The sequence below is a fragment of the Acartia tonsa genome, chromosome 7 (genome assembly GCF_053477335.1).
Source record: "Acartia tonsa isolate MP-2025a chromosome 7, ASM5347733v1, whole genome shotgun sequence".
Classification (NCBI taxonomy): domain Eukaryota; kingdom Metazoa; phylum Arthropoda; class Copepoda; order Calanoida; family Acartiidae; genus Acartia; species Acartia tonsa.
In genome coordinates, this window is record NC_137266.1 from 50,078,560 (window position 1) to 50,139,507 (window position 60,948).

The 60,948-nt window shown below is 34.0% G+C and overlaps 1 protein-coding gene across 4 annotated transcripts; it reads right to left on the reverse strand.

The window, feature by feature from the left end:
* Positions 1-40,784: 40,784 nt before the first annotated feature.
* On the reverse strand, positions 40,785-44,447 carry LOC145323931 (uncharacterized). Of its 4 annotated transcripts, none has more exons than XR_013881142.1 (7): positions 43,886-44,447; positions 43,590-43,646; positions 43,112-43,152; positions 42,642-42,778; positions 42,176-42,259; positions 41,446-41,782; positions 40,785-40,867 (listed from the first exon to the last, which is right to left on the reverse strand). XR_013881142.1 is itself a non-coding variant. In XM_080166533.1 (6 exons), exons 1-6 carry the CDS (start codon positions 44,073-44,075, stop codon positions 41,779-41,781), a joined length of 513 nt encoding a protein of 170 aa, XP_080022659.1. In that variant the 5' UTR covers positions 44,076-44,447; the 3' UTR covers positions 41,345-41,778. The 4 variants fall into 4 exon arrangements, 2 of the variants coding, with proteins under 2 accessions (XP_080022659.1, XP_080022658.1); XR_013881143.1 differs by lacking the exon at positions 40,785-40,867 and having other exon boundaries at positions 41,328-41,511; positions 41,698-41,782; XM_080166533.1 differs by lacking the exon at positions 40,785-40,867 and having other exon boundaries at positions 41,345-41,782.
* Positions 44,448-60,948: the final 16,501 nt, after the last annotated feature.

A 60,948-nucleotide genomic window follows, 5' to 3' on the forward strand; every position in this document is an offset into this window, starting at 1 on the left:
TTTCTTGTTGTAAGGCTCCATTGGAGGCTGCTATGACTACAAAAAATGGTACATAGGTTAATAGACAAGTTGTTGTAATGGGCATGTACTTAGATAACATTTGGCTCACCATCACCACCAACAGGAGCATCTGGAAGGTCATCATCCTCAAAATCAAGATTTTAATATGAATTTTTTTAACACATAAAAAAACATTTTTGTATACTTTTCAGGGTAATTTTTATCTTTAACATGTATTTAGGTTCATCCATAAGACTGGGGGTCAGCACCTATCCTTTAAAGTGATAGGGATCGAATTTATTTTTTTCAAACATTTCTTATTTAGAAAAATCATTAATTTCTACCTTATACTATATTTCATAATAATTAATGCATAAATCCCTTAAAAAATTATTATTTTATCATAATCAATCTTTAAAAGAGGAGAAAAGTGCCAAAAAAACTTTTTTTTTTTGGCTTTGTTTTGGATTTGCATAATATGTTTGCTCACCAGTATTTCCCCCAAATGCTGTTTTTGAGATCTTGTGCTTTATTGGTGCTGATTAATTAAAAGATAACAGTAGAATTTTGTAACCAAAAGAGGCATCTACATTTCATATTTATTGTAAAATCATCCTAAATGAATAATAAAGCTGCTATTTTGAAAATTCAGATTTGCATAATATGTTTGTTCGGGGTTAATATAAAAGCGATTTTCTTGTTCTCTAATAAAGTGAAACAGCGGGCTAAAATAGCGATTATCTCCTTCCAATTAAATGAAGGCCTACAAATAATCTGGAATAGTATTTATCAATAATGCACAATTATATCACAGTGTACATAAATGCGCGAAAAAGACTTTTCTTCGGTTAAGCTTTGAGACAACGTAAAGTGGCACCTAAAATGCATAAAGTTGAAAGTTGACCAATGAGAGGCCAGTATACACTGTATTTAACCAATGGTAAAATCTATACTGCACTCTCATTGGTTATTTTAGACGTATGTTGTAATTTTTTTTTGGTGCCACTGTCTCTGAAGCTTTCCCTGTGCATCATTGGATCTTGGTATTTCCATATTATTTATAGAAATTCGTATGACACTGACACTGTTTGTGGGCATAACATGTTCGTTCAGCCGTTTGTCAGCTAGCTGCCTTTTAATGTTTTAGATTTTGATATTATCGTTACCAGGAACGTTTTCCGTGAACTGCACTAGATCAGAAAGATTGATAGTAAATTTTCATTATTTTTCTATTTTCCGACCAATTTCATCTGGAAGTGGCCAATTCTACTTTTTGCCATAACAAAGTTCATTAGACGTTTTTACAAAGTATTCAATCCTTATAATAAAGTAAAGAAATGTCTGTGTGTCTGTCTAATTGTCTGTCTGTCTGTTTGTACCGAAAGATCTCGCTAATCGCTGAGCCGATATGATTCTCCTTTACAGGGTAGCTTCTCATAGGTTCAAGGAAGGTTTGTAACCCTTCCAAGAGAAATCACCCCCTTCCCGATTTTTTTTCTTGTACTTTTTAAATAAAATAAATGGAAGTGGGCAATTGTATTTTTTGCCATAACAAAATTCATTAGACGTTTTTACAAAGTATACAAAAAATAATGGATTTTTTATTACTTGAATATTACACCAGAAACAAACCCTAAATTGCACATTTACTTTCACTCTTCTTTTGGTATGGTAATAAGATTGAATCTCGGCCCAAACTGTGTAGCTTTAATAAATGTACATACTGCTGTTTTAACAAGTATGTGACATTAATAGAAAGATTGTATTTAAAATAATCGCAACACATTACCACTTACAATTAGACTTTTTATATAAGGGTTGTACAATCAAAGGGGTCGATAGTTGATAATTTGGATGTTCGAGTGTCAATTTATCAATCCATTTCAAAAGAATTGACATTTAATCTGATACCAGTCTAAATATAAAATTGACCTTATAGTAAATGTCAAATTCAGTTCGATTCAGATGTTATCTTTGTAAAACGTTTATGAAGAATTTTTTTAAGCAAAGCATCTCTAAAAACAGAGATTTTCTGTATGGTTGTTCTTTTGTACAACAGACAACAATTATATAACCCCTGAGATCTAAAGATAAATTGATGTACATCCCCAATGATGATGCAAAAAATTACCCTTTTTGAAGATTAAAATTAGTGGTTAAAACGATTGGTCAATAAAGTTAATTTATCAACCAATAAAAATTCACAAAAGTTGTTTAGCCAACGAATAAGAAAACGTTAAAATAAAACTTTGGGGACATGTACTATAAACAACTCATTGTCCTCTCTCTCCCCATTTCTAATATTTGTTTAATTGTTTCTTTTTGTGTGTAATGTTTCTTATTCATGTATAAAATCAGTCTTGTTTATATTTCTTTTATAAAAGAGAAACTTAAAACAGTTTTACAAAACACGTAAAATAGTTAAGTACTTAATCTTACATTTAATTAAATGTCTAATAATAAACTGAACTTAATGACGATTGTTATTTAATTAGATAATTTTAATTACTTAACTTTTTAAAGAGAAATCGACCAAATTTTAAACGTATTTTTTTAGTAAATATATTATTATACTGTTGTTATTAAAAAGGATTAATAAATTAATAATTTTTATTTTCAGTACAGTAATGAATTGCAGCGATTAAATGTACAAAAAAAACGTTTATATGTTCAGATTTTAATATATGGCTTTTAAACTGTACAGCAGTTTCCCATTAAATTTGTTTTTCTCTTATCTATAATTAGAATCGTCCTTGTTTTACCAGTGCCCGTCAGGATGAAGATATTAAAAAAAGATCAACTCTTGATTATGTATGATTACCATACTTAGAATGTCAGTTGGTTCTTCTTCTAGTTTTTACATATACAAAATGAGATACATGAGAAAACATGATCAAGGGAATCTCCACGAAAAATCACCGACATCTACCTTTATTAGCAGCTTAAATTTTGTACGTGCACAATGTAAAGTTAGAAATTGTTGACTAGAAATTTTACAAAATAGTTAATAGTTATTTATCGCGTCGTATTATAGACAGATTTCCGCGAATATTAAAATAAAAGATTAAAAATAGTTTTGTTAGCCATCAAAACTGGATTCAATTTTATCATTTTTATTTAATATTTGTAGAAAATTGTCCGTTAATACACATGAGTTTTCAGTATGACTGAGAACCATTTATAATCCAGCGGATATTATGCGGTTACTGCCATAAGTGGAAAGGATATTTACCATACATATTTTATCCTTTTAAAATTAAAATTCAAAGAAAGTCCACAAACATAAGAAAACGCTATTATAAAACTTTGGAGACTGGTGAAATAATGTCACCTCTCTCACTGCAATCGCGCCCAACACCCCAACCCCCCAACCCCCCGTGTAAAAAGCTATGCACGCCACGGACCTCCAGTAAACAATAAAAGATTCATATGTTTTTCTCTCTAAAGAATTAAAACTTCAATTATTCATATATTTTAAGAGAAAAATAAGATATGTTTACAAAAACAAAATTTAAATTGTTAAATAAGTAACACAAACTTAAAGATAGAATTTAAGATGTGAACTTACATATGTATGTGTATAAAACATACGAAATTTATTAAGAAATATTTAGGCTTAAATTATTTTTTTATTTTTAAAAATAAGTGAATATGTTTGCTCGGTAACTCTTGAGGGGGGGCTCAATATAGTTTTAAACATACTTTGGAACATTGTTAAATTCTTTGGAAATTTGTAGAACGATTGATCCAAACTTTCATGATATCTTACTGGACTTACATTGACCTTCACATACCTAAACTTAATACTAAATACCGATGTTAATTTTCCAAATCAGTATCAAACACTGTGTAAAGATGAATGTTTGGAACCAAAATTTGATGATTACCCTAACATTTAGTTTATATTAGTTTACACTATTCCCCAAAGTTAAATAAAACGTTTTTTTATTAATTGGCTTAATTTTTGGGGACTTGTATTGAATTTGATTGGTTGTTTCATTCAGTTGAATGTCCTAACGTTTCAACCACTAGTTGCAATCTACTTTTATGTATCATAATTGGAGAAAATATCAATTAATTGGCCATTGCCTTATCCATTTATGTAGATCCTTGAAAAACTCCCCATCACCCTCTAGTTATTTTTAATTTATTTCCAAATGGGAGGGGGGGGGGGGGTTCTTTGATTGAATAGGTGCCACGGGGAAAACCAAAACAATTTTCTTCCCTACTAACATATCTATTTTATAAAAGCTTTATTTTAATCTTCTAAGCAGTTTACGTCTTTATCCCAAGTAAAATCATACCAATTAAGTAAATAATCAGAATTTTATGATTACCTAACCTAAATTCATATAAATTTGATATTTTGAATTTAGAAGAATTCTCTAGATATATATAAAGATATAGATAGAAAGATATAACATATAAGTTTCATATTTTAAATTCTAAAACGCAAAGTAAAACTTGGATTAAAAATGTGTGTCATGAAGACAAAAAGTTATTTAATCTTCATAATGATTCTTAAAATATGAATTTAGACCTGTTATAAAAATCCTTATAATAAAGTAAAAGGATCTCGATATATCTGTCGGAGTGTATGTGTGTACCGATGGATCTCGCGAACAACTAAACCCATTTAGTTCTTCTTCACAGGGTAGATTCTCATAGGTCCTGGGAAGGTTCATTACTATTTTGGATTAGGGTACCAGAACCATACCAAGAGAAATCGCCCAACAGACTGACGAAAAAAATAGTTTTTTTTTAATAAAGAGTGATACACTTTTTGTCTATAGGCTTACTTTTAAAATTCATCAATATAAATTATATTTCCCAGGGATTTAAATGTATAATACATTTGCCGATAAATTTATGTACATCCCCAACGATTACCCCTTTAGTAGATTAAAATTAGTGGTTGAAACGTTTGTACACTCATCTTAAAGATCCAACCTATAAAAAGTCCCCAAGGTTTGTAAGCAAATAAACAAAACATCGTTTTCATAAAACCTTGAGGACTAGTGTAATAAACAGCCCATTGTCCTATCCCTCTCTCTCTCTCTGGTGATATCCTATATTCCTGACATGGTATATTGTATACAAGTATGAAACAATATTGTATAGTCAGAAACAATACATACTTTACTCCATGCAATATCAATTAAAGCAGCAAATAATCCTACAAACCTATAGGGAGGAAAAGGACATTGGACTATTTATTACACTAGTCCCCAAAGTTTTAAAATAAAGTTTTCTTACTTATTGGCCCAACAACTTTTGGAAATTTATTTAAATTTTAATTAGTTGATTATTAAGTTCAGTGTCCAAACGTTTCAACCCCTAATTGTAATCTACAGGAGGGGTAATTTTGCGCATCACCATTGGAATTGTGCATCAATTTATCGGCCATTGTCTTATCCCTTTAGATCCCTGACAAACTGACCTTTGTAAGGTAAGATGGTTCCTTTGTCTAGTAAGTCACACAAAATCACATGAGGGTGTAATTCTTTTTCAGACCAATGGCTACTGTAATATTCAATTATTTAATGGCTTTAAAAACCCCGTCAAGTCTATGTTTAGATTTGTTGAGTTTTAAATTGAATAGGATTTTCAATTAGAAATATTATAACTATGGATAAAACATTATTTAAAGTAAGATGCCTTTGGCATCAAGCATCACCATCCATGGATCTAAAGGGATAAGACAATGACCAATAAACCAATGATGATACACAAAAATACCCCTTTTCTAGATCACAATTAGAGGTCAAAACGTGTGGACAATTAATATAATGAACCAACCAATAAAAATCTAATAAAAGTTCCCAAAGTTGCTAGGCCAACGAATAGGAAAACATAATCATAAATCTTTAGGGACCAGTGTAATAAACAGCCTAATGTATACTCCCTCCCAGATCACCATCACTCTTGTTCAGAAGAGGTTTGGGGAGGTGTTTTAGAGAGGTAGGGGGTCTAATCCACCCCCAATAAATTTATAAGGGGGATAGATACACCAACATATACCCCACTTCTGCATATATTTTCACAGTTGAGTAATATATATTGTTTTATCCATAAGCTAAACAATCTGATATTTAAATCCATATTGTTTTCAATGTAATGGACTTACAACAGTGTCTGCAAATATATTAAGGAATTTATGTGTTAAAACAATACAGGCAAAAGTTTTTTTTATAACTTCGTATCATTTTTAAAAGTGTGGCTTTTCTACGATGTTAAAAGCGAAGCATATCTATAATCTAGTCCTAAAAATGTAAGTATGTCCTTAAACAATATCCTGTATCTAAGAAGTTTGAAACAAATTTACTTACAACTTTGTTTAGACTTTATTATTCTGCTTATTTAGTTCTGACACTCTATAATTTTTAATGTTCGTGTTCTACCATTTCAGAGCTTCGCTTTTATGTATGTTGTCATCCTTGTTTAGTAGTGAAACAACTCTTTAATTCACGTTGTAAGTCAGTCAGTTTGCAAGTCCGTAACGGTATGGGTGAAATGTGATTTTCTAGTCTTTCGGTAGGGCATGCTATAAAAGATGTAAACGTTATTTCTTTAATGTTTCTTGATTTTTTTGTAATTTTGCATATTCCCACTCTTCTTTTCATTGTTATGAGAACTGAACATCTACTCTATAATTTACTTTGTCTATTTGTCCACTCTATAATTTTTTGTGCTTCCAGGTGAAATGTTCCAGAAAAAAAATTACCCATTCCCCCGAGTAACACAAAAACCCTTTTCGCTAATTTCCCAAAGAAAGATTGTTAATTTGAAAGATAACCAAGCAATAAATTGTTAGTCTGTAACTTAATGAGGTTGAACTCACATTAAATTTATACAATGACTCATTTATGTAATACTGTTTAAATTAATTTCAATCTCTAATAGAAATTAAATTTGTTGAGGTGTGAAAGGGGACAATGGGATGTTTATTAGACTAGTCCCCAAAGTTTCAAAATAACGTTTTCTTATTCGTTGGCCTAACACATTTGGAGACTTAAATAAATTTTGGATGATTCGGTGTTCAAACGTTGCAATAACTAATTTGGATCTACTGCAGTTCACGGTAAAATATTGCTGGTAAGCAATATTTCCAAAAATCTATGAATTTTAAAGGCTGCTAGCTGCCAAACGGCTGAACGTACAGATCATGCTCGCACACTGTTTTAAGCGGCATAAAAAGGCCTACAAATAATCTAGAATAGCCATAAATCAATAATGCATAATTATCTCGCAGTGCAGAGAAATGCGCGAAAAAGACCTATTTTACGCGTTATTTCTTCAGTGAAGCTTTCTCTGTGCATAATTGGATCTTGGCTATTCCAGATTATTTGTAGTCCTTCTTATGCCGCTTAAAATGGTGTGTGGTTTTAATCTGTACGTTCAGCCGTTTGGCAGCTAGCAGCCTTTAGAATGCATAGATATTTGGAAATATTGCTTACCAGCAATATTTTACCATGAACTGCAGTAGATCCACTAATTTTAATCTACAGATGTTGTAAAATTGTGTCATGATTGGAAATCTACATCAATTTATCGACCATTGGCTTATCCCTGTATACAATGTTTCATTTAAGTAATACTATTCAAATAATTTCAATTGAAAATGCTGCGAAAATGTATAAAAACAAGTATCAAATTTTCCTTAGAAACAAAACTCAACAAACCACACAGTTAGAAAAACAACTAGGACTAACAAATCTAGTATTATTTTAAGATTTTTATTTTAACATTCGTGGAAAAATGTCTGTAATACGAACCTAGACATGAGTTTTTAGTCTGGCTGAGAATCGATTCTAATCCATCGGATATTAATCATTATTAATTAATCATATTCAAGCAATACTGGAAAGATTATTCTTAATCATTCTATATAGGATTAACCTTTTAGAAAATCAAAGTGATAGGAATATTCATATAAAATTTGATGTAAAAAAAAGAAGAAAAATCAATAATAAATATTTTTAAATGTATATATGATCTTTCTAGTGACATTTGTAAGAAATGTTTGTATAAATTATACCTTACTGTTTCAAGAATTATTTAATTAGGATTGAAATCAACCCAAAGCCCAAAATTTATCAAAACTAATCTACATATTCATTACCTGGAAAAATCTGACACCCATTCCTTTGACCAAATATTCTTGACGGGGATTGAATACTCTTCTTATTGGTGGAGGAGTTTGGGGAAGATTATTTGATGGATTATACTAAAATTTTAAAAGTTTTATTATTGCATATACACAAAAGGATTCACCCCTAGGCTCTAGTTTCTAAGAAGTTGATAAATGATAAGATTGTTATATTTTTTCTAAACTTGAAATAAAGAAGAAAGATAATATGTGGGAACATCCACCTACTTGAGTTTATCGGATATTTTTGATATAATTTTTGTCTTTCATTTCATTATATTACATCAATTTTATTGATGCAACATTTTATATCTAAATAGTAAATTTGTTCTTATTAAGAATTATTTTGACAGTCGAAATGAGAAAAACAAGCTGTAAATAAAACGTCTCTTCCTAAAAACAACTTATTTTTCAAATCAGATTTGTATAATCGTTTCATGAAATTTACAGAATTTGCAATAGCAATTAATTTTTTGCATGTAAATGGGGTTTTCTGTGGCCAACAGCATAAAATAGATAATAGAAATACGGTTTTTTTATGTTAAAAATTGAAATGTGGAAAAAACACTGCTAAATACCTTAATATTTTTTTACCTTATTATTTGATGATTTTAGTATATTATATTGGTTATACTGTTCCTCTTTGAATGGTATAGAATCAGTTAATGTTATATCTGTTGTGGGAAATATAACTTTATTGTTATCACTAGTTTTTCCAGGGATCTAAAGGGATAAGACAATGGCCGATAATTGATGTAAATCTCTAATGATGATACACAAAATTACCCCTTCTGCAGATCACAATTATCAAACCAACCAATCAAAAATCAATGAAAGTCCCCAATGTTGTTAAGCCAATGAATAAGAAAACTTTATCATTAAACGTTGGGGACTAGTGTATTATTTAGACCAATGTCCTCTCCCTCCCTGAGTTTTTCGTAGATTTTCATCAGCTGGTTCTATCAAGCCAAGATTGTACATGAGCTCTATCATGTTCAGACTCTCCAGATAGGTCTCAGCTTTTTCTGATTTTGTTAATATATTATTTTACAAAAAAAACTTTCAAACTTAAAATGTACTTTTAAAAAGGCCTTTTATAGGTAGCTTTTCATAGTGCCCTTATAAAATAAGGTCATACTGGACTATCATTGGTCAATTAAATTGTATACTGGCCTGCTATTGGTAATTTAGTTTGTGTATTTGCCTATCATCAGTCATTTGTATAGAAGGACGTCATTTTTATAGGCACTGTAAAGAGCTTCTTTCAATCTAAACTTTTTAGATGCGAAGCTTTACTATAAATCACTTTTCTGTCTGTCTGACCATATGTCTTTGAGTATGTGAATTGTAAATTGATGCGCGAAGCACTCAAATTTTTGCACACACCCCTTAGATTACTTTTTTTTGTTGGACACCCCCTTTGCTGTTTTAAGATGATGTAGATGGAACTCGTTTGTGGTAGAATTAAAAGGGGTGAATACACCCCTCTGCTCCACGCCCCTGGGATAAGTTTTTTTACGTCTTTTGTAATTTATAAAATATTTCAATTCTAAAAATTAAAACCTACACTAATATATTTAATTTAGAACATGACGTTCATAATAATAATGAAAATTAAAATATATTAATATTTTCCTCGGTTGAAATTTTGTTTATCAGAATTAAATTTTAATTGGTCTGGTATGACAGAAAAAGTTGTTTGTTCGGCTTCTTTTTGTCTAAACCTTGTAGTTGGAAGGATGAGAATATTTTTGTTCCAGTTTGGCTTCGAGTCCGATCAATATTTTAGTTTCGCCTCTCTTGAAAGTTGAATGGTACATTTCAAAAATCGTATCGTCATTGATGATATCGTCACCAAGAGAGGGGAAAGTGGAATAATAGATTACGTCTTTTAGAGGGTCAAACCGTAATCATAAATTATATTTCTGCTTCTATAAAATGGATTCAACTCCCATAACTGTATAACTATAGAAATGACAATATTCTCACCCTCCCAACTTTATCATAGAATTCAATTTGTTTATTTTCTCAGTACTTTATTTATGGCATTTTTAGAAGTAAACAAAAAGTTTTTTTTTTTATTAGGAGTAAAATTAAACATAATTCTTTTATTTTAATAAATTTTGATTTATCTATGTAATATACTGTCAATAAAAAATGAAATAAAAAGATTTCGAGGAATAATTTTCTATTTTTTCTTATTTTGTTTCAGTAAACAAATACTTTAAGCCAACATATGATTTCTTTACTTTTTAAAATAATTTTATCAAAAACATTAATTAAAAAGTAATTTTAAGGATGACATATAAAAAGTCATGGATGAATGAACGGACACAGTGAGTTATAGAGCATATGTTCATATAACATTAAAAGATTAAGAAAGAGAGCATGCAATATTTCAAAAAATCACGAAACCTTTAAAAAAAGTATTTATGTTTAGAAAGAATGACCGACAGACTGAATGACCAAGTTGATAATATACTGGATGCTATTGCTAATAGGTAAAAGGAATCTTGACTAAAAATTTTAGCTGTCTATCTTCAACAACAGTCAAGAAAATCGAAAAGTAGACAGATGGACAGACAGTGTTGAAGAGTTTTATCAAATGTTACATAAATGCCATAATTCCTGTGATTTTTGTTGTTGGTTGAAGGTATTAACTCCTCAAAGTAAGGCCCTGTTAATGAAACAGCTTATAGTACCTCATAAAAATGACCTAATACAATACAAATGACCAATGATAGGCCAGTGTACATTGTAATTGACCAATGGTAAAATGTATACTGGACACAGACGTCCAAGGGGGGGGGGGTAAAGGGGTGATTACCCCCCCCCCCCAAACAAAAAAATTGCCTCTATAAAATAAACTTTTATTTTCAAAATTTTACCCCCCCCCCCCAAATAAAAAAGCTTGGACGCCCCTGATACTGGACTATCATTGGTCATTGTATTGTCATTTTATCGAGGAACTATAAAGTAATTCCCTGTTAAGGAGTTCTGCCAAGAATCAATTGCTATTGTATACCCATCTCCATACTTTTCCAATTGTGTTTCATCTAAATAAATAGATATGTCATAGTCATTTATCAGATCGTATTATTACACAGATTTCTGCAGATAGCACAATGAGATATTAAAAGATCAATTCCAATAATGTTGACCCTGAGAGGTCGATTATAGGATTTTTATTTTATTATTTGTGAAAAAAATATCTACAATTTAATACGATACATATTTTTTCAGAATGGATCAAAACTGGTAATATAATCTACCGGATATTAATCTTTAATAAATCTATACTGTAAATTGAATGATTGATTTTTGGTTCACCAGATAACTAACTTTTCACCTGTACTGTTTTTGTGTACAAGGATGATAATATGTGCAAAAGCGAAGCTTAACAAATAATTCAAAAGAGTAATTAACAAATGTATACTAAAGATTTGTTAGTACATAAAGAAAGTCACACAAAAAATAAGCTTGTGACGTCATAAAAATGATAGATTATCCATCTTTTTTTAGGGGTATTCTTTCCCACTTCTCCTCTCCTCATCCCTCATTTTTATGACGTCAGATTTTTTTGAGAGACTTTCTCCATTAAACTATATATTTTATAGTAATTAAATCTTCCATTCTGCAAGATATGTCGTCTTAAATCATACCATATCTTTCCAGAAATCTTCTCTCAAGGTTTCAAATAATATGGACGATATTACAACATACTTAAATTTACTATTTATTGTTTTTTAAGGGCAAACACTGCGGCTCGCTCACTTATAGAAATGGGAAACTTATAAAAGTTTTACTTAACACACGAAATCGTAACAATTTTCATGAGAAATACGCATTTTATAAGGCATACAAAAAGCTCTGATTTTCGTTCTATTTAACGTAATTTTATAATTTTTTTTGCTGTTTATTTTATTTTACATATACTTTTATCATTTTATCAAAACAAAATTTATCTTTTTTCATCATTTTTTGGAGAAATTAATGCTTAAACTAAGGGTATCTTTAGACGCAAAATTGACGCACTTAGAATAAAAAATGCGTATTGAGTACAAAGGGGGGATAATTTCAAGTCATGAATGTTCTAAAAATATCTTTTTTTCAATAAAATTTTAATGTTTAGTCCACCCCACGTCACCCCAAAAATTATATATTAATTTAGGAAGATAATTTTTGTAGAATAATTACAGAATTTACAACTTTATGGACTCTGAAAGTATAGTTAAGATCAAAGGCGTGCAAAAGGTTGGTATAGGGGTTGTTTACACCACCCTTGTAAAATTAAGGGGGATGGATACACCTCCTTAGGTGTCCACCCATGTCCACCCTCTTGACAAGAGCCTACACCCTCAGATACACCCCTCTATAAATTCCAAGGGGGTGTAAAGGAAATTATTTACACCCCTTAAAATAAAGTGGGGTTGGGGTTGTTTAAGGAGGGTGTATATAAGCAAGTCACAGATTCAGATAATTATATGCTATCTATTTTTAGATAAATTAATTACCAGACTTTACTAAAATAATCTTGCAATATTCTGTACAACTGTACTATACAACTTTTAATTAGTAAATTGAGACATGAGGAAGCTCTCATATATATGTAGGGGGGGGGGGGGGGAGTTAATGCAACCATCCCATAATCAATTAATCCAAATTTTGTTATGAAAATTGGCATGTGTAATCCTTGGTAGGTCTGTTTTTCAAAATTTAACAAAAAGATAAGCTTAAGGGGGGGGGGGTAAGGCAACCATCACGTAATCAATGCACAAATGGCACTTAGAATTCAAATTTCATTACAAAACTTGGCATGAGTAATCCTATTTTCCCAAAATGGAACAAAAAGTTGGAAAAGTAATGGCTAATGGCTGTTTGCTCAGCTGTTTAGCCGTTTTTGGGCTATTTTCAGGGCAAATCCATCAATAATCATGTAGGAATCATCCATTAGGGATAGATTTTAATGGGTGCTGAGCTGAAAAAGGATATAAGGATATAAAAAATTGAATATTTCCATGGAATTAAACTTTTCTTAATTAACATTATAACTTTATGTCATTGACATATTACTAAAAGAACTTTTTTTAATTTCTAGATTTCGCTGTCATAACAGCTAAAAACTGCCAAAAATGGCTGAGAACAGCTGTCAACAGCCAAAAGTATATATTGTAGATTAAATCATCCCGCCCTGGAAAAATTTTGATAAAAGTTTTGCCCCCAGTAAAAAATTGGTTGATTTAAGCAAAAAAATGACCCATGCTAAATATTTTTTCTGTGATGCAATAATTGTGACCTCATGAGCACTGCAAAGTTTTTGAAATCTGCAAAAAAATGTTTTTTTAGTTCTTTTGTGTGATCTCAATTTTAAAGATTATTACAAAATTTCGATTCTAGTATGTCAATATAAACCTGAAATTTACCAAAAAAAACCTACTCCTAGACATGTCACAAGCCCTATCTACTCTTCATACTCTTAGCCGCTCCCAGCCATTTTCAGCCAGTTCTAGCCATTTAGCAGCTGGTACAAGAAATTTTGAAAATGGATATTTAAAGCAAAAATATGTTTTAAAAAGTTGATTCCTATGTAATTAATGATAGTTTTGCCCTGAATATAGCCCAAAAACGGCTAAACGACTAAGCCGCCAGCTGTTAGCTGTCACTTTTCCAACTTTTTGTTTCATTTTGGGAAAATAGATATACCAAGGATTACTCATGCCAAGTTTTGTAACAAAATTCGAATTCTAAGTGCAATTTGCGCATTGATTACGAGATGGGTGCATTAACCCCCCCCCCCCCCCCATTAAACTTGAATTAATTCCTTTAATGACCTTGATAGATATATGTTTATAACTTTTAATATATTTTACAATAGTGCTCAAAGTTAATGTTGGGAGGGAGATATATTCCAATCCTAGTTTTATAAAAAAAATTTGAAATGTAATAAATTTCTTATGTAAAGTAGTTTTGGTAAAACCTTAATAAAATAACCCTTGATTTTAGTTTAAGGGGACTGTTAAAAGTCATAAGTGATGTGTCAAAAAATTTAGTTGTTAATAAATTAATGGAATATAACCTGATATTATAAATTTGAAACATATTTTTGATGTACAAAGAGATTTAAGGAACATGTATTACACTTTTTTTCATAGAAGAAATTGAATAATTTTATATTTGTTTTTTTTCAACACAAGGTTATTTGTGTATCTCTTGGTACAAGATACCACCATATTATTAGTTAAATCTAATTTTTTATAAATTAAGTGAATCAGTCTGTTAGACCAAGGGTAGAAACTCAGCAGATAGACAGACAGACAGGCAAGAAGAATTATCAAAGTTTGACTATAATAGACAATTAATTAGATAAAATCCAATAGGAACCTGTGAAAGATCAGACAGACAGAGGGATAGACAGACGGACAGACAGAGGGACAAGTAAATAGTAATAGACAGTCTTTGAGGCATTAACAAATTACAATTAGGCTATGCTAGATGATTCATTGAAATCCAAAAGAGAGGCAGTTAGACAGATAGACAGACAAGTGGTGGGACAGACAGACAAAAGGACAGACAGACAGAGGGACAGCCAGGCAGACAGACAAATGGGTATTGCCTAAAACAGTTTGGCTGCTATATGAATCATTAAAACCCACAATAGAAAAGAAATTTACATTAGTTTCTTTTTTCAATACTCAACGCCCCCCCCCCTCCCCCACTCAAAGGGGTTTATTATTTCTTAAAATCAATAAGTGACTTCTCAGCATAATAAAATTTAATATACTTTTTATTTCATCAATTTATCTTAAATAGAACGAAAGTTATAATCATTTTATTGTCTACAAGAAATATGCGTTGAGTAAAAATCAACCTAATTGTCAGTAAAAACGTCATATTTATGCATATTTACACAGTAAATAAATTTTAAAATTGTATTTTATTGTAATGAATAACTTAAGGGTGTTGTATGAATTATCAAAAACCTAAAAAAAAACTAATTTGGTTAAATTAGTCCAAGTAATGATTGATTTAGTACAGCACATATGAATATGTTGTCAATTTCCTATCAGAGTCGCAGTGCAAAATGAAGACGGGCACGTTATAAATATATAAAAACCGCACTGTTAAAATTTGATTTCGTGACAAGCTTTACAAATTGTCTTTAAAAACCAGCCATGTGACGTTATAATAATGAGGGATGAGAGGAGAAGTGGGAAAGAAACCCCCTAAAAAGAGATGGATAATCCCTCATTTTTATGATGTCACATGGCTGATTTTTTAAGACAGTTTGTAAAGCTTCATTTCGTAAGGCAATATCATACCTAGAGATGGTAGGGTGGGTCTAAAGGATGGCACCATAATTCATTAATATTAATATCATACCTAAAGATGGTAGGGTGGGTCTAAAGGATGGCACCATAATTTATTAATATCAATATCATACCTAGAGATGGTAGGGTGGGGGTAAAGGATGGCACCATAATTTCTCCAGCAGTCAATCTATTTGCAGAATATACTCCAGGTATAGATGAAAATAGGTCGGGCATTCCTAGGGCAATTAAACAATAAAATGTAATAAATAACACAGTGCTGGCTGGAACAATGCGACAAATTATTTTTTGTCTATTCCTTCTGGGTCTTTAACCACCCTCTACACATTATAATCCAACCTAAACAGATTTAATAAGTTAGGGGGGGGGGGGGGGTTAAGCAATTGACTGTGGGATTAAGAAGAAACCACCAAAATATCTATAAAAAAAATTAAAGAACAGATCTCATTGGGTAAGATAATTTGATTTTTACGTAAATCACATAAAACAAGGATGATTACATCCATAAAAGCGAAGCTCTGAAACGGTAGGACAAACGGACTTGTATAGTGTCAGAACTGAACAAAATATAAATATACAAAATTATACATAAATTTGTTGCAAAACTTTTTAAATACAGAATATAGTTTAAGGACATACCGAAATTTTTAGGACTTGATTATAGAGATGATTTGCTTATAACATTGTACCTTATTGTTATAGGAAACAGTACATCAAAAATTATATCCCCTAAACATTGTTGTTAAAAATTTAAAATCAACATGTTTCAAATGGACGTATGGACTTTCTGATAGAGATTATAGAGTTGCTACGCTTTCTAAATTGTACCTAACTACTACAGGAATCATCATGCAAAGTTTGGAATCGATATGACAATGCTAACCTGTTTAAATTAACAAAAAAAGCTATCCGTTTGTGACGGACGGACGTACGGACGGACGGACGGACCTACCCTAATTATAGAAAAGCTTCGCTTTTAAAAATTAATAAGTTGTTATGACTATTTACAAGGAATTTAACACTAATAGAAATTGAATAGTAGTTGGGATTAACTAAAATGAATCTTCTTATGTAGATGTTTTACCTGATTGGTCCATTAATGAATGCTGCGCCATTTCTGATTTCTGCAAACCAAAGAAAATGATAATTTTTCTGATAAATGATAAGTAACAGGATGTATTTGTTTGTGTCTGTCTGTACTAAAGGATCTCGTTAAATTTTAAACCGATATTGTTCTCCTTTACTTTTTATCCCACCACCACAAAAACTTGTTTTTTTAACTCTTTTCAAAACTGAATTAAAAGTGCCGAATTCCACCCTGCTTCCTTAAGTGCCCCCAGAGGCCTCGAAAAAACTACTAAACCTTCATATAGGTTATTATTACCTTTTTAGAGTTTTCAATTTTTACGTAACAGGCTCTATTTCGTTTATTAGTCAGTCCGTTCATCCAGTAGGAGGGGGTGCGATGGAGTAAAGAGGGTGGAAGGGGAGTATCACTTTATTACAGTACTTAAAAATATGGCGTAAGATCCAAATAATAATACATCTATTTTTATTCAGGAAGTAAAGGAGGTGACAATGGGCAATTCATTCAATTCAAGAGTTTTTACTGAAAAGCAATGAAAACCAGATTTATCCAAAAATTTTGACCAAAATTATAAAGGTATCATCTACAATACAAAGTAGAACGATGTCTGTCCGTCTGTCTGTCCGTCTGTCCGTCTGTCCGTCTGAAGCTTAAGATCTCGGTAACCACTGAACCGAATGGATTCTACTCTTCAGGGTATATACCTATTGGTCCTGCGGTGGTTTTAAGCTATTTTCTTGGGGGGTGGGACACCCCCAACCCCCCCAAAAACAAAAAAATCCCCCCCATTTTTTTTTTTTTTTTTTTTTTTTTTTTTTTTTTTTTGGTGAAGAATTCTTTTGTAGAAATATTCTTTTGAAGAAGAATTCTTTTGTAGAAGATTTCTTTTGTAGAAAATTTCTTTTGTAGAAGATTTCTTTAATTCTTCTTATTTTTTTTTTGAATTTTTTGTTGTTGTCATCTCTTGTGGCAAAGCCCCTAGAGGCTAGGGGCGAAGCCGCTAGTGGTAATATAATTGAGAACAAAATTAGTTCTAAGAAAAAAATCATTTACTTGAAAATTAAATTACCAGTACATCACAATGTAGTAAACATTCTGTAATTTATCACTAGAAAAATCACCCTTAGAACTTTGTCAACCCTTCTCATATATTTTTAACTGCTACCTAAATTCAAGGGGTTTGATACATAAATATCACAGTAGAGTTTCTATACATGAAATGACATTTTCTTGGGAAAAATATTTGTTAAAACCTGTCATCTTAGGACAAATTTTTCTGTCTGCTTTATTCAAAACTAACTCAGCAAGTTAGCAGGGCATTGATGCGCTAGTACCCAAACTCAGTCAGAAACTGCTGAATTCTTGCGCATTCCCTTTAGGCCAGTACCCAAAGTCTGAGACTTTTAAAAATTGAATATTCAATCCATAGTCCCCTCCCTTACTCCCTGATTACATATCATTTGTTTGTAGATTATTTGTCTCCTTTCCTGATTAGCAATGTGAATTATTTCTTTTCAACTAGTGTGTGTGTGTTTGTGTGTGTATGTGCTTGTTGATAAAATATCTATTTGTGTTTTATTAATTATGTTTTGTTTATTTCAGGATTGTTTCCTGGTGTTATGAAAATATTTATGTGCTGTTTTATTAATTGATTATTATGCTTGTTTAATAAATATTCATTCCTTTGTTATGATGTGTTATCATTACTGCATTAATTTATTAAACTAAGCTTAGATGTCCTTTTCATATTGCAGATTATATCTTGTGAAGTAATTAGGGTTTAAAAGGTTAATTGCTTTTAAATATTTCTGTTATAATTCCAGATAAATAATGACTGATTAATATGGTTATAGGTGTTATGATTAGATTCCTAACAGGTACGGTTTTATGTCTCAATCAGTAGTAGCAGAGCTTACAAAAATTCAAAAATTCACCCACCTTAAAAACGGGGAATTTTAGTATTTAAAAGATCTACGGCACTCTGTGATGAGATAGAAAATCAAACCTGAACCTTAAAAACCAAGTTTGATCAGTTATCATATATCTGAACTATTTTTTAATATAATAGTGCTTAATAACAGAGATTCTTATCAAACCTAAGAAGGTGTCAAAAATGTTCATGAAGAATGTGCATTAGGAGCGCGGCCAGAGAAGACCTGTGAAGAAGTTTGTTCCAGACAATTTTTCTCGTAATTAATAAAACTCTATAACCTCGTGTTGATTATTTTATTGAATAATAATAATAAAAATCAAAAAGGTGTAACCAAAACATTTGATAGAGTAATATTAATAGCCACATTTAAAAAGGTGGTGCATCAATAAGTAGCGCTAACCACTGTAATGAGTGGTGATATGGTAAGAATTGTATAAGCAATTAATCTAGCCATTTAAGGTGTCAGTAACCCTAATAAGTTGACATCATGAATGATAATTCTACCTGTAAGATTGGAGCTGATGCTCCAGATTTAAACAAGTTCCATTCTTACGAAGATTTCAAGAACAATGTGCTTTTATGGGCTGGGATATGCGATTATAAAAAGGAGCGAATGGGAGCTATGTTGGCATATGCGTTACCTAACAAGTCTATAGAGTTCGGCGACTATATACAGAAAGATTTCTTTAACGTACACCCAGCTGAGCAGCTTGTAAATGATGCTCAAGGGGTAGACAAAGTACTCGCCTTTCTAGACACGCATATAGGAAAAGAGGCTAGAATTACTGAATTGGAAGCTTTTGAAAAGATATGGAATTATAGAAGGACGGCAGATCAAAGCATTTTAGAATATCTTAAAGAGCATGAGAGACACTACAATAAATGTAAACAACTAGGTATTACATTCACGGACACTTGTAGCTCCTTTATAGTAATGTTAGGGGCGAAGCTTAATAACACACAAGCGGAACTAGTGAAAGGTGTAATCGATTTGGAAAAAGAGGGAGGAAAGACGTACGTCGCTGTCAAACGCAAATTAAAAGATATGCTATCGGATTCGTTAGGCAATATTGTCTCTTCTGACGCAAATATAACTAGCGCCGAAGCCTTTGTTGCCGAGCATCAGGAAGCGTATGCGAATTGGCAGAAAAATAACTCATTTAAAAAGAGTTATACAAACAATTATAATAATAATAATAATAATAGGAAGTCGTCGTCTTATTCTTTGAATGGCGCTCGTTCTGTTCCAAATAAGGGAGCAAACAGGGATGCCAACCCTATGAATCCGATCGATCCCATAACGGGAAAAGCCTATAAATGTAAAACCTGCGGCTCATTTAGACATTTCAATAGAGAATGCCCGTATAATAAGAATAGTAATAACAACAATACAGGCAACTCTAACCGTAAAAGGGGAAAAGTCTTTGTAGTGCAAACACAAAACTCCGACGAAGAAGAAGCTTTGATGTCCCAATTTGAGAGAGTTGCAAGCGCACAAGAAGAAGAACAAGAGAAAGAAAGTAAAGAGGAGGACCAAGTTGAAAAAGTTTTCTTCACAACGAACAAGGAAGAGCTCAGTAAGTTCACAGCGGAGTCAATAAACTGTGCTGCTTTGGATTCTTGCTGTACTTCAAGTGTGGCTGGACAAAAATGGATGGACATTTTCCTGTCATCTGTTCCCAGTGAGCTGAAAAGTTTGGTTCAAGGACCATACAAGAGTAAGAAAACATTCCAGTTTGGCAATCAAGGCGTGCTTCCAACCAAAGAGGCCTATACAATCCCAATTATAGTGGCAGGTAAACAACATTCAATTGAGGTGGATATAATAGAATCGGATATTCCACTACTAATGTCCAAAGCACATATGAAACAACTAGGAATAACACTTAACATGGCAGATGACACAGCTTCAATTAATGGCAAATTGATAAGAGTTGATACCACCAGTGCTGGACACTTTATTCTCAACTTGTTTGGTGACAATGAAAGACATGACAACAAGCTCATGCAAGAGATCTGTTCGGTAAATATGCTGGAAGAGAGTGAAGAGAACCAGATGAAGCTACTACACAAGCTCCATCGTCAATTTGGGCACAGGCCTAAACGAGTTTTCATAGAATTGATCAAGTCAGCAGATCAATGGGATCCCAAGTTTAACAAGATGATTGATCAAATCATAGATGGCTGCGAAGGCTGCATTTTGGGTCGTCGTAATCCTGACAAGCCAGCAGTTTCATTGCCCATGGCCAAAGATTTCAATCATATCCTAACTATGGATCTTAAGAAATGGGATGACAAACATTATATTCTCTACTTTGTTGACATGTTTACTAGATACACAGTGGGTACAGTAATAACAGACAAGAAACCTGAGACAATAGTTGCAAAATTGTTCAATGAATGGATCAGATACTTTACTGCTCCAGATATCATCTTGACTGATAATGGTGGAGAGTTCATTAATGAAGCTATGAAAGAAACATGTGGGGTTCTCAATATCTACCATGCCACCACGGCAGCTTATGCGCCGTGGCAAAATGGCCACTGTGAGAAAGGCCATTATCTGAATGATTGTGTGACTACATGTATAAAGAGAGATCACCCAACAATGTCTTTGGAACAAGCAGTGGCTTGGTCATGTGCGGTGAAGAATTCATTGACGAATGTATATGGATACTCGTCATTTGAACTTACCTTTGGCAGAGCACCAAGACTACCAAATATCATGACGGATCCCATCCCGGCTTCTCAGATCGAGCCAAGAAGTATCCAGTTGAAAAAGAACATGGAGACAATATACAGTACAAGAGAGGCGTTTGCGAAGGCTGAGAAGTGTGAGAAGCTCAAGTTAGCGTTGAACAGAAAGATGAGAGCGGTGAACCGAGACTATAGCCCTGGAGAGCTTGTATACTACAAGAGAGAGAAAGATGATAAGTGGCTGGGTCCTGCAAAGGTGATTTTTCAGGATAGTAAAGTGATTGGCATACGCACAAGCTCAGGCTATGTTAGGGTCAGTGCTAACAGGATATGGCCTGCAGGTCAAACCTTGTCAGAGAGGCTAAGAGAAGAAGAAGCGCAGCTTGATGACTTAAAGAAAGGGAAACCCGTCAACAGTGATAGTCCAAGCAAGAGTGAATCACGGAAACCAGTAAAGATGGAAATAGATACAGAAGATGAAGAAGAATTTCAGGAAGCCCAAGAAGAAGTGGAGCTAGAGAATCCAGATCAGATTGACATGCATCAACAAGAAGATGATAGTGTTAATGATGATACGACTGAAAACATACCAGAAGCAAATACTGACAAGAATGTGTCAGCTGAGAAAGTCATGAGTCCTGAAAAGTATGCGAAAAATCAGCGCATAGAGTTCAAGGATAATGGAAAATGGGAGAGAGGAGTAGTCCTAGGACAAGCTGGAAAGAAGGTTGGCAAGTACAAACATTGGTATAATGTGAAACTAGATAGTGGAAAACAGTTTTCCGCAGACTTTGCTCAGCAAGAAGTAAGGAAAGAGCAAATAGACAGTGAAGATACAATGGCTACATGGACTCTAGGCAACAACACAGGAGTTGACATAAGGCTTGACAATGGTAAAGTCATTACCATCAGGGATGAGCAAAACTTGATAGTGCTTGATGATGATCAGGCGTTAGCAACCTGGATTCATGAAGAAATTTTGGCAGTGATGTTGCCCAAAGAAAAGAGGAACACACCTGAGTGTATTGCAGCTAAGGAGCTTGAACTTCAAAAGCTAAAAGACTTCGACACGTATAATGTGGTAGAAGATGCTGGCCAACCCTTCATAACTACTACATGGGTACTTACTCAGAAAGGAAGTGAAGTCAAAGCAAGACTTACTGCAAGGGGTTTTCAAGAAGAAGACGAACACCCAAAGGAATCCCCTACATTGCAGAAGTACTCACTTAGAACTCTTTTGACCATAGCTTCAGCTAAAGGATGGGCAATTGAAACAGTTGACGTAAAAAGTGCTTTTCTTCAAGGAACAACATTAAAGAGAAAGGTGTATGTTAAACCCCCAAAGGAAGCCAATGCTTTAAATAGCCTGTGGTTATTGAACAAGTGTTTGTATGGTCTTAGAGATGCCAGTCGTCAATGGTATACAAGAGTGGAAAATGTTCTAGAGAAATTAGGATTTGAGAAGTGCACTTACGATTCAGGATTATTTTACCTGAAAGTAAATGGCGTGCTGGAAGCATTAGTTGGTTTACATGTGGATGATTTCTTGAACGCTGGTGGAGAATATTTTCACTCTAAGATACTCCCACAGATACTGGATACTTTCAAAGTTGGCAAGTCAGAACGTGGAAGTTTCATGTATACTGGATTTCAGCTTAATCAAGATAAGAATGGAGTTTCTCTTGATCAGACAGACTATGTTGAGAATATTACAATTCCTGAAATTGACACAGTAAGACTAAGACAGTCAAAAGATGAAATGTCACATGAAGAACTTTCTACCCTGCGAAAAATGACTGGCCAGTTGAACTGGACTGTAAGATCCACGAGACCAGACCTGTCATTTAACATGATTTCATGTTCCACTCATTTTAAAGGGGGAACCATTGCTGATCTGAAGTTCGCAAAGAAGTCCTTACAGAATCTGAAAGACAACAAAGCTTTGCTCAGGTTTTCCAACCTTGGTGATTTAGCAAAGTCTGAAATTTGGCTATTTACAGATGCATCCTATGGTAATTTGAATGGAGGCACAGATAGCACACAAGGATACATTCTACTGTTGGTCAGACCAGAAGATGGCAGATGTGCACTAATAGATTGGAGGTCAAACAAGATTGATCGAGTAGTGACCTCAACGCTTGCAGCAGAGGCCATTGCTCTTACCAGAGGTTTGGATGCAGCTGTAGCATTTAAATGGACTCTGCAACAGTTACTAGGTGATGACGGTAACATTCCTGTTCCTGCTGTTATCGACAACAAAGACACCTATGAGAGTGTGCATTCTACAACAGATGTCAGTGAAAGGAAACTGCGCAGGGAGATTGGTGTGGTAAAGCAGATGCTTAAAGACAAAGATTTGGAACAGCTGATCTGGGCTAGAGGAGAGTTTCAGCTGGCTGATCCCTTAACAAAGGTGGGAGCAAATGCTGAGTCTCTCACCAAGATTATGCAAGAAGGGAGAATTCCAAAAGACATTTTGGATGTGGTTAGGGCTTAATTGTTCTAACTGTAGATTGTGTTTGTACATACATTAATTTGTAAATAAATATCAATAATATATGTCTAAAGTATTTATTAAATTAAAACTTTTTCTATTTTTGCCAAAAATGATAATACATTTATGCAAAAATATGCATTTCTTTCCTTATTAAGTACACACATAATTGTATAATGTCTTTGAAAATGGTTAGTTGTATCCACCGCTGACTATTCCCAATTTAATATAAACTCAACGAGTATTAGGTGACAACTTTCATCAACAAATCAAAAATAAGCATTGAGTAGCGAATTTATACCTGGTAACCATGATTTTGTCAAGTTTGGTGCGGCATAACTGAATGAGAGTCAATAACAAATATGGCGAGCAATGACATGTTTTATTTAAAGCGGAAATTATTTAATTCTACATTTTCGTGAGAAAAATGCGTATAAAATAGGTAAAATTTACTTTTTAACTTTTTTTACACAATAAAATCATTAACGTTTCATTTGCCTAGAAATACAGACATCGCTTTAGTGCTTTCATTTGAAGGTAAAACATTTCTATCTTAGTAATATAGAATTTAATTTCTATTAGTTGTGTAAAAATTGAATTTCCTATTTTTTTTTCAACGATAATGCCGTTTTTCTATAATAAAACTCTCATTTAAAAACTTAGTAATCATGTTTGGATATTTTCTTAAGAATATTCGCAATTATTTTATATTTTTGGTTTATTTACGTGATAAATTGTGTTTTTATCTATTTAGCGTGATTTCGTTAAGTCGATTCACCCTTTATTACGTTTAATCAAAAATATATAATTGATTTTATCAATTTTATTAACATTTTAGTATGTTTTTATTCTGTTTTTAATAACCTAACTACCCGATAAAATACTTCACATATTTTCTTTTGGTAGTAATATTACAGCGAATTTTAATGTGTTTTAAAAATGAAAACAACGTAGTCTTTAACATGACAATGTTTGTTTTCTCCCTATAATATATGTATTTCTTATGTTCTAAACTATATTAAGTTATATGATAAGAACGTAAAGCCATGATCTTATTTAATAATTAAGATTGTGTTTTTCTTGAAAGTAGGTTTAAGCTACCTAGTTTATGGTTTAAGTGTTTTTAACTATGCTATTTAATCTATGCATTTAGTTAAAGCTACTTTTTCTTGTTTAGTATGAGTGCCAAGAGTGGAAATGCCAAGTCCCATGTGGCAACCAACATCGTCGTGCAGCTGGAGTCCGAGTCCGAGCATGTGCTGTTCAGTGAGCTGGAGAAGAACATCATCTGTCCCGAGGAGGTTGACTGGCGTGTGCTGGAGCACCAGGACATAGAGCTCTTTGTGGAAGAAGTTTTGGCGCTGCTGGAGCGTAAACTTCCACAGAGAATCACATTGCCAGCATTTCAAGCCTTTGTAGGCGTGGTTCCGGTGCAGGAGTTGATCAACGCGATGGATGGTCTGCTTGAGTCAGTTCGCGGAGGCAGGCACCTGATATCTATCCCAACCATGAGATATGTGCCGTCGGCATTCCCGTCGTGGGAGGATGTCACCAAGATCAACAAGTTCATATGGCAGAAGGCTGTGGAGATGGCGGCGCCGATACTCCTACTTCACAAATCGTTTCTCAGCAGGCAGAACGGGGCCTGGGTTGTGTGTCCTTCAGTATACACTGAGTTTGTGTCCAACGATGGCCTGGGTTCAGAACTCACCAAGAATGGCAAGTACAGGTACGCGGCCCGTTTGTTGCGTTACCACGCAAGTTTCAAGTCGGCGGAACCACCCTGCCAGCTATCAGAGCCTGTTGTGCCTCTCCCATTATGGAACACCTGGGCTTACATTGAAAATGAGTGTACCTGGGAACTTTTAAACGGCCTTGGTTACAACATGGACAAGCGTCTGACGTCCAAGAGGAAGGGAGGTAAGCCACGGGGCAAGGTCAACAAGAGGCAGAAGGCGGGTGCTGATGATGGGGTTGCCGTGGTGGGGGAGAAGGAGAAGGCGGCGAAGAATGTGGTGACTTATTCGGCCCCCATATCGGTTATCTCAATTGACTCCGACACGTTTAAGCGTGTATTCCGCGAAAACATGGAGTTGAGGGCGGACTTGAAGGCGTTGAAGGAGAGTCTAGAGGACAGTGAGGCCCACAATCGTCGTCAAGGTGAGAAGCTCAAGGTTGCTGAGGCTGAGCGTGCGCGCTATAAGCATGAGTCCCGGGCGTCCTCGAAAAGGTTGAGGAAATTGGATGAGGAGAGCTACAAAGACCTTGAAGAATGGCGTGTTGAAAGGGACGGCTTGTTGAAAGACATTTCGGACCTCGAGTGGGAGGTAGAGGACCTGTCGAAGGACAACAAGGAGTACCGGGAGAAGTTGGCCCGAGAAAAGGACAGGTATACGGTACTTGAAGCTCAGCTTCACGTCTGGGAGATGTGGGTGAATAGCGAGCGCAAGAAGGACGAGGAGAAGAGGAAGGAGGAGAAGAAAACCAAGGAGAAGAAGTAGTGGAGAGGGAGATATATATAAATGATAAAATATCTATTTGTGTTTTATTAATTATGTTTTGTTTATTTCAGGATTGTTTCCTGGTGTTATGAAAATATTTATGTGCTGTTTTATTAATTGATTATTATGCTTGTTTAATAAATATTCATTCCTTTGTTATGATGTGTTATCATTACTGCATTAATTTATTAAACTAAGCTTAGATGTCCTTTTCATATTGCAGATTATATCTTGTGAAGTAATTAGGGTTTAAAAGGTTAATTGCTTTTAAATATTTCTGTTATAATTCCAGATAAATAATGACTGATTAATATGGTTATAGGTGTTATGATTAGATTCCTAACAGGTACGGTTTTATGTCTCAATCACTTGTAAGTGTGTGTGTTTGTGTGTGTGTAAGATTGTATGTGTTTGTGTGTGTGTGTGTGTAATTTGTTTTCAATTTTTTCTTAGATACTTCAACTTGCAATCAAAGTTAATTTTAGAACAGTTTTTTCTTCAAGTATATTTGCACAAATGCTGGAGTGATAAACGTCGGAGTGAGCTAACACAAGAATGTATAAAATATTATGTTAATTAAGTATTTTTATACAGGTTAGGCGTTTAAAAAACCTATTATGTGGTTTAAAATAGGTTAGATTAGGTTAAGTGTCCACTCTGACGTTTGTCACTCATGCGTTTGTCCTAGGACCCATAACAGTAGTTCAAAAGAACAAACAGCAACTTAATCTTAATGATGTTTTAAAGATTGAAATTTTCTACAAAATCAGAAAAATAATTTTTTTATCTTTTTTTTAACTTAAATTCACGAAATTGTAGAAACAATTACTTCTTGAGCGTTATCTTAGGCTTTTTTATTTTTTTTCATATTAAAGACAAATACCAAGCATTAAGTATTTGGTACTTTAAAATTTAATCAGAGGGATAAGAAAAATAGATTGACAATACATCCCAGATGATGATACACAAAATCAACCCTTTTGAAGTTTAGAATTATTGGATAAAATATATGAACTAATCACAACTTAATAAAGAAATCATTAAATTCATTCAATAAAAAAAAATTCAAACAAATTTTAAATGCCGTGTTTTGTTCCTCAGTAATTTGTGTTTATGTGTAATTTTGATTTTGCAGGAAGCTCTTGAAACTAATTAAACGCAAACATTTATAGGATGAATTCACTTTCGTACATTTTCAAATCATAAAAACCGCTAAAACATGTTTAAGATTTGTAGATGTTAAGGGGAGGGGGCATAATACTCCCCTCAAACTTTTGGTGGGACCTTCGAAACCCCCAGCTTTCCAGCTTTGAACTAAAATTTCGATGAAAGGGGGGCGTTATTATTCCTCACGAGATGAAGGAAGATCTCGATCTCAGATATTAAGGATCTTTTCAAACCCGTTTACCCCTCCCCTATTTTCATTGTACATGAACCAGAAATTTCTGGATACACCCCTTCAAAGCTCTTTCAATATGTTGCTACAGTTCAACAAATTTAAATTGTAAATTGCCATTACTAATTTATTGTTAATTACTACCTTATATAACTATTAAATATGTAACAACGTACAGCCAGAAGTAAATAAAAACAAAAAACTATACTACTTTCTATAAATGGATAAGGATAATAGTAATTTTCGATTAGTATTATAGATAGCTTCTCTAAGCCCCGGGCTAACAAAACTGGTAGGTATTAATTTTATGATTTTTATTATAAAATTCGCAAAAATTGTCTATAATACGATGCTATACATGATTTTTCAGTATTGTTGAGAACTGGTTCCAATCCAGGGGATCTTAATCGGTTCTGAAGCCATACTGGAAATTTTTAGTAGGATAAAAGTTATGCTTGAAATTTGTTTTATTAGCTATTATTATAAAAAAAAATTTCATTTTAAAAAAACGTCATTTGCGTCATCTTTGCGTAATTTCTATTTTCAGATATTTTAGAGAAGCTATCCCTCACGACCCTCCTCCTCCATTTTTTAATCCTTTAATAGTACAGGCTGACTTTTTCATTTTTCAACCCTCAAATGATATTACAAATAGAAGCGGTGAGCAGTTAAAATGCGAAAATGAAGGTATACCCAAATTTTCTCATAACTGTACGTTTTAACATTTAGAATAATAAACGCTTTCTAAATCGTTCCCATATGTTACAGGAATCATTATCAAAGTTTAAAGTCAGAAAGAAACTTATCACATTTTTAAAAGCGAAGCTTTTCTATAATTAGGGTCGGTCCGTCCGTACGTCCGTCACAGAGAGTTAGCTCTTTTTGTTAATTTAAACAGGTTTGAATTGTCCTATCGATTCCAAACTTTGCATGATGATTCCTGTAGTAGTTAGGAACAATTTAGAAAGCGTAGCAACTCTATAAACAATACCAAAATGTCCGTACATCCATTTTAAACATGTCGATTTTTAACTTTTTTCACACCTTATTTTTGTATGTTAAGATTATCCGATTCTTCTGATTTTTTGAAAACTGATTCCTATTAAAACAAGGTACAATGTTATAAGCGATGCATCTCTATAAACAAGTCCCAAAAATGTAAGTATGTCCTTAAACAGTATCATCTATTTATGTAGTTTTGAAACAAATTTTCTTAAAATATTGTTTGTACTGATGAATTAATATTCTGCTAATTCAGTTTTGACAATCTACAAGTGTTAATGTTCGTTTGTCCTTCCATTTCAGAGATTCGCTTTTGTAGATGTTGTCATCCTTGTTAAATAAACGATAAGAGCTACCGTTAAATACAAACGGGTGGACGAACGGCTTTGCTTTAAAGGCCCTCCTGGAACCTAAAATTTGTGTTTAAAGGAAAGTCATGGCGGTAAAGTGAAATAAGTGAAAAGTGATAGAAAGTTACTTATAAACAAGAATGACAACATCCATAAAAGCGAAGCACTGAAACGGTAGGACAAACGGACATTAACACTGGTCTAGACTAGTCTGAACTGAATAATCAGAATATAAAAGTAACGAAAGAGTCGAATCAAAATTGTAAGTAAATTTGTTAAAAAACTGCTTGATACAGGATAATGTTTTGGACATACTTACATTTTTAGGACTTGATTATAGAGTTGCTTTGCTTATACTATTGTTCTTTGTTGTCCCAAGAATCAATATACCAAAAATCAGATCAAACGGATAATTAGATCACATAAAAATTTGTTGTTAAAAAAGTAGAAAAATCAACATGTTTAAAATGGACATACGGACGTTCTGGTAATGATTATAGAGTTGCTACGCTTTCTAAATCGTACCTAACTACTACAGGAATCATCATGCAAAGTTTGAAATCGATAGAACAATTCTAACATGCCTAAATTAACGAATAAAAGCTATCTATCTCGGACGGACGTACGGACCGACCCTAATTATAGAAAAGCTTCGCTTTTAAAAATCATTTTTGTTTTTATATATCCTTGATATTTAAGAAGAATAATTATCTAAATATTGAAGCTAGTAAAAGTGGCTGACTCAGATCATGACGTCAAAAAAATTAACTAATGAGAGCCCACTATGCATTTTACCATTGGTCAATTACAATTTATACTGGCCTCTTATTGGTTAATTTTTTGACGTCATAATCTGAGTCAGCCACTTTTACTAGCTTCCTAAATATTTTTGTAGAATTTGCAATTTTTTAAGGTTATTTATCAAACAATTAATCTTTTGTGTTTAAAATAAGTAATTTTTCCAAAACTATCAAAAATTATCCAATTAAGTTTTTAATTTTTTTAAAAATTGATAATGCGAGGGGAATCGACTTCCCTCCCCCTCCCGTCCACATCAAGTGCCCCCAGAGGCCTATAGGGGAATTACATAAAAGAATAAAAATAAAAACAATATAACTGATTTGTAATACATCTGATACATACTGTTCAATTTTAACTAACTAACTCAAAAATCATAACTCAGCTTTTTATATTGCCTATAAAAAATTGCGTCATACTGGCCTACCATTGCATTGGTGAATTTAGACATATGCTGGCCTGTCATTGGTAGTTTAGTTTGTGTATTGGCATATCATTGATCATTTGTATTGTATAACGTCAATTTAAAGGCACTACACAGAGCTTCTCTTTTATTGGACGTAATTGTCCTTGTTTATAACTAAACATAAAAAGATGTTTTCACGCTGATAAAGGAAATGCAACTGAATCTAAGTCTTTAAACGACGCAAGTTCGGATATTGAACAGTTGGTGTACCATAGTTGTCGCAAAAATTTACATAAACTTTGACAACTGACAAAATTGGTAAAATTAGCTACAAATTAAATGGTATTTAGCGACGAAAGGATTTATGCGTTGTCATTATTAATTTGCACAAAAAATACAGGGGTCTAAAGGGATCAGACAATGACCGATGAATTGTGTATGTACATTCCCCAATGATCATACCCCTTCTGTATATAAAAATTAGTGGTTGAAACGTTTGAACAATCCTCTTGATAAATTAAACAATCAAAATTCGCTGAATTCTCCAAAGTTGTTAAGCCAACGAATAAAAATTCCTAATTATAAAACTTTGGAGACTAATGTCATAAACAACGCATTGTCCCCTCTCTTCATAAAATAGCTTGTGTCACTATCAAACAAGCGTGTCTTTGGGGGAAGTTATAACACACCATAAAATTTCAATGTCAATTTCTACAGGCGAATAAAAGAGAATTATTATCATGAGAATGGTCATTAAAATTTTATAGTAGTTTTCATCAAGGAGTGAGGGGACATTGGTCTGTTCATTACACTAGTCCTCAAAGTTTTTCAACAATGTTTTCTCATTCGTGTAGTGTTTGGGGACTTTATTGAATTTTGATTGGTTGGTTCATTAATTAAATTCAATGTCCAAACATTTCAACCACAAATTGAAATCTACAGTAGTGGTAATTTCAGTATCACCATTGGATTTCAACAGTAATTTATAGGCCATTGTTCAATACCTTTAGATCCCAGAGATCACGTCTTCAGATGTCAGTGTGTTTTGAATGTTTCGTAGGTTAATTTTCTATTAAAAAAATTTCAGCTATAATATTTGAACAAACTTTAAATATATGTTTGAAATAAATTCAAAATAAGGGTTGGTGGAGAAGGTTTTAGTTAGTTTGTTTGTCTATATTCTAGGATAGGTTATATTGGAATCTAGCCATCAGGTTTGAAGAACCGCAGCTAAAGGATTAGGACCCACCGCAGTTGCTAAGCTTAGGAATAAAAATGCTATCTCTAATTTTCAATTTGATTTTAAAAGAATGTGATTAAAGGTTTCAGTGAATGTTAGCTTCTTTTAGATAAAATACTCATTATCTGGATCTACTGCAGTTAACGATAAAATATTGCTGGTAAGCAATATTTCCAAAAATCTATGAATTTTAAAGGCTGCTAGCTGCCAAACGGCTGAACGTACAGATCATACCCGCACACCATTTTAAGCGGCATAAGAAGGCCTACAAATAATCTGAAATAGCCAAGATCCAACTATGCACAGGGAAAGCTTCACTGAAGAAAAACGCATAAAATAGGTCTTTTTCGCGCATTTCTCTGCACTGCGAGATAATTATGCATTATTGATTTATGGCTATTCCAGATTATTTGTAGGCCTTCTTATGCCGCGTAAAACAGTTTGCGGGCATGACCTGTACGTTCAGCCGTTTGGCAGCTAGCAGCCTTTAAAATTCATAGATTTTTGGAAATATTGCTTACCAGCAATATTTTATCGTGAACTGCAGTAGATCCCATTATCTTATTCCCAAGTAGCTATGTATAATTGTCCTTGTTAATGATAAAATTTCAAATTAATAATCAAAATTACTCTCAACTAAATTACTTTATGTAACCACGTAACTTTAAAAATATAGCTCTTATGTTAAATGGTTTCTTTAGTCGTTGTTCTCTTTATGATAACAGCTCAAATTAAACTTGAGAACATTAATTCCACTGTAAAATCATAAAATTGTATATTTATGTTGAGTGCATGATATATCTACTTAAATTTTTCCAAGCAATAGACTTATGGATTAGATACTCTATTATCTCATAGAAAGAAAAAGTTTATTTCTTGTGACCCGTTCTTGTAATTACAAATCTAACAAGTTGCTAAAATAGGTCATTTCGTAGTTTGAGTTGTTTTATAGAAAAATGAATCTGTAGTATAGATGTAAAACCAGATAACTATCTTGATCCCGCTGTTGGGGACTTTTTTCGTCTGCTACAAAATTGCTTTCTGCTCTTTTGTAGCGACTTGGCTGTGTTAACAAACCCATCGTTATTGGTTGATTTTCAAAAACCCAATTTTTGGTCGTGACAGGGTCCTCCGGAAGGGAACATCAATTTTCTAATCCTCCTTCCTCCTCTATTGTTTTTTTTTTATAATTTGGTTATGGGACAATAAAGTAATTATAATGCAATATTTCTCTATATTAATAACTCTATTCTACTTGAAGTTATTACAGCACCATATGTCTCCAGAATTATATGTACAATAAGTATACATATATAAACCACTGATATGCACATGTATATACCAGGGATATAAAGGGATAAGCCAATGGCCGATATAAATTGGTGTGCATCCCCAATGCACTAATTTAACCTTTTTGTAAATTAAATTATCTGTTGAAACGTTTGGACACCCAACTAATGAATCATCTTTTGGGACTAGCTGATAAACAGCCTACTTTCCCCATCCTTCTTGTCTCTGATGCATAAATAAAAAATATAATAATATATTTGGGGGTATAAGCATACCTAATAGACATACCTACATGAATATATGTAGCTAAGGTTAGCATATACAATTATTTGAAAAATAATATAAAGGAAAACCTAGAAACGATTATTTTGTCCTTCTTATTGCAATATGCCAATGCTAGAAAAAAATAATATTAACGGAAAACCAAAAAAGTTTACTACTCTTTATAATACTAGCGGCTACGCTCCTAGCATCTAGGGACTCTGTATTATCGAAGGAACAAACTAGAAAAATATCTTTAAACCACCCCAAGACTTAAATCTAAAAATCAAATAACCTAAAACCATTACTAGATCTATTAGTTTATAGGATCTTAAGCTTAAGAAAAAAAACCTTATTACTTTTAATATTTGGACTAGCGATTACGCCCCTAGAGGCCTCTAGGGACACGTAAAATTGTTTCTTTACAATCTATTTTATAATCATTATTAGTTATGTTTTTAGCTAATTGCAAAAAATGTAAGCAGGGCGGCGTTTTTTTTATTTTTGTCGATTTCTCTAGGGAGGGTGGTGGTACTGTCCCCCAAAATAGTTATAAACCTTCCTAGGACCTGTGAGAATTTACCCTGTTAAGGAGAACCCGATCGATTCAGCGGTAAGTGAGATCCTTCGGTACAAACATAACACACAAACACACAGACATCCTGTTTCTTTGTTATAAGGATTGCTATATGCTAAAATACTTGTAGTAAGCAATGAATATCTTAAAATTGATATCTTTTCCTGCATAAAAGAATGTATGTGATTGATCGAAATTTTAAGTGTATGCACAGCAATGCAGGGATCTAAAGGGATAAGACAATAGACGATAAATTTATGTACATTCCAAATGATGATATACAAAATTATGTAGATTACCTTTAGTTGGGGACTAGTTTAATAAACAGCTCAATGTCCCCTCCCTCCCTGACAAAAATGTGTTTCACACGAGTTGTCAAAGGTTACCCTTTTTTTGCAATATTTGCATGACAATAAAATGCATGGTTTAATTTTAAGTGAAAATATTCGTTGTGAGCCAATTAAATTTTGATGTTTTTAAAACATTTTTTTCCAGTTTAATGTTGAAATCGATCAATATCCGCTGGATAAGAAGTTTTCAGCCTTACTCAAAAATCATGTATAGCATCTTATAGAAAATAAAAATAAAATTTAATAATCCTATGTATTTTTATTTCAATAACCGCGGAAAGCTGTCAATAATACGATGTGATAAATAAATACTATTTCATATTATTTTCTTGAAAACGGATACGCCCCTTGCATCAAGGGGCTCTTAATTCGAAAGGGCAGAGAGGAGCTAGAAAAATACCTTAAAACAATCACAGGAATTAAATTTTAAAATAAAATAGCCAAAAAGCAATCACAGTTCCTATGTGAAGCTTATCTACATAAAATTCCTATCGGTTCAGTAATGAGATCTTAAGCTTAACAAAATAAGAAACCTTTTTATGTAACAAAATATTCACAATAAAAATTTAGTGGTCTATCCAAAATAGGAAAATTAATGATTTAGATTATTTCATAACTTCAATTTTCACATTATCATTGTTTAGTCTCACGTTTAAGATTTAATACTTTAATTTAATATTAGTAGTTTTAAAGTGTTAATTTTCCTTATTAACGGAATTTTACTAGGGTCAATTACATATTATACTTTTTGATACTTTGTATTCTCTTTTATGGTTAGTCCGTCGGTCTCAGTCCGTCCGTAACGCTATAGAGCAATGTGGTTTTCTCGGCGGCTATTGAAGATATTGACAGCTCTAAAATCTTTGGTGATTCCCTGTATAAATGAGCATAAAGTGTATAATTTACTTTGTCCGGCAGTCTGTGGGTCATGCATAAAAAAAACTTTAAAAATATGTGTTTCATTAATGTTTCAGAAAAGTTTCGTGATTAATTATTGCACATTTATTAACTAAACATCTTTTCTTTACTTTGTATTGTCTATGTGTCCTTCCATGGATTTTTAGTACTTCGCTAATTATGGACGTTTACATCCTTGTTTTTAATTATTCACAGTAACAAATCAAAACTTTGATCAATCCATAATGCTATCTTATAGCTATTTAAGCCGTATTTAAATCACCTTATTCATCGATCTGCAAGTAGTACGAAGTCCGTATGAAACTTAAGATCTTGGTAACCGCTGAACAAAAACTTTTTAGGTGATAAACATACTAGTTCTGGAATGATTTTCTTGGGGAAATTTATGCATTTTTAAACTTTGAGTTAAGCCTCTTGTCCTACTATATTAAGTAGTAACATTTTTTGTCCCATCTTGTTTATCAATGACCCAACTAAATTCTCCAATTTTAGATAAGCTTTGCTTCGGTACTTGGGTGGTAATTGGCAATTGGCTATTGTTGCCTATGGTGCTAGAGGCGCAACCGCAAGTGTTATAGGATAAACAAAATTAGTTAAGTGGGAATAATTAAAATAAGTTTATCGCTGCGGTAATTATGGATAAAATAATCCTTGTTTCAATTACAAGTAAGGAAAAAGTTAATAACCATCGAGCTTTTTGACATCTGTCCGTATGTCTGTACGTCCGTAACGGTTAGCTCTTTTCGTTGATTTAGACATGTTAGAAATTGTCTTATCCATTTCAAACATGATGATTCCTTTAACAGTTAGGTACGTTTAGAATCTCTATAATCGTTGCCAGAAAGTCAGTGCGTTCGTTTTAAACATGCTGATTTTTGTCTTTTTCGACAACACCATTTTTAGAGCTTAGCTTTTATGGATGCTGTCATCCTTGTTTTTTATCTGTACATCTGTTTAAGCAATCCCCAGCTTGCCAATTTTATATCCATTAGTGTTTGTATTCAGGGAGGGAAAGGACATTGGGTTGTTTATTACACTAGTTCTCAAAGTTTTATAATAACGTTTTCTTTTTTGCAAGCTTAACAAAATTGGGGACTTTTAATGAATTGGGATAGTTGGTTCATTGTGTTGAGTGACCAAACGTTTCAACCACTAATTGTAAAATGCAGAAGGGGTGATTTTGTGTATCACCATGTGACCATTGGGAATGTACATACATTTATCGGCTATTGTGTTATCCCTTAGATCTCTGGTTTGTCTTAGACAATTAAAGATAATGAAAATCTTGCAAATTACTCTCAAACAAGGATAACAACATTCATAATAAGCAATCCTCGTCAAAATTTTAAAAAAAACTCAATGGTATGCGATCATAGCATTTTTTGTCTTTGGTCCAACTTATTGATATACGTTTTTATTCATCCCTGTATTTAGAGGCGAAACTACTCTACGTACTTTGTCCGTCCTTCCGTCCGTCTGTCCATTAGTTTATTAGTCTAATATTGAGAAATTGGGTTCAATTAGGAGCTATTTAAAGTAAGTCTCATATTTTAGGAATAACTTTGGTTAGTCAGTCATCCCACAAAATATATTTTTACCAAGGTTTCGTGATTTATTTTTATTTATTATTCAATTCATTTTCCTTCTTTTTCTCTATTATTATCTTTTGATATGCTACGCTATAACCCACTTTGTCTGTTTGTCCATCCATGACATTTGTTCTTCGCTACATATGAATATCATCATTCTTGGTAAAAAAATAAAAGAAATAATACAGAAACAAATATGCAATTTAGAACATGTTTGCAACAAAAACAATTCATTTTTGATTACTTTTCCAAAATTGGATATCATTTTAAAATTTAATTGTTTACCCTCTCATTATTTTTAAAAGCGAAGTCCTCCGTACATTTATAACTAGCTCCACTAATAATTATTTTGGAATGTTATAATGATCATTTCAATTACAAACTTGGCATAATAATTCTTGCATTACCTTATTACAATTTTAGAAAACTCTATAGACATTACCAGAAAGAGTCCGTATGTCCCTTTAAAACTTTATTGGAATATTTTTTAATTCTATTTATCTTATTTTTGAAATACCGTTTCTTTGACAACAAGGTATAACATTATAAGCAATGCATCACTATGACAAAGTCATAACACTTATTTAAATTAATATTATGCTTATTAAGTTCTAAAACTCTACAAGTGTTGATATTATTTTTTCTCGTATTCATTCGAATCCGGTGGATAGGAACCGGTTCTCATCCATACGAAAAAACTATGTCTAGCATCGTATTATATTCAGCTTTCTACGAATTTAAAAATGTACAATCATAAGATTAAAACCAGTTTTTTTAGCCGGTGCCTTCGGCACCTCGGGGCTAAAAAAATGGTTTTAATCTTATAATTGTACATTCTATATCCGCGGAAAGCTGTTTATAATACGATGCGAGAAATAACTATTCTTACCATCTGATTTTAGAGCTTCGCTTTTATGCATGTATTATACCTCTTAATATATTACTGTTTCTCAAGGACAATTAAATTGGTCGATAAATGTAATTACATGTAAAACAGTAAGCATAACAATTAATCTGCCTTTTATTTTTAAAAGCGAAGCTTTTCTATAATTAGGGTCGGTCCGTCCGTACGTCCGTCCGTCCTATAATTTAGGCGTGTTAGAATTGTCCTATTTATTTCAAACTTTGCATGGTGATTTCTGTAGTAGTTAGGTACGATTTAGATAGCGTAGCAACTCTATAATCATTACCAGAATGTCCGTACGTCCATTTTAAACATGTTGATTTTTTTACTTTTTAACAACAAATTTTTATGTGATCTAATAATTCGATTAATCTGATTTTTGGTATACTGATTCCTGGGACAACAAAGTACAATATTATAAGCGAAGCAACCTTATAATCAAGTCCAAAAAATGTAAGTATGTCCATAAACATTATTATGTATCAAAAAGTTTTTCAACAATTTTACTTACAATTTTGCTTCGACATTTATATTCTGATTATTCAGTTCTGACACTATACAAGTGTTAGTGTCCGTTTGTCCTACCGTTTCAGTGCTTCGCTTTTATGGATTTTGTCATCCTTGTTAACTTATGGTTATAACATTAATTATTTGTAATAAACTTTGTGGTTTTCTGCAGGGAGGGAAGAGACATTTGGTGACGAACCCCAAACTGTCCCAGTTTTGAGCAAGACAATTCCTGTGACGTCATATAAAAGGGAAGGGGGGAAGAAAATCTTTTCCTTTTTCTCCCATCTCTTTTAAATGAATTTTCTTTCCCCCTTCCATTTTTCTTCTCCGAAACGTATATGACGTAACTGGAATCGTCTTGCTCAAAACTGGGACAGTTTGGAATTTGTCCATTTTGCTGTTTATTACACTATTCCTCAAAGTTTTATAATAACTTTTTCTTGTCTAAAAAACTTTGGGGACCTTTGTTGTAATTTGATTGGTTGTTTCATTAGGGTTAGTGTCAAAACGTTTTTTTCATTAATTGTAATCTACAGAAGGGGTAATTTTGTGCATCATTATTGGGGATGTACATCAATTTGTTAACTCTTGTCTTATCCCTTAGGATACCTGAACATACTTTCGAACAGACAGACATCATGTTACTGTATAATATGGTATTTAATTTCAGATTGCTGTAAACTGTCTCTTTTTTGTTGCAGGGATCTAAAGGAATAAGACAATGGCCTAAAAATTGATGTATTGTACATCCCCAATGATGATACACAAAATTACTCTTTTCGTATATTACATTTAGTGGTTGGTTTAGACACTCAACTTGATGAACCAACCATTCAAAGTTTAAAGCAAAGTTCCCTAATAACGAATAACAAATGTTATTATAAAACTTGGGGACTAGTGTAATAAACAGCCCAATGTCCTCTCCCTCCCTGCTGTTTTGTTATCCCTTTGAGAATAATTGTGATTGTATTCTCATAAGCATAAATAGTTTTTAAACTGGTTTCTAAAATCAAATATTAGAGTAGTGTAACATTAGACTTTAGGACCATTCAAGACTTTTATACTAGTGTGATTTCATATAAAATATATCCCTAGAAATAGTCTGAAAATTTTACATGACATTGTTCTAAACCAAGTAATTTATTGACCTCAAAGCTTGGTTTTTAATAAATTATATTAAACTTGTGCTTAATTATATTAAACGTCATACTGACCAACCATAGGTCAATTAAAATGTATTCTAGCCTGCCATTGGTAATTTAGTCTGTGTATTGGCCTATCATTGGTCATTTGTATCGTATGACGTCTTTTTTATAGACACTTTACAGAGCTTCACATTAGGCAGCTACAGGCGAGCTTTGAACAGTTCAAAACGTTGTCAAAACGGCAGCTCAAACATTTTTAGAATCAACAGATAGAATTAATTTTATAAAAACTGTTCTATGCTTGACTTAAATTATAAGAATACACGATTTCAATTTAAGTAACTAATTCATTTTTCTTAGTTTTGTTAAAAGTTACTTTTCAGGATTTTTTCTTTAATACTTTTAAGAAGAAATAAAAAAATGGCTGTATTTTATAAATGTTATGTTTTATTGTTTATTATGTTTCACCAAACCTCTTATTGTTTGCTAAATAAATATTGGTTTGTTAATTTTGTACTACCGGCTGCGCCCCAATCAACTAGGATCCCTCAGTGGTGTACACAGGCTTTTGTCAGAAGGGTGACCAAAGTGGAAGTAAAAATTTTGACAGCACCTTAAACCAAAATCAACTGTGTAACGTAGATGTTTTTTTGTAATTAATTAGGTGTCCTACCCCCTCCCCCCCACACCTAATTAACATATTAACAAAGTCAAAAGGCGTCCCTTGACTGGTAAATTGACATTGGGGGGTGTTATCCTTATAATAACAGGATGTCTGTTTGTCTGTCTGTTTGTGTGTACCGAAAGATCTCGCTAACCGCTGAACCGATCGGGCTCTCCTTAACAGGGTAGCTTCTCATAGGTCCCGGGAAGGTTTATAACTATTTGAGGGGAGGGTACCACCAACCTCCCAAGAGAAATCACAAAAATCAAACACCATTTTTTTTGCCTAGTGTCATATATTTATGTTGTGATGTCATATATTTAAGTTTGCAGACCATATGTTAATTGTTACTCTTAATTGCTCTTTAATTGCTCTCAGAAAGAATAAAGAGAAAATATATTTAAGTCAGTTGATATTGAGAGTCCTAACACAGAACATTATCTGGTTTGGGTTCGAGTCTTTATTAAGACCAATACAGCTATTTACAGACATCCTACTACTTTAGATAGTTTGCATAGGCAGATATTCTACCCCTTCAAAGTGCATAGTTAATTAATACGTTGTATTAATTAAACAGACAGTCATCCTGTTGTTTGGTGTCCTGATATACAGACAGACATCCTGCTACTTCAGAACTATCCAGCTTTGAATAATCAGTAGTTTTGACTTATTAACATATTTAATCATTTCTAAATATAGTATCAATATATAATCTTATTTACTCAAAAACTGCATTTAATCCAATTTAATAAATACTTGAAAATCTGTTTGCATTTTGAATTGAACATTAAGTCTACTCTATCATTAGCTTATGCTGTTTGTCTGTATCACATTTGGCGCAGTCTTATTGTGCTACGTGTTATTTAGACCTGCTGCTGAGTTAAGGGTGGGGGAAGTGGTGTTTAATTTGAAGTCACTCACTTTTTGAGATATTTTTTTTATCTCGGATTTTTCACAGTTTTGTTTTAGTTTTTATATTTCTAACTTGATTTATATTTCAGGTTTCTGTGGAATTTCATTCTTTAACTCTTTTGATCTAAATTTCACGGCGGATCTAGTTCCAGTGCTCGGATATGGCTGATGGAGAAAAAGGAGAGCGGGGTAAAACTGAAGGCAAGCGTGGACGGCCGCCTAAACGTCCTCGGGAGAATGACAGTCAGGATGATGATGGAACTCCCGAACATTGGGAGGAGGAGGATGCTGCGGCTGAGGATGCTGGTGCAGGTGCCAATGCGAATGTGGAGTTGGCGTTGGGCGAGGTGGAGAATGACGTTGTGCCTGAAAGCATAAAAAAATATGTTAGGGCAATGTTGCAGGAGCATACGACTGTCAAAGATCAGGTGGATAAGTTAACGGCGGCGAATAAACGGCTGGAGAATAAGGTGAAAGAATTTAAGAACTCTGATGAGCATAAGAAGTTAGGTTATGATGTTGATTTGGCTACTATTAAGAAAAAGGTGGCGCAATTGCCAGTGGATGGGGATATTAGCGGTTTTTTGTATGAAACAAGTATGGGGGCTAGTGTATCTGCAGTCAAGGCGACGGGGGATGATTCGTTTAATACATCTTTCATTAATCGTTTGAGTGTGGAGGCTAAATTGGATTCTACATTTGTATAATTCCTCAATTGATTGTGGGATAGTGATTTTGTGCGGGATGCTCCATTTTGGGATGGAAACATTGATTTTGAGGATTATTTCTTATCCTTATGGAGGGTTGCTAGGTTCGCAAAGTTGGAGGATCCTATGCTTTTCAAGGACATCTTGTACAATAGGATTTTTGAGTGCAAAGGGAAGAAGATGGGGAGGTTGATTACGCCGGAGGCTAATGCTTCCTTAAGTGCTTTAGGTTATTACCTGTTGATAAGAAGGTTGGTGATACCCTTTGCTGATACAGAGTCGGCTACCGAATTCTTTTACGCCCTGAAACAAAAGAGTGGTCAGAATGTGGATGTGTTTTTCAATGCTAAATTGCGTCTGTTTAGGCTTATGCATCCTGGTCAAATTTCTAGACAATCTTGGCGTGATTTCTATAATAATGTGGCTAAGAATTTGCTGTTTTCTGATTTAGCTAGAGATATGGCTAATTTCATTGAATCTATGCATTACCTGGAAGATTACAGTGCTTTCTTGACTTATTTGATTCGCAGAGGTCAGCATTATGTAAGCTGGGCTCGTTCTGGACACGTATCACCTGAAAATGTAACGTCCTGTTATTCTCAGGCTATGGAAGGGTTGAGGCTAGAGGATTCTAGGGAGGTGAAAGCTAGGCCTGTAATCAGTGAAGTGCATGTATCTGATATGGAGGGCAGGACTGAGATTGGCGATAATAATGCGTGGATTGAAGGGGATGATGATATTCCTTGGGATCAGGTTGAGAACGTGATTGGGGCTCTGAATTCGAAGGCTAAAACTATGATTTTTTGGTATTGTGGGAAAAAAGGTCATGTAGTGGCTAGTTGCTGGCAGAAGAGAGATGGCAAGCCGCCAGCTCCTGATTCTCGCATAGGAAAGACCAAAGCTAAGTTTTTCTCAGCCGGTAGCGAAAAGAAAGAGGGTCCTGGAGTGCCTAATAATAGGGTAATACCTGAGCAGTTTCTGAAGAAGACAGTCAATCAGGTGGGGCCTGTTGTGGATAGGTGGGGCAATCAGGTGGGGCCTGTTGTGGATTCTGAAAAGAGCAGAGATGAGAAACAGTATGAGGCTATGATTGCTGACATAGCCAGAAACAATTTCCAGCAATATCCTATGTAATGGATATGATTGATTTGATGTATAAATCTCATTCTAGGATGAAATTTATAGATCGTTCTTTTATTCATATTCATTATATAGGCTATAGTACTGTAAATAGTTAATTTTGCTGTCTTGTATTTACATTATTGCTTTCAACTTTATAAAGCATTACTGTCTTGTTTATTCGTCAGTCAAGGTGTGATCGTGTTAATGAAAACATTATATATATATATTTATATATATATATATATATATCTACTATATATTAATTTTTGATAAGTACCTATGCAAGGTTGAATACTTCGAGAGGTACTTACCTGTATAAAAAAAACTTGGAGTGTAGCTGTGTGATGCTGGTAGTTTGGGAGATGTACAGGATTTCATAAATTGAACAGTATGTTGGCGGCTGGTGACAGATGAGGGGCTGACTGCTGTGTAGTGGAATGATGTATATCTAAAATATATGGATATATTAATTATAATGACTAGTGTTTTCAAGAGATTGTGAAGTTTTTGAAGATAACGAAAATGCCTATTTGTGCGGATTTAGAATTTCTTGTGCCTGGGGCTGATATTCCGGTGAAGGAGTTAGGAATTATTGATACAGGAAATAATTTTAATTCTTTGATATCTAGAGAAATTCTTGATAAACATGGAGTTGAGTTTTGTCCTGCTAAATTATCAGCATATTCAGTAGATTTAAAGAAAGTTAATATTATTGGATATGTTGAGTTGAAATTTAGATTTGCTGGAACTCAAGCTGTGTTTACGGAGATATTTTATGTACCTGAGGTGACGAGTAGGTTGGTAAATCTTGGATCTGATTTCCTGAAAAAGAATAAAATTAATATTTGTTTGGATGAAGATAAGTTTGAATTTTGTGGGGAATCTGTTCCTATTAATTCCTGTTTACAGAAACAGGTGGTGGCAGAGATACAGAAAATTCCTATTTTGTCCGGACGAATGAATTCTGAAATTCCATCTAAACCTACCTTGCCAGGGATAAAGGAGGGGGGTGGGTTTGGAGAGTTATATTCAACGAAGTATAATGTGAAGTTGCTGGATAAAACTATTTTTTATCCTGGAGGATCTACCGCTGTGGTGCATGTGACTGGATTAAAGAATGATGGGCTTTGGTACGTGTCCCCTAATTCTTCTAAGATGACAAGTGGCAATGGGATTATGATTATTGAGGGGGTGTATCAGCCACGGAAAGATGGGTCCTGTGTGGTTAATGTGGTTAATGCGTCAATAAAACCTATTACCTTGCTGAGAAATGTGAAGATGGGGCATTGTTTCATCATGGATAATCAAGATGTTACCTGTAATAAAACAATTAATGAATTGGATAAGCCAGAAAAGTTGTCGGGGCAAAAAATGCATGAACGGGTACAGTTTATTATTCAAAAATTGAAGTTAGATGAAAACCAGATGATTAAGGAAAATCCAGAATTGAAACCCAGGATTATTAAAATTTGTTTGGAAAATTTTGATATCTTTTCAATGAATGATTCAGATATTGGTGATTGTAGATTAATGACATATAATATAGAATTGTTACCTGGAGCTAAACCTGTGAAGGCCAGAAATATTCCTTTGAATCCAGAGTACGATGCTAAATTGAAGGAACAGTTGACCAAATGGCTGGATGCTGGCATTATTGAGGAGGGTTTCTCGGATTGGTCCAGTCCTATCTTTGCTGTGAAAAAGAAGGCTGCACCTGGAGCAGAGGCTAAGTTGAGGTTTGTCATCGATTTCCGCAACCTCAACAACGTGACTAAGCGGGTGGCGTGGCCGCTGCCACTGATCTCGGATAATTTGACGAAGCTGGGTTCTGGCAAGGTGTTCAGTACTCTTGATTTGACAGCTGCCTACCATTCGATGACTATGGATGAAGACTCTAAACCGTTAACAGCTTTTAGTGCAGCAAACAGGATGTATTTGTTTAACAGGTTGCCATTTGGGTTGTGTAATGCACCCAGCCTGTTCTGTGCTCTGATGGATAAGGTGCTGTCTATCTTGCCAGGTATGTATGGATTCTGTATCAGCTACTTGGACGATCTGATCGTGTTTTCATCAAGTCCAGAGGAACATGTAGAGCATCTGCAGGCACTGTTTCAAGTTCTTCGACAGGTCAACCTGAAATTAAATTTAGATAAGTGTGATTTATTGACTAGAGAATGCCATTATTTGGGACATATTATTAGTGCCGATGGATTGAAAATGAATCCTGCATATCTGGAACGGATTAAGGATTGGGGCAAGCCTAGAACAGGGAAGGAGTTGCAGAAATTTTTGGGATTTACTAATTATTACAGAGGATATTTTGCTGATTATGCCAAGAGGTCGTGCATGTTGGATAGTCACAGGAATGACACTATAATAAAGTGGACAGAAGAGTTGAACAGAGTATGGACTGAATTTATGGAAATGTTCAAGACTGAAATGTGTAAAGGCTATCCTCAATGGGATAATCCTAATCTTTTTATTGTGGATGTAGATTATAGTTCTCAGTATTTTGCAGGGATTATTTCGCAAGAACAGGATGGTGTGGAGAGAGTGTTTGGTGTCTGTAGTAAGAAGTGTAATGCTGCAGAACAAAATTATCCTTCCTATAAAGGAGAATTAGGTGCATTAGTATATGCATTAAAGAATTTTTTACACTTTTGTAGGTTTCGTGAGTTTTTGGTTCGGACAGACAGTATTTCACTAGTGCATTATAAACGTTGGGCTAAAGGATCAATAAACGGTGTCACCTATCGATGGATAACTTTCTTGCAAAGTTTTGACTTTACAGTTATCCATCGACAGGGGACTAAGCATGTGAACGTAGATTATTTGTCGAGAACTGAGTTAGATTGTAAGAATCATCGACTGAAGGATTGTCAGGAGTGTAGAGAGACAGATAATAAAATTTTGGATCCTTACCTGGATGATTCACCATTTCTGGATCAAATCTACTCTATTATGCAGGTACATTCTGCAGAGGATGAGGCGGATGTTGAGTTTGTCTGGCAAAGTAGTCTTCAGCAGGACGAGATCCTAAATGAAATAAGGTTATGGATATTGGAAAGGAGACAGTTGTCGTCTTATGAGAGGGCGGAGTTATCGGGCAGAAAAGAACTATTGTACAATCTTATTGGCCACATGTATGTGCTAGAGGGGGTTGTAATTTTCAGACAGCCTTTGGCCGAAGGGGGTTTCGTCGAGAGGCCTGTAGTGCCTCTTTCTTTATACAATGATATATTTGATTCAGCTCATGGTGGATATGGTTCTGGACATAGAGGTGTGCAGGAGACAATACGTAAAATAAATGAGAGATTTTTTATGCCTGGCGTGAACAAGTTTGTGGAATCGAGAATACGAAGTTGTATTACATGTTTGAAAAAGGCTGGAAGTAATCCTAAACATGTTTCACCTATAACTCATTCTGTTCAAAGTAGTGAAGTTTTTGCTAATATGTCCGTAGATCTGGTTGGACCTTGGACTCCATGTTATCATCAGGGACAGACGGTTAAATTTGTCCTAATCATGGTTTGTCTATTTTCTAGATATGTTTTTACATGTCCGTTGGTTGATGCTAAAACTGAAACAACTGTAAAGGCTATATTGGAAAATTTTGTACCTACCTATGGTTTATTTAGAGCTTTGAGATCGGATAGAGGTACAAATTTTACAAGCAATGTGTTTAAAGGCGTGATGAAAGGATTGGGGGTGGATACTGTCCTAATTCCCCCCAGGAATCCAAATTCGAATCCTGTAGAGAGGCAAAATCAAAGTTTGTATGCTGCTTTGAAAGTAGATGAAAATCATGGAACAAAGGACTGGGCTAAAAAATTACCTTTGGCTACGTTAGTGATTAACTGTTCCAAAAGTACTAGAACTGGATATTCTCCATTTTTTCTGGTTTTTGGTCGGCAGCCACGTATTCCTCTCGATTTCCTATCACCAGTTCCGTCTGCTGAATCTTCATCCTCGCGGTCGTATTTGGAATTTCTGAAAAAATATGGAGGATGTAATTAAGAGAATTTCTACAAAATCCAAGTTATATTTAGAGGTTCAAAATAAACACAGAGTACAGAGGGAAGCATTAAGAGTTACAGACGTTTGTTATGCTTTCTTTAATATTGTAAAAACTGACGTGTCCAAGAAATTACAGTCTTTCTATGGAGGGCCTTTTATTGTGGTTAAGAAATTTTCAGATGCATTGTATGAGTTGGCACCTTTTGGGAATAATCCCATCAAGAAAAATCAGGTTGTAGCTAGGGATAAAATTCGAAAAATTCATGCTCGAACGGAAGTTCTAGGGGAGGAGGTTAATTTTAACGTTTTTCCTTTACCTGAAATTTGTCCGTCCGATGAGATATTTTTGGAGGTTGACAATATGCCTGTAGAGAAAGAAACTGTAGAGGAGAGAGAGAGTGAAGATGTTGTGTATTTGTCATCTGAAAATGATGGTTTTGAGTTGGCAGAGGAAAGACAGAGTGACGAGATTCAGGAGAAGGAGAGTGAGGTTGAGGTTGATAATGACAGAGTTTCAGAGAATGAGAATAGAGAAATTATACCTGTAGGTGAAGGAGTAGAGGTGGGAGTGACAGATGAATCTGTGGTGCCTGCTCCTGTAGCTGAGGGTAATTTTGACGAGGTTGAGCTTCCATCGGAACAATCGTTTTTGACTACGGCGCCGCCACAATCTTCACCTGAAAAATTAGTTACAATTAAGAAAAGTGGATCACGGGTGGCGAAATATTTATGGGACACTGGGAGGAGGTTAAGATCTCAGGTAGGGGGTCCTGTGGTACATGTTCAGATAGGAACTCGAGGACGGAGAAAGTAAGGAAAGGAGAGCTGATAATAATTATTTTTGAGAAAAAAAAAAAAATATTATTAAAATACATATAAATATTTTAAAAAAATATATTATAATAAGAGTTCATGAATTGTTATTTGATTATTTTAATAACAAATATGTGCTGACAAAGCTAGTAGGTAGAAAGTTGCCCTGCAATGAAAGGCTAAATCAGTTGATATTTGCGGGTGAATTGGTGAACAGTTATCAGCTAATAATGTCTGGTCATAATAATAAATTTAAATCAGGTAAATATTTTTTAATTTGGGGATTGTGTTTGTTACCTTGTGGTGCTGATGTGATATCTGTGCAAGTAAAGGAGTGTGTTGGCGACGGTCCTGAGTTGAGGGCTTCAGAATGTACAGTATTTGGTCAGCATGAGTTTAATGGAACAGTCAGCGGTCATCTGTTAAAAAAAGTTGGAGTGAGATTTTTGCCCGCGGTACAATGTCACGTCGACAGAACGGTTCACACCTGGTATTGCGGCAAATATAGCCATCTACATTTAGGGGCACCAGCTGTTGTTAGTAGTGATGAGTTAATTTCTAGTGAAGATTGTAAAAGGATGGAGGAACAGAGGGTGTTAGACATAGATGGACGACGGTTGCCTGTAGCGTTTTATGACCGGTCACTGACTTATTTCATAAATGGTAGCATCCTGTATGATGATATGATGACGTATGGGATTGACCCTCAGTGCAGAGGAGATGGTATTTATTTAAATAATACCTTTGTGCCTAATACTTTTCAAGAGGTTCAGATTACAAGTTATTTGAAAAATATACAAATTTCAATGTTACCTGATAATAGTTGTTTTCTTGAGGACCAGTTCATTGGGGCACACTGTCTGGAGTCTGATCTGCGGCTTGGGCTTGATCGAGTGATAGTTCACAATAGATCACAGGAAGATAGACGTTATTTTAGTTATTTTCGGACTGTTGAAATTGTGAATTTAACTTTGTTTACATTTTCTAATATGGCGGATGATGCTAATAATCAGGGTGGCCAAAGTTGGTTGGCGATTTCTCCACAGTTTTCGTTGGGATTAAAACTGGGGAAAAAAGTGGAGTTTTCTGACTTTCTGACTGATTTGCATTATTTTCATACCAACGTTCCTGATGTAGTTTTGTGGATTACAACTGCTAAAAAGAATTTCTTTCCTTGGATGCGAAAAAAAGAGGAGGATGGTGCTTTATTATTACAGTTAACTTCTTCCTATCATCAAGTGGAAAGGATTTTACAGGCAGAACAGGGGTGTTGGGAGAATAATTTGTTTCATTCCAACATCAAGCAAGTCGGAAATTTGTTGGTACAACATCTGGGGGAGATGGAGCTTGTGTCTGTATGTAAAAAAAGATGGTTGAATGTGACTATAGGAGCAGATTTGCCGTGTTATCTTGGTCATTTTTCTCTGTTTATGGATGATAGAATTGTTGCTGTAGAACCATTCACAAGATTAGTTAAAAATGTTTCCTTGTTGATGGTTGTCGAGTGTAGGAAAAATCCAGTATTCGTGAGAGTTAAACCTGGATTATATCTAGGCAATAAGGGGGCTGGAATGCAGCTGGTTCAGACTAAACGGTTGGAGGATAGTTGGTTGAAGGTACCATTGAATTTTGAGCATCTGCTGGATAAGGGAGAGAAAGGACAGGTGTTGGAGTCTGTGGAAGAGGCTAAACTTTCGGAATTGGCTGCTAATTCAAATGCGTTTGTTGTAGAGGTGACAGAAGATTGGTTTGTACATTTGTATAATTCCTCAATTGATTGGTTGACTAATAGTTGGCAGCATTTTGTTATGGCGGTGATGGGTGCTGCTGGGGTGGTTATTGGATTGCTGTGTGTTGGTTGTCTAGGCAGACTGTGTAATTGCGTCAAATTTTCGCGTTATCGGGAAAACAGTAATTAAAATTTGGCATCCCTGATAAATATAATTTATGTAAAGTATTTCGTTTTGAATGTCGTCTTATATATGAAAAATGTTAAAATATTAAAATATTAAAATGTTAATATTTAATTATTGATTATTATCAGGAAATGGAGATGGAAACGAAAGGCGGTATCAGCGGCCGTCTGCCCCACCTCGGCGGGAGGAGCGTGAACCGTCTGTTGAGATGTTGGAAGCTGGCAGATCTAATCGGCGGCATGTTGTGTATAGAAGAGATGACAGGAGGCAGTATGATGTAGAATCCCCCAGGTATGAGCCTGGATATGATGATGAGGACGATGTTGGCAACGTGAGTCTTGAAGTTGAGCTTGATTCCAGGGATCGTCTGCCCAGTGATCAGAGTGGTTCGGAGATAGACAGTTGGACTGAGCCTACTACGGACAAGCCTGAAAAGGTGGCAGATACTGGTTCTGGTGATGGACGGCGCAGATTTGGTAAGTTTGTGCCAAATCAGGCTGCTGGGTCGGTCAGGTCTAAGGGAGCCAGCAAGGCTTATGATGATGCTGGGGAAGGTACTTCCAGAAGGGGAGCCAGCAATGCTTATAATGATGCTGGGGAAGGTACTTCCAGAAGGGGCGTGGTCAAGCGGCCTGCTGGAGCAGATTCTCTTGGGCCTAAACAAAAGAGGGAGTTACCAGATTTACGTGCTGAGGTTGAGAGAAATAAGGCTGAGCGCAAGAATGACAAACGTGGCTTGGCGCCGCTCAGTGATGAAGATATAGGTAAAATCAGTAATTCTGTTGCTGTGACTCTAAAGCCTATGATTGAGGAAAAAATTCGTGAAGCTGTAAGAGAATCAGTCAAAAGTTTGAACACTGCACAGAAACTTTGGCAGACGGACAGTCATAATCGGATTAAAGATATGTTGGCCTCGCATAAGAGGGATCTAATGGACTGTATAAGGAAGGTAGATACAGAGATGCAGCAAATGGTGGCTACTACTGCACAGCAAAAGACTTCTTATATGGTACAAAGTGTACAGACAGCAATGACTGATAATTGGGAAAGTAGTTCAGCCAAGTTGGGACAGCAGGTGAGCCAACAAGTGGAAAGTGTTTTGGCAGGACAGGGAACTAAGGTTCAAGAGGCTATTACTGAGATGGCGAAAAAAGAGGCTGAAGTGCAAAGGCACCTGTCCAATATTTTTAGTGAGCTTAGCGAGATCCGGCGCAGAATAAACAATGACTTACCGGCGGCGTCATATTGGCAGTTGCAGCAGGCTGGAACTTCTGACGGTGCTGGGGCTGGCAACGGAGTGATGATGGTCCCGGGAGGTGTTCAGGTCACTGGTGGCGTTGAGATGGAAGTGGCAATGTCGGCAGATGGGCCAGCGGTTGCTGCAGAGGTGGCTGTTGCGAATGATACCGCCTCAGCGGTAAATGATGCTGTGATGGTGGCTGTAGGAGGGCCTGTAACTGCTGCAGCGAGTAATGCTGTCATAGCGGCAACAGTGGGCGTTTCGGCTGAGGTTGGTGGAGGGGCGCTGAACACTCCTCCTCCAGTGGGTGAAGGAGAGGAAGGACTGGAGGCCGGGGTTAATTTCGATGTAGGTTCACCCAGTGAAGACATTGATCCTAGTTTATTGGATCAACCTGATGGATGGTGAAACCATGCTTAGCTGGATGGTTTCAGAAGGGGGTAAATGTCATATATTTATGTTGTGATGTCATATATTTAAGTTTGCAGACCATATGTTAATTGTTACTCTTAATTGCTCTTTAATTGCTCTCAGAAAGAATAAAGAGAAAATATATTTAAGTCAGTTGATATTGAGAGTCCTAACACAGAACATTATCTGGTTTGGGTTCGAGTCTTTATTAAGACCAATACAGCTATTTACAGACATCCTACTACTTTAGATAGTTTGCATAGGCAGATATTCTACCCCTTCAAAGTGCATAGTTAATTAATACGTTGTATTAATTAAACAGACAGTCATCCTGTTGTTTGGTGTCCTGATATACAGACAGACATCCTGCTACTTCAGAACTATCCAGCTTTGAATAATCAGTAGTTTTGACTTATTAACATATTTAATCATTTCTAAATATAGTATCAATATATAATCTTATTTACTCAAAAACTGCATTTAATCCAATTTAATAAATACTTGAAAATCTGTTTGCATTTTGAATTGAACATTAAGTCTACTCTATCATTAGCTTATGCTGTTTGTCTGTATCACACTAGAGACTTCAACGCAACATTATAAAGAGGGATCGTAGAGACTTAAGCCAAAAAAAACATCATTGTGCCACTAGATTCCTCTAGGGGCGTAGCCGCTAGTATTTTTACACACAAGGACTAAAATATTAAATTGGTTAGCAAGACAAACAATAAAGTTGTCTAATTACTTTATAACAGTTTCATAATTTTTGTCAGTTCTTAAAAATAGTAGATCTATATAAAATCCTTTTTTCTTACAAATAAACACTTTTAGATGAATAATATATCACAAATATAATAAAAGAATTTGATAATTATAATTAGATAAATATAAAAAAGATTTTATTTTTTTTATTGTTTATGTATTATTTGTAATTTAATTTTAAATAACTTGCTCTTTATTTCGGAAAATACTTATAAATTCTTTAACCCTGTCTAACAATACTAAATGAAAAAAACTATTGTTTGTAGATTAATCAAACTTTTCGAGTCTTTTTATTTTAAATTGAAAAATATTTACATAAGATTACAGATAACTAAGAATAACTGAAATTTTTTTTGTATTTTCCTTCTGAATTCAAAAATAGAATTTTAATTACATGTTTTATTAATAAACATGTAATATTACAATTTGATGACAAAAAAAGGCAGGGAGGCAGGGAGGGCGCATTAGGTTCGTTAAGTTGAGTGTTCAAACGTTTCAACAACATCTACATAGGAGATTTGTGTATCATAATAAGAGATGTACCTCAATTTATCGAACATTGCCATATGCCTTAAGATCCCTCAATAAAAAGGCTCGGCAAATGCGCACCAGTTACCCGGAAAATCTGCGTTTTATATCTTGTAAAATCAACTGGTTCTAAATATGTTTCTTACACGGCAATCTATCCAATCGTTAAATAGAAAAATAAAAAACATTAGTTAATTACATTAGTTTATTTCTTTGTTGATTTGCATTATTCGCTCCCTTTACCCATCCTCGCTAAAAAAATCTCGGAAAGTAGAAAAAAAAGGAATTATACGTTTTATGACCAAACTTTAGAAATGGAATTTCTCACAACACAAATGATAAATTGTTGCCGGGAAAAATGAGAAAATTTTATGACATCATCATATTTGTGTTTTATAACAGTTCCTAGCTTCATTTTAGTTTATAATTCAGGTATTAAGCTATAGAGGTTTAGTTTGATACAAAGAAATTAAGCAAGACCGAAAACGGTCATAGATTTAAATAACATAATTATACATATTAGAGAGAGAGAGAGAGAGAGAGAGAGAGAGACAGAGAGAGAGAGAGAGAGAGAGAGAAAGAGAGAGAGAGAGAAAGAGAGAAAGAGTGACACAAAGAGAGAGAGAGGGAGAGAGATAAAAGGAATTGGAAAAAGGGAGTCGAATATTTTTTTATATTTAAACTTTCCCGAACTTCCTATCAATTGGGAACCCAGTTATAGTGTCGGACTGATTATGACGTAACAAAAAAAATTAGCCAATGAGAGGCCACTATGAATTTTACCATTGGTCAATAATGTCCTCTCATTGGCTAATTTTTTTTGTTACGTCATAATCAGTCCGACACTATTACTGGGTTCTATCAATTGGAAATTAAAAAGTGTAATATACTTTGTATTACTATGTAATATAAACTCTAATTGCCCATAATCTAAGAACGCTCTAATAGTGGTATATAACATAGGCCCTATATCCGACAATGTCAATATAATGACTTAGGACTTCTAAAGTAGGTATACAGTTCCTTATATTTTAGCCAATTTATAACCAATAAAGTATTTTTAATTTCCTTATGATTTTTCGCAAATAAAATTTATCAACCCCAATGAAGTTTTTTTGGTTGCTAACCCCTAACAATATTTCAAAATTGAATCCTTGTGGTTAAGATGATAAATGAAAATTACTTTTAATTTTTCGAAGTATAGAAATAATCCTCTATATTCTAATAACTTTGTAAGTCTAACCCTTTGGCCCAAACCATTGATGTCGTCATCAGGAAAGAACTTTTGGCTGTTTCCTTAAATATTTTAATCCTAAAATCACATGAGAATATTATTAGATCATAATCAATATTGTTATGTGATTCTAGATAACTCTTTTTGTAGAACCAGTCTTTGGATAGTTTTCCGCACCCTAGAATTTCATGATTTCATGACGGATTTGCGGATTTTCTCCAAATTTGGCTGCTCGATCCTTAAACGTATCAGATTGAACAGGAATGGGGGGGGGGGGGTGGACACTGGGGTGTTTATTGCACTAGTCCCCAAAGTTTTATAATAACGTTTTCTTACTTGTTGGCTTTACTACTTTGGGGACTTTTAATAAATTTTGATTGTTTGGTTTTTTGAAATCAAGTGTCCAAACATTAAAACAATTAATTGTAATCTACAGAAGGGATATTTTTTTCTATTAACATTGGGGATGTAAATCAATTTATCAGCCATTTTCTTATCCCTTTAGATCTTATTCGTTTGCTTTAGGGAATTTTGTTTAATTTATATTGGTTGGTTCATTAAGTTGAGCGTCTAAACATTTAGACCACTAATTGTAATCTCCAGAAACTGCTAGTCTTAAAGTAATCATAACCTTCCCCTCTACGAAAACACTTAGTGACAAAAAAAAGGCCATTTGGTAATACAATAGTCACAAAGCTGTATAGCAATACTTTATTTCTTTTAAGTATTGGACTATTTATATAATACAAATCAAATTTTGACAGACTCATTTTAGAATTAAAAGTATATTGTATATGTTGATTGTTAAATGTAAATTTCTGTATAAAAATTTAACTGTTATTTGCTTTCCTTTAGTTTTTAAAACACCAATGGGCTCTTTTTAAACTAGTCCTCAACATTTTTTATAACGTTTTCTTATTTCTTGGCACAATAACTTAAGGGACTTTACTTGAATTTTAATTGGTTGTTTTATTAGGTTGAGTGTCCAAACCTTTCAATCACTGATTGTAATCTACAGAAGGGATAATTTCGCGTACCATCATTGGCGATGTACATCAATTTATCGGCCATTGTCTTATCCCTTTAGATCCCTGCCAGAATAGGCAATCTGGCAATTTATCTACAAGAAGTTGATTTTGTTGTTATTTTGGATATTGAACAAGTGGGATGACAGGGTAATCCCTATAATATCTATAATACAAAGTAGAACGATGTCTGTCTGTCCGTCTGTCTGACTGAAGCTTAGGATCCTGGTAAACGCTTGGTTCTACTCTTCAGAGAATATACACACTGGTCCTGTAGTAGTTTAAGGCTATTTTCTCTGGGGGTGGCACACATCAACATCCCAAAAAAGAAGATACCTTACAAATTACGTTCGAATGTTTCTATACAAGAAGGTGACTTTCAATTACCTCTTGGGATGAAGCCCCTGGTGGCTAGGGGCGAAGTCGCTAGTTTTGAATATTGAACAAGTGGGATGACAGGGTAATCCCTATAATCGTTGATTTTAAAAATTCCATACACAAGCAGAGGCGCTGTAACACTTTTATACATCACTAGCGGCTTCGCCCCTAGTCTCTAGGGGCTTTGCCCCAAGAGGTGATAAAAAAAATTAAGGCGAAATTCGTTAAAGGACCAAGGAAATCTTAAGCAAAAAAAATTGGGGGGGATTTTTTTTGTTTTTGGGGGGTTGGGGGTGTCCCATCCCCCAAGAAAATAGCTTAAAACCACCACAGGACCAATAGGTATATACCCTGAAGAGTAGAATCCGATCGGTTCAGTGGTTACCGACATCTTAAGGGACAGACAGACAGACAGACAGACGGACAGACAGACATCGTTCTACTTTGTATTATAGATAGCTTGTTTATGGTAAGTTTTAAAGAAAACCATTAGATTACATGGTCTTTGTTTGGTCCTGTGAAATAAAAAATCGCACCTGTTCTGAGCTAAAACATTCCCCCGACATTAATATGAACACCGAGCGTCAAGTTTTAATATACAATCTAGCTCTAAGTTATTTACTTCTTTAGATTACAAAATGTTCAATAAACAAGAAAATATAGTAAAGACGTATTGTGTAATTATGATTAATGTTTCTACTCCTGCTAATCCTTACTAAAAGTGTTTTTACAGTTTGATGATAAAAATAAACATCTTTTCTTATCATAAACCACATGTAAATACAAGGATAAATTATTTACAGGTAGTTTTGCCAATGTATTTATTAATACTTACATCTTACATCAGCTTTTCATGTTTACTAATAAAGTGAACCTTGCAGCGGGATAAAATAACGATCCCCCCCCCCCCATCCTCCCCACTACACCCAATACCCTCCCCTCCTACTTTATTAACAGCCCGACCAATAGATAACTGAGGATATAGCAATCCAAATTGACGACAATTTTTCACCTATCATAATATCCATGTATATTCTACATCCATTGTTTTGCCTAACTTAACCTAAACAAAAAAGTAAAATTTAAGTGTTCTTTAGAAAAGAGTGGAAGAGGTTTTAATAACGATTATTTGATATCATTTACTGGCTTTGATTCTTAGAAATGATAATAAAGTAAATTTTGTAATTGGGTTGTGATCCTTTTTTTTGTGGTTTCCTAACCTTTTTCATATTATCTTGTACAGGCTAAGCTGTTATTATTACATTTTTTTGTATATCTATTAAACTCTTATAAGAACAGCTACTCTTGTTGTTGGTTAGCAAATGTTGATGTTCAAATTTTAAAAATATGGTGTACTGAAAATTGATTGCTAAACGATTATAGCTCTTTAGTATAGGTGTATAACCTAGATAACTACCTTGATCTAGTTTAGAAGACGTTTTTCGTCTACTAATAAATTCCATTCTGTTCTTTAGTATCATCAACTTTGCTGTGTTAACATTCCCGTCGCTATTGCCTGATATTCAAAGACCCAGTTGAAAGTCGGAACGGGGTGGGGACATAGAGTAATTTAACCCCTACATCCCCTATATTGTTTTACTTTAATGTTGTGAGCTTCGCTGTTATGAATGTTGTCATCCTTGTTTTATTATGTATGCATTAAACTCGGATTAAAGGCTTAGGTATTCAGGTCTCGTCTAAAGTAGGTTTTACTGGTAAGTCCGGCCACCCCTTATTTTACCAGGAAGGAAGGGGACACTAGTCCCCAAAGTTTTTGATAAAGTTTACTTATTCGTTGTCTTAACAACTTTAGTGAACTTGTTATGAATTTAAATTTTTTGATTCATTAAGTTGAGTGCCCAAACGTTTCAACAAATAATTTAAATCTACAGAAGAGGGAATTTTGTGTATCATCATTGGGGATGTACATATCAATTTATCGACCATTGTCTTATCCCTTTAGATCACTTTATTTTACACAAACAGTATAGCTACTCTTCGAGCAATTCTGCCAACTGGTCATACTGTTTAACGCGTTTATTTTTAACTTTTTAGCAAGTGGTTGTACAGATTATTGCTTATTGATCAGAAAAGTCTTTACTCGAAAAAAAAAACAGCAATCCATCTATGTAGAATAGCAATACCGACACACTGACAGACCAAGACAAATTGTATATTAGTTGCTAATTGGGATACAGAATATTCAAAAACAAATCAGTCGTCTTTATTGATAGCAGCCGTGAAATTCGCATTTCCCCCAATCAATTCTTGCAAGCATACTAACATTTTGCAGAAGATAAAATAAAAACAAAACAAAAAAAGTTACTGTTTATTCATTTATTAACAAAAAAATAATTTTGACAAGGGGATATTTAATTTAGATTTGTAAATCTCTTCCATAACTGCCAAATTAAATTATAGAGTAGTTTCGCTACCAAAAGTATTATTTTAGTTGTTTTTTGCCTCATTACTCTTTTAACATGAGTATATTTTCTGACTACTGGATGCTTATCCACTATTTTATACCCTTAACACACTGTACATTGTCAGAGAGAGAGGGCAATGGGCTTTTTATTACACTAGTCCCCAAGGTTTTATTATAATGTTTTCTTATTCGTTGGCCTAACAACTTTGGGGGCTTTTAATAAATTTTGATTGGTAGATTTATTAATTTGAATGTCAAAACGTTTTAACCACTACTTTTTATCTAGAAATGGGTAGCGTTGTCTATCATTATTGGGGATGTATATAAATTTATCGGCCATTGTCTTATCCCTTTAGATCCTTGAGGTACAGATGCAAGTCATCCATCAAGGTTTTTTCTAAGCCTTGATTGTCCACACTGGTCAACAAATAGGTTTTTAGGATAGTTTACTATTAGAGATTATTTAGATTGGTAAGGAAAGAATGTAATTTTTAAATAACACTGGTACCTAAAGTCATAAAACAATGTTGTTTTATTCGTTGGCTCAAAAGTTTTGGGTACTTTTATTTGAATTTTGATTTATTAAAAACTGATAATGTCCAAACTTTTTAAACAATTATTTTAATCTGACATATCATTCTCTAAGAAAACGGGCTAATTACCAACTACTTGACAGGACATTTTAAAAAAATGTTTCAAGCTAACCTCAAAACGAATTTTTTGTTTCATATCATTCAAAGGTTTTTTTCATTTTACAAAATCTTTTTCTGTGACTCTAATTGTTGAGTTGCATATATGTCCTGGCAAATAAAACTATTTGTTTAAATGCATACCCTTGTACATATCAGGGAGGGAGGGGATATTGGGCTTTTTATTATTCTAGTCCCCAAAGTTTTACATAATGTTTTCTTATTCGCTGGCTTAATAACTTTGGGGACTTCAATTAAATTTAATTGGTTGGCTCATTAACTTGAGTGTTCAAACGTTTCAACCACTACATAAAGAATAATTTTGTGTATCATTATTGTGGATGTACATCAAATTATTGACCATTGTCTTATCCCTTTATATCCCTGGTACCTGTACAAATATGGGCATGTGAAATACAATAGTCTCATACAGGGTGTTTGGTTTTTAGCTGTGATTCTTGGGACGGTACAATTTTCTATATTCAAGACTTATTTGAATTTGCTCCTCCATGACATGACTGCTATTATTGATTAAAACTTCTAAGTACTTAATGGATATAATGCTTCTTTAATTTTTAATGTTCATTGGTTTGACCTGGGTAAATGGCATATTTACAATTGGGTACAACTAGATTTATTGTTGTATACATATTTGGCAGCATTCCCACAAAAATCAGCAATTAAATATACGAACACATAAACAATTTTGACGAAGAATACATTCTCTGTAATTTTGCAGGGAGTAAGGCGGGGGACAATGAATCGAATATTCAATTTTTAGGAGTCTCAGACTTTAAGTACTGGCTTAAAGGAAATGTGCAAGAATTTAGCAGGTTCTGACGGACTTTGGGTACTAGTTTTTAGTAGCAGACAAAAAAATTTGTTATGCGATGGCTGGTTTTAACAATATTTTTTTCTTCAAAAAATATCATTTAATAGATAAAAATTTTATTGTGATATTGATTAACACAACCTTTACAAATTTCATCAAATTTTCTGGATAAATCTGGATTTCGTGGCCTTTCAGCGAAAACTCTTAAATTGAATTAATTGCCCATTGTCCCCTCCCTACTCCCTGGTAATTTTGCCAGTTAAAAAGATTACAACGTCTCTGACCTTTATGGATGCTGTCCTCCTAATTAAGATTAAAAATACTACCGAGAACAACGAATAAGGGGATTAGGGCTTGCACTTAACAAAAAATTACTGTTTTACAGTAAAATAACATGGCATATAGTTTATATTTTTACTTTTTTCACCCTGTTTGAGCATTGCAATGCAAAATATGTATTCAAAGTGACATTCTTTTTAGAGAGATAGAGGGGACAATGAGCTCTTTATTACACTATAATCCCCAAGTCTAACAACCTTGGGGAATTTTATTGAATTTTGATTGGTTGGTTCGTTTTATTGAGTGTCCAAACGTTTTTACCACAAATTGTAAAGTTTGTGTATCATTCATCATTTGTCTTATCCCTGTAGATCCCTGCCTCCACTTACTATAATAGTTATCGTGGAATAAAGTGTATATAACAAATACAGTGATATGTTTCATAACTCAGAATGGAGAAGGGTTTAAGAAGATTTTTAAAATGTTCCAAAAAATCAGTTTAAAAAAAAGTATCATTGTAATTTTAAAGAATTATGAGATAAGTGACCCAATTTTTGGAGTACTGAAATAATAGATGTAGAATATATGTGGATATATCCGTCAATTTAGTTTGCTAGTTGCCTTGTCATTTATTGGTCAACTCTATCAAACTAGTAGGAAAGGAGGGAATGAGGTAACTGGAGGGGAAGGGGTGAATCGGTATTTTAGCCCGCTGCGTGTTTCACTTTGTTAGTTCTAGTTAGATCCAAGTAATAATAGATCTAATACTGAAATAGAAAGTTACCTATTACTTGAGTTGAGAATTAATCATAAGATTCAGAAAAAAAGATTATTTTATATATGAAAAACTCTAAGCTAAACCTTCCTGAAAGTCATATTTCTTTGTCAAAAATATCATTATTGCCTATGTCTAAACCTGCGTTGCCCTAACTTTGCAGGGCTACTCAAAACACAGAATAACCAAACCTAAAACTACCCTCCTTGGGAATTAAAATGGACTATCTTTGCTAAAATTAGCAAGTCACTGTGGTGCAGTGCAGTCCTACAAATACATCAAATCATGGATAAAGGGATTTGCAATGGACGTATAAATAACATTTCAATTCGGCATTATGAAGTTATTCTATAATATGGGAAGATTGTAACTGTCTTTTCAGTATGGATCCGCTGGATAAGAACCGGTTCCAACCAAACTGAAAAATTATGTACAGCATCGTATTACAGATAATTTTCAACAAATATTTAAATTAAATTAATACCATTGTTGTTATATATTTTGATATCCGAGGAAAGCTGTATATAATACTTAGTGATAAATAACTATTCTCCTATCTCTCCCTGCAAAGCAAATGCATTCACGTTTATTTAATTCCACTTTTTATCAACGCACATAAATATTCAATTGTTTAGTTGCATGCGCATGAATGTGGCAAAACAAAAGAAAATATATTTTGCCATTTACTCTAGTTTAAATTATAGGGTATTGTCTGTTTGATGACATCGCCTCTTAAGGGGCGTTTTTGTCGTATTTTCACATTAGCTTTTGACAGGTTATAGTAGGTTAGGTAAATGTTTATGAATGTCCAGCAGGGTTAGAGCCCCCGCAGGTGCTAGAAATAGAAGAAAATAAGACGAAAAACCCTTTAAGAGGAGTAGTCACGAAAGCGACAATACTAAAACATGCTTTTGTACTGATCAATGAAATGTGAATTATTTTTTTTATGTACATTTAGTGTTTCTATAATTAAACAGTTATGAGTTAAGGATGAGGGAGGGGGGTTGGCTGTGTTCGTTTGACACTCTGATGGAAGGCACAAAAATTAGTTAAAATTATTTAAAACTTGGTTTCTTATTGATTTTTATACAAATTGATAAAAAGATGAAATCTTAAAAATCACTTAAATGAAGAATTATATGAATGCTTCAAACGTTTAATGAATGTGAATCAGATGAAAATATATTATGTAATGATTCTAGAATTTTATGTAATATTCAATTTGTAATTGTATGCTAGAAAAATACTTTTCTCGTATTCATTCGAATCCGGTGGATAGGAACCGGTTCTCATC

Bases quoted from the DNA above. Each gene is read 5' to 3' on its own strand.
- LOC145323931 (XM_080166532.1), bottom strand. From the start codon at position 44,075: ATGACAAACCTCAACTTAGCCTCTGCTCCAGGTGCAGCCTTCTTTTTC. The intron at 43,647-43,885 runs GTAACAATTCTA...GTTTTATTACAG, and splicing joins CTTCACAGGTTTAGCTCCAG to GTAACATCTTGATTATCCAT. The intron at 42,260-42,641 runs GTAAGTACCTCT...TGCTCTTTTCAG, and splicing joins TCCAAGTTTTTTTTATACAG to AATCCACAACAGGCCCCACC.